This window comes from Oncorhynchus keta, chromosome 37, assembly GCF_023373465.1.
Source record: "Oncorhynchus keta strain PuntledgeMale-10-30-2019 chromosome 37, Oket_V2, whole genome shotgun sequence".
Lineage (NCBI taxonomy): Eukaryota > Metazoa > Chordata > Actinopteri > Salmoniformes > Salmonidae > Oncorhynchus > Oncorhynchus keta.
This window is the reverse complement of record NC_068457.1, coordinates 17,728,383-17,799,962: the sequence shown is the minus strand read 5'-3', so window position 1 is coordinate 17,799,962 and position 71,580 is coordinate 17,728,383. Positions and strand designations below refer to the sequence as shown.

The following is a 71,580-nucleotide window of genomic DNA, read 5'->3' as shown; positions in this document are numbered from 1 at the left end:
CTGAGCCAATTAGAAGATGGAGGTTTGGGACACTGAGGAAGGATGGGACACTGGTTAACACTCCTACTCTTTCCAGAGGTTCCATGGTCTATTTAGTCACCAGAGAGACAGAGAAGTGTGAAACACAGACACTGACCCCAGAGTCTCTTTTGTCCTGAGGAAGTCAAAGCAGGGCTCCTCCATGTGCATCTGGAACCACAACAATATCAACAACACAGAGGTCAGAGGAAGAAGGGATGAGGGGTTAGGGGATTAAAGGATGAATGATTGTTGGTGTACTCACCACCAGCAACTCCATCAGTGTGTGTTCTCTGAGGGTTTTCAGACCAGACTGGAGAGAGAGGGGGAGAAGGGGAGAGGAAGAGAAGAGAGTGAATGAATGTCAGGCGAGTCAATCAGTCATGAACAGATGAACCAGTGTGTGTGTGTGTACCTGGTAGTAGACTGTGACCTCTGAGTTGGCATCTCCCTTGTTCAGTGCTTTGACCTTACAGACGTGCTGTTTCAGAGGCAGCTCCACCACTCTGAACAACACAGAGACCTCTGCTGGCAACTTGGAGAACTGCAGCTTACTGACAGAGACAGCAAAGAAAGTTGTGTGTGTGTGTGTGTGTGTGTGTGTGTGTGTGTGTGTGTGTGTGTGTGTGTGTGTGTGTGTGTGTGTGTGTGTGTGTGTGTGTGTGTGTGTGTAAACTTACTCAGTGACGTACTGCAGGAACTGGATTGACTCCTGCAGGGAAAACAGAAACCACTTTAATAAATGGCAGAAATCATACAAGAGGGTTTGGTGGAAAGGGTGTGTGTGTGTGTTTTCATGGTCCAGTCACCTGGCTAGTGAAGTTCCCCTGCACCAGTCCCTCTGCATAGAGCTGAGTCTTGAAGGTTCTGCTGAACTCCATCAGTTGTTCTACAGTCAGACCACCGTCTGCCAGCGCCTGGTACTTCTCTACCATGGACCAGCGACCATGCTCCAGGACCAACAACCGCACGTCCCTGAGAGTGTGTGTTTGGTGGGGGAGAGAGAAGACAATGGTGAGATGGGACACACACCAACAAACAGACCCACACACACACACACGCACGTGACGTACTTGCCCAGTTTCTCAGGTCGTATGAGGATGTTGAAGTAGGCCTTTTTGAGCTGCTCAGAGAACATATTGAAGACATCTTGACAGGCAGAGAAGTCAGCCAGATGGTCCAGGATCAGATGGAACAGGAGCTACAGAGGAGGGAACACCATCATCATCATCATCATCATCCTCGTGTGTGAGTGTGGTGTGTGTGGCGCGGTGCAGTGTGTCTGGGTCTAACTCACAGGCAGTTTGTGGTTGAAGCCCTTGACCTTGATAACCAGTCCGTGTTCTCCTACTGACAGCTTGTAGTCCAGCTGGGCCACGTCAGCCTCGTAGGCTGGCTCTGCTAGGTTATGACCCAGTATGTTCACGAGCAGGTCAAATAACACCAGGCTAGGGAGGGGGAGAGAGAGCAGAGAATTAGAGGAAGGGGCTGGTGGAGAGGGGTGGGAGGGAGTGAGTGAGAGAGGGGTGTTGGGGATGAGAGATTGGAGAGAGGGATATAAGCAGAGAGAAACAGGATTAAAATACTGTGTAAAACAGTTCCGAGCTATGGCTGCATTCTCGAGAGGCTAGAGGCTAGCAGTTTTAATGGCTCACTAAACCCTGGACTTACTTCTTGGCTGACTGCTGGATGACCGGAGAGATGAGATGGAAGCGGATAATGGCTCACTAAACCCAAAGGAGAGAGGAAACTTACAGATCAAAGGAGAGAGAGAAACATCTCAACGACTGCTGGATGACAGACCAAAGGAGGAGAGATGAGATGGAAAATGATGATCAAAGCTGAAGGAGAGAAAGAAAAGAAAGAAATGACAGATCGATCAGCAAAGGAGAGAGAGGAAACATCAGATCAACGGAGAGATAGTAGAAATGACAGATCAAAGGAGAGAGAGGAAACATCAGATCAACGGAGAGAGAGTAGAAATGACAGATCAAAGGAGAGAGAGGAAACATCAGATCAACGGAGAGAGAGTAGAAATGACAGATCAAAGGAGAGAGAGGAAACATCAGATCAACGGAGAGAGAGTAGAAATGACAGATCAAAGGAGAGAGAGGAAACATCAGATCAAAGGAGAGAGAGTAGAAATGACAGATCAAAGGAGAGAGAGGAAACATCAGATCAACGGAGAGAGAGTAGATAGATCAAAGGAGAGAGAGGAAACATCAGAATGAAGATCAAAGGATGAGAGGAAACATCAGATCAAAGGAGAGAGAAATGACAGATCAAAGGAGAGAGAGGAAACATCAGATCAACGGAGAGAGAGTAGAAATGACAGATCAAAGGAAATGAAACATCAGATCAAAGGAGAGAGAAATGAAACAGATCAAAGGAGAGAGGAAACATCAGATCAACGGAGAGAGAGTAGAAATGACAGATCAAAGGAGAGAGAGGAAACATCAGATCAACGGAGAGAGAGTAGAAATGACAGATCAAAGGAGAGAGAGGAAACAGATCAACGGAGAGAGAGTAGAAATGACAGATCAAAGGAGAGAGAGGAAACATCAGATCAAAGGAGAGAGAGTAGAAATGACAGATCAATGAAAGATTATAGCTATTGACCATTTGAATTGTTCACTGTTGTCGTAACTCAAATCAAATGTTTTATAAAGCCCTTTATACATTAAATAAAGGTTAAAAAAAAGAAATGATCAGCAGAACAGTTGCCAGTAAAAACTCCCTCGAAGGAAGGAACCTATGAAGAAACCTAGAGAGGAACCAGGCTCAGAGGGGTGAACCGTTTTCTACTGGCTGTACCAGATAGAGATTAAGGCAATACTCCACCCAAAAACAATATTTTGGTATTCGTTTCACTAGTCCTTTGTTGATATAGTCCCAAAATGGGTTGCATGTCAGCAATCATGTTTTCAAGATATATCACTTTCAAAATACAGAAACAGACCCAGTATGATGCAAATGATAAACTGGGACTATATCAACTATGGACTAATGAAACAAATACCAAAATAGTTTTTGGGTGGAATTTTCCTTTAAGAGAATATGTGGACATTGAGGCCAGATTGTGTGTTTTATAAAGAAGTTACTTTGAAACTCACACACACACACACACACACACACACACACACACACACACACACACACACACACACACACACACACACACACACACACACACACACACACACACACACACACACACACACACACACACACACACTAGGGCTGGCACAATTACTGCGTGGATGAAAACCATTATGAAGGAAAAATAACTGTCATAATTATTGTTTTTTGGGGTACGAACAGGACGGCCTGGAATTTGTGCAATTGAGTCTGTTTCTGCTGTAACATGTACCCTAAACAACATGATGAAACAAGCAAGGTGCTGGAGTAAACCAGTCTTCAGGTTGCCTAGGAAACAGCAGCACACATGAAAAGAACGGGCTTGGAACCATAGAATTATCAACTAGAATAATAATTTAAGAGGATCTATATGCTTGGAACCTCTTACCCTGGCAATTTGACTGGTAAACTCATGGTTACACTAGGGATGGCTGCATGGTATTGTGATGCAATAACATCCATGGTAATGTAGAATGTTCATTCAAAGTATGTTAACTGATGTGGCTCTTGTAATGAAATGTATTTTTTTGTAACGTCAGTTGAGTTGAATCAAAGATTTTCAATTATATTGACAAGATAGTGGAGTGACCGCTCTAACAATGGAAATACATGTCCTTAAAGATGGAAGGCATTCAGGTGGGACCATTCTTGCCAATGAGAGGGCAGAATGGTCCCACCTGAACAACAGGTACAACTCTGATATAAAGTCATTTTTTTAAAAGTTGGTCAAATGCATCCACTTATATCAGTGCATTTGTAACAACCTAACCATTCCTGAAAATCTATCAGATCAAATAAGCCTCACGTAGCAATTTAGCAATTACATTGTTTGTTCACCAAATTCAACACTCTCACATTGACCTCCTTTCCAAAAATTCCTCACTTCGTGGTCTTATTTTCGCAGACAGATTTTGGGCGGAGTAAACCCTCCTGTGGGTACACTCGCAGTGGCTGCCAGTCCATCCATTATGCCATCTTTGAATTGAATGGGGACGCCCATTCTATTTCTGGTATTACTATTCAAACGGTTATTACAGAGATTGCGTTGGCTGGACAATTTACCGTCATCCAAAATTCCAGACCGTCATAGCCCTAACACACACACACACACACCTTTGGGTATGTTGAACTTGTTGTCCTTCTTGTACCAGAGACATCCTCGGTCGTTGGCAGTTACTCTGACTGGCAGCTCAGTATCAGGACAGTCAGACTGCTTCAGGCTGAAATCAGTCGCTGGAAGGAAGAAATATGAACACATTAGGAAGGTTCACAACACGCAAACACACAGACACACACAGAAACACACACACACACACACACACACACACACACACACACACACACACACACACACACACACACACACACACACACACACACACACACGCACACACACACACAGAAACACACAAACACACACACAGAAACACACAGACACACACTAACCGATGAACTTGTTCTCGACAGGGAGGTGCAGGTCAGAGTTGTGCTCAAAGTCTCCGTTCCAGCGCTCTCTCCACTCTTGTTGGATATCTGGACAGAGAAGAGAAAACTATCAGGATACCCTCTCTCTTTCTCTACATACTGGGACCATGTTGACATGATCTGGTCCTCTAATAATGCAAACACACACAGAGCCTTCAGAAAGTATTCACACCTCTTGACTTTCTACAAGATTTGTTGTGTTACAGCCTGAACTTAAAATGTATTCAATTGAGATTTTGTGTCACTGGTCTACACACAATACCCCATAACGTAAAAGTGGAATTATGTTTTTAGACATTTTTACAAATGAATTAATAATGAAAAGCTGAAATGTATTGAGTAAATACATTTATGTGCTTAACAAGTCACATAATAAGTTGCATGGACTCACTCTGTGTGGAATAACAGTGTTTAACATGATTTTTGAATGACTACCTCGTCACTGTACCCCACACATACAATGGTCTGTAAGGTCCCTCAGTCGAGCAGTACATTTCAAGCACAGATTCAACCACAAAGACCAGGGAGGTTTTCCAATGCCCAGCAAAGAAGGGCTGGTTAAATGGTTTTAATTTTTTTTTTTTTTAAACAGATTGAATATCTAAATATATTTAAGCATGGTGAAGTTATTAATTACACTTTGAATGGTGCATCAATACACCCAGTCACTACAAAGATACAGGCGTCCTTCCTAACTCAGTTGCCAGAGAAGAAGGAAACCAGTTACAGAGTTTAATGGCTGTGATAGGAGAAAACTGAGGATGTATAAACAACATTGTAGTTAGTTCACAACACTAGCCTGTACAGAATAAAAAATATTCCAAAACATGCATGTTTCCATTAAGGCATTAAAGTAAAACTGAAAAACATGTGGCAAAGAAATAAACTTTATGTCCTAAACACAAAGCGTTATGTTTGGGACAAATCCAACACAACACATCACTGAGTACCACTCTTCATATTTTCAAGCATGGTGATGGCTGCATCATGTTATTGGTATGCTTGTCATTGGCATGACTAGGATAAAAAGAAACGGAATATATCTAAGCACAGGCAAAGAGGAACACCTGGTTCAGTCTGCTTTCCAACAGATACCGGGAGACAAATTCACCTTTCAGCAGGACAATAACCTAATACACAAGGCCAAATATACACTACAGTTGTTTACCAAGACGGTATTGAATGTTCCTGAGTGGCCTAGTTAAAGTTATGACTCGGCTTTAAAATCTATGGCAAGACCTGAAAACGTCTGTCTAGCAATGATCATCAACCAACTTGACAGAGCTTGAAGAATTTAAAAAATAATAATGTGCAAATATTGTACAATCCAGGTGTACAAAGCTCTGAATAGCCTTAATTTCTCAGAGCAAGAATAGGCTGACAAGTTTCAGAAGAAAGGTCTTTGTTTCTGGCCATTTTGAGCCTGTTATCGAACCCACAAATGCTGATGCTCAAGAAACTCAACTAATCTAAAGAAGGCCAGTTTTACTGCTTCATTAATCATCACAACAGTTTTCAGCTGTGCTAGCATAATTGCAAAAGGGTTTTCTAATGATCAATTAGCCTTTTAAAAGGATAAACTTGGATTAGCTAACACAACATGACATTGGAACACAGGAGTGATGGTTGCTGATAATGGGCCTCTGTACGCCAATGTAAATATCCCATAAACAACCTGCCGTTTCCAGCTACAATAGTCATTTACAACATTAACAATGTCTACACTGTATTTCTGATCAATTTGATGTTATTTTAATGGACAGAAAATTAGCTTTTCTTTCAAAAACAAGGACATTTCCTAGTGACCCCAAACTTTTGAACGGTAGTGTATATTTAATCCCTTTTGAACTCAGGCTGGAACAAGTCAAGGGCTATGAAGACTTTCTGAAGCCACTGTAGTTTGTGTGTATGTGTGTGTGTGTGTGTGTGTGTCTATGTGTGTCTGTGTGTGTGTGTCTCTCACCCTCTACGCTGTAGTGTGTCCCAAACCATTTCTCCCTGAGGGGACAGTGGCCTTCGTGTTCTGGAGAGAGCAGCAACAGGTTGGATCTGTCTGGAGTCAGCAAGGACAGGGCCGCACTGATCACCTACACACACAATAAATACTTTATTTGAATCAACAAATTACATTCAAGAAGGTTTCAAACATTTCAAAGGTCTTTGTATGCATAGACACTTAAGGATACAGAAAGCACCTTCTCCAAACAGCACATACACATACACACGCAACGATCACCTAAACACACACACACACACACAGTCCGTACCTCAGGTGAATACTGGAACATGAGCTGGTCTCCGGTGAGGAAGTGTTCTTTAGGAAACAGCTGCATGTTCTCACAGATATCCTCCACATACTCTATAGGGTCCGTCTGAAACACACAGGGTTGCATCGTTTGGTTGGGTATATTCATTCCTGTACTTGTAGATAGGAGGAAAATGTTAGTAGTATTTACCTGTTCCTGGTAGTGAAACTCATTGGCTTCAATCTTTTGAATCTCCTCATAGATCCTACAAACATAGAGAGAGAAAGAGAGAGAGAGAGAGAGCGCGAGAGAGGCAGAAGGAGAGATAGAGAGTGAGACAGAGAGCGAGCAGAGAGAGATAGTCATATACTGTATAAATAAAGCACATATTCTGCATTTCACATGCCTATAATGAAGCCCTAATCACACAGACACTACCTTTGTTGGGGGCCCAGGCTCTGTAGCATCTTGAGATACTGGAAGACCAGGTGAGCCACCTGTAGAGAAACACATATAATGTGTGTACTGTGTACCAAACGTTTTACTATACTGTTGAGTACCAAAAGTGCTCACAAGAATAGTAAGCCAACTACAATTCAGAGAAGTGAGGAAATGTTGCCAGTCCTCACTTGTAAAAATACTATTTTAGGCTTCAGGGTTAGGTTTATAACTAGGGTTAGGGTTATAATTAGGGTAAGGTTTATAACTAGGGTTAGGGTTATAATTAGGGTTATAATTAGGGTTAGGGTTATAATTAGGGTTAGGGTTATAATTAGGGTTAGGTTTATAACTAGGGTTAGGGTTATAATTAGGGTTATAATTAGGGTTAGGGTTATAATTAGGGTTAGGGTTATAATTAGGGTTAGGGTTATAATTAGGGTTAGGTTTATAATTAGGGTTAGGGTTATAATTAGGGTTAGGTTTATAATTAGGGTTAGGTTTATAACTAGGGTAATGGTTTATAACTAGGGTTAGGGGTTATAATTAGGGTTAGGTTTATAACTAGGGTTAGGGTTATAATTAGGTTAGGACTTTATAACTAGGGTTAGGGTTTGGTAATTAGGGTTAGGGTTATAATTAGGGTTAGGACTGTTATAATGGTAGGGAATTAGGTCAGTTATAATGGTAGGGTTCTGGAAAAGTGAGGACCAACCTTGAATTCTGGAATCCTTGGTCAGTGAGTGTGTACCAACCTGGTAGCAGTTCTGGAATCCTTGGTCAGTGACTGTGTACCAACCTGGTAGCAGTTCTGGAATCCTTGGTCAGTGACTATGTACCAACCTGGTAGAAGTTCTGGAATCCTTGGTCAGTGACTGTGTACCAACCTGGTAGCAGTTCTGGAATCCTTGGTCAGTGACTGTGTACCAACCTGGTAGAAGTTCTGGAATCCTTGGTCAGTGACTGTGTACCAACCTGGTAGAAGTTCTGGAATCCTTGGTCAGTGACTGTGTACCAACCTGGTAGAAGTTCTGGAATCCTTGGTCAGTGACTGTGTACCAACCTGGTAGAAGTTCTGGAATCCTTGGTCAGTGACTGTGTACCAACCTGGTAGAAGTTCTGGAATCCTTGGTCAGTGACTGTGTACCAACCTGGTAGAAGTTCTGGAATCCTTGGTCAGTGACTGTGTACCAACCTGGTAGCAGTTCTGGAATCCTTGGTCAGTGACTATGTACCAACCTGGTAGCAGTTCTGGAATCCTTGGTCAGTGACTGTGTACCAACCTGGTAGAAGTTCTGGAATCCTTGGTCAGTGACTGTGTACCAACCTGGTAGAAGTTCTGGAATCCTTGGTCAGTGACTGTGTACCAACCTGGTAGAAGTTCTGGAATCCTTGGTCAGTGACTGTGTACCAACCTGGTAGAAGTTCTGGAATCCTTGGTCAGTGACTGTGTACCAACCTGGTAGGTAAGTTCTGGAATCCTTGGTCAGTGACTGTGTACCAACCTGGTAGCAGTTCTGGAATCCTTGGTCAGTGACTGAGAATGTAGGATGTGCCTGTTCCAACCTGGTAGATGTTCTGGAATCCTTGGTCAGTGACTGTGTACCAACCTGGTAGCAGTTCTGGAATCCTTGGTCAGTGACTGTGTACCAACCTGGTAGAAGTTCTGGAATCCTTGGTCAGTGACTGTGTACCAACCTGGTAGCAGTTCTGGAATCCTTGGTCAGTGACTGTGTACCAACCTGGTAGAAGTTCTGGAATCCTTGGTCAGTGAGTGTGATGGAGATAGAGAAGATGGAGTAGGTAGAGTTCTGGTCAAAGCCTGTTTCACTGTTCCCTCCAAACAGAGCCATGGCCCAGCACCTACACACACACACACACACACACACACACCTCAACACCTAAGTACAGTTGCCACATAAACATTGCTATAAAACGGTGCATTGTGGGTTATGTAGTCCCGTGTGCTGTAGTTCTGACTCACTTCCTCCTGAGAATTGATAGGATGCTGCCTGTGCCTGGAGAAGCTGTATTATCTGTACTATCTGTGACCAATCAGCCAAGAGATGTATTATCTGTGGAGATTAGGCTTCTGTAGTAGCCCTGAGAATCTGTAGTAGATTAGAGAGAGAGAGGTGGAGCTGAGAACTGGATGGGGGGATCTGTAGAGGCTGAAAGATGAGGCAGAGAGAGAGTGCATCATCAACTGTAGTATCTCTCCTGTAGTTCCTCTGTTATAAAGCTGTATTAGCTGTAGTAGCTGTATTATCTGTATGTAATAGCTCTTATCTGTAGTGTATTATCTGCTGTATAGCTATTATCTGTAGTAGCTGTATTTTGTATGTAGTAGCTGTATTATCTGTAATAGCTGTAGTAATAGCTGTATTATCTGTAGTAGCTGTATTATCTGTAGTATTATCTGTAATAGCTGTATTATCTGTATTATCTGTAGCTGTATTATCTGTAGTAGCTGTATTATCTGTAGTAGCTGTATTATCTGTAATAGCTGTATTGTATTATCTGTAAGCTGTATTATCTGTAATAGCTGTATTATCTGTAGTAGCTGTATTATCTATCTGTTGTAGTAGCTGTATTATCTATTATCTGTAGCTGTATTATTATCTATAGTAGCTGTATTATCTGTAGTAGCTGTATTATCTATAGTAGCTGTATTATTATCTATGTATTATCTGTAGTAGCTTTATTATCTGTAGTAGCTGTATTATCTGTAGTAGCTGTATTATCTATAGTAGCTGTATTATCTGTAGTAGCTGTATTATCTGTAGTAGCTGTATTATCTGTAGTAGCTGTATTATCTGTAGTAGCTGTATTATCTGTAGTAGCTGTATTATCTGTAGTAGCTGTATTATCTGTAGTAGCTGTATTATCTGTAGTAGCTGTATTATCTGTAGTAGCTGTATTATCTGTAGTAGCTGTATTATCTATAGTAGCTGTATTATCTGTAGTAGCTGTATTATCTGTAGTAGCTGTATTATCTGTAGTAGCTGTATTATCTATAGTAGCTGTATTATCTGTAGTAGCTGTATTATCTGGAGTAGCTGTATTATCTGTACTATCTGTAATATCTGTAGTAGCTGTATTATCTGTAGTAGCTGTATTATCTGTAGTAGCTGTATTATCTGTAGTAGCTGTATTATCTGTAGTAGCTGTATTATCTGTAGTAGCTGTATTATCTGTAGTAGCTGTATTATCTGTAATAGCTGTACTATCTGTAATAGCTGTACTATCTGGAGTAGCTGTACTATCTGTAGTAGCTGTATTATCTGTAATAGCTGTACTATCTGTAATAGCTGTACTATCTGTAATAGCTGTACTATCTGTAGTAGCTGTATTATCTGGAGTAGCTGTATTATCTGTAATAGCTGTACTATCTGTAATAGCTGTACTATCTGTAATAGCTGTATTCTGTATAGCTGTATTATCTGAGTAGCTGTATTATCTGGATAGCTGTATTCTGTATCTATTATCTGTTGTGTTTCTTACCTGTAGTGTTTCTCCTGAGGAGGCAGGGACCAGGTGATGGTCAGAGCATGGACCTTCCTCACAGGAACAACTGAAACACACAGCTATGTCTTACTACACTTGTGAGCGTATCTTTTTGGGAATCAACAATTGATTCCCATTCAAAATCCTCTTTTCAGTGAGCTGAACTGAAGCAGTATGGCTCTAATGGAGATCAGGAGAGAAGGCTGTGCAGGTCAGCTCAATAGAGCAGGTGTTCCTACCTCTGTACAGCTTGTTGAAGGCTGGAGTATCAAAGGGATCCAGAAGCTCAGAGAAGTCCGGCTTGGGCTGAGCACTGAGGAACAGGGTTCAGTAAGTGTTCGCTAAATGGCCATATGATATTTGAATGGTGAGGGATTTTTGGACAGCTGAGACTCACTTGTTGGGCACTCCACTGAAGATCTCCTTCACCCACTCCTCTAGAGTGTCCAGCTTCTCTACACACACACACAGACACACACACACACGCACCGACAGAGGAGGACAACAGAGTTACATGTGTGACTGCGCGGCAAGGTCGTGTGTGTGTATGTGTGTGTGCGAGTGCGCGTCACCTTTAGACTGCACAGCCAGGGTCATGTAGTGGGCAGAGTAATGTCTCTTCCAGAAGGAGCGGAGCCTCTTGTAAACGTTGATCTTCTTTTTCCTGGGCTCTGTCTTCAGAGTCTGGGCATTACCTGGGGAAACCATGACAACCACGGGGTGAAACCATGACAACAGCTCAGTCACATACCACAATAACACAACATCTGTCTCTCCTTTACACATGACAACACAGTACACAGAGTAGTTTTTGTGTGTGTGTGTGTGTGTGCCCTCACCCCAGCAGAACTTGCCCATGGGGTGACCTGGCTTCGCTAGACTCCCAAACAACATCTCTTTCCTGTGAGAGTCAGACGGCTTGGCCAGTTGGTACTCTGATAAAAGAGAGAAGGGGGAGCAGGTCACTACATAACCAGTGCATAAGGTCTGAATAAAGTCAACATTTTTTCCCCCAGAATGTCTCTCACCGGAGTCGACAGCTTCCACCTCCCTGTCGATGGCGTCTCGGATCATCAGAGGACAGATGAAAAACTGGGCCCACCTGGAGACAGCCAATCACAGACAGGTACAGAGTCAGATGGACTAATCCGAATCAAGAGACAAGGCACAGAGACTATAATGGTGGTGTGTTGCTGACCTGTCCAGAGCCTCTCTGAATTTCTTTCTCTGGACGTCAAACTGGAAGACGGTTCTCTCACAGTCCGTGGAGGCGTTGTCACTGCCCCCATGTTTCTTCAGGAAGGCATCGAAACCATTCTCTGATGGGTACTTCTCACTGCCCATGAACACCACTACAGGAGGAGAGGAGGAGAGGAGAGGGAGAGGAGAGGGGTAGGAGAGGGAGGAGAGGGAGGAGAGGGGGAGGAGAGAGGGAGAGGAGAGAGGGAGGAGAGGAGAGTCTGTTGTATATCCCCTTGTGTCACAAACACAGCATTGCACCAGATTTATCACAACAAAACAATCTCATCCTTAAGGGCCATCATACTCACTGTGTTCCAGGAAATGGGCGAGGCCTGGGAGGTCATTGGGGTCACTGAAGCTGCCAATACCCACACACAGCGCTGCTGCAGACTGACACACACACACGGAAACACACACACATAAACAAACACACAATCATCAACACCCTTATTACTATTGCTGCTAATGTGCTGTTATTTCCTCTTCAGGTCACCCTCTCACCTGTTTCTCTGAGTGTCCCTTCTTCCTCTTCCCTCCATCCTCGTCATCCTCAAAGTCACTGTCCTTGTCATCCTCCTCTTCTTCAGACTCTTCCTCTGTTTCCTCTCCTGAGTCTTCTTCCTCCTCTTCCTCCTCCTCCCCCAGTTCCTCCTCCTCCTCTGATTCGTCATCTCCAGAAGAGGCAGGACCAGTGAAGTCTGAAATTAGTAGAACTCGAAGCCCATTGGTCAGCTCGATGTACCTGTGGGAGGGGTTAAACAGAGGTAAACACTATTCTCTTATTCTAAGATGTTGACACAACCACACACACAGTTTGGCCCTCTGAAACTGCGTGCTTCAGTTGGTTTAAAATGACAGCAGGATGTCTTGTTTACACCGCTCCTTGGCCAACATGTGACCTGTTACGCTCCCAGACACCCTGCAGAGTCTCACAGACAGACGGACAGACAGACGGACGGACGAACGGAAAGAAAAAGTCTCTCTCTCTCACACTCACACACACACAGTCTCTCTCTCTCGCTCTCTCACACACATTCTCTTTCTCTCTCTCACACACACACGTTGGTGTGTAAGGTAAACATTGATGTTACCTGTACTGTTTGGGGTCACTAGGGGACTTGATGATCTCCGGGTCTCCAGTGTTCTCTCCTCCTCCATCCCCTGCTTCCTGGACTTGGACCTTTGGCTCTGGCTCAGCTTCCTCTCTTTCTTCTTCTCGTTCCTCCCCTCGGTCCGGTCCGGTACTAGAGCCACTGGCCGAGGTACTTCTGGACTTGTTGGTATGTGGCATTCTGAATTGCGACGACACTTTGGCACTGTGAGGCGACAACAGTGGGCCACGGTGAATAGGACACAGGGAAACCAATAGACAGGTTATTCAACTCCAGGTCTGGAGGGACTCTTCTCTACTTGGAAGTTCATTCATGTCACTGATCGGGCAGAGAGTCCATTCACCTTGGGTGCCAGGTCTGAGTCAGTCCCTGATTAGCAGGGAAGGATGACAACCACAGGGGTTTAGGTCCTGCAGGTCTGGAACCGAATGGCCCTGCTCTACTGGCCAACACCGTGACACAGCGTGTCACTCTAAGGACAGCAATGGTGATGAGCTGGATTTAATTTAATTTAAAATGATTGTTTAAGCTAGGCTACTGAGTAAATATTTCATTTTAATGACAGATCTGTCAAGAAGTGACAGTGATTGAAAGTAAGACTCTGCGAAGCAAACATTTATGTATTAGTTTGATCAGCTGTCAAAAAAGTATTATCATGCCAGACACAGTCAACAGATGCAATGGGGGGGTGAGGCGACAATACATCTATTCACCCAACGCCTGTCTGGTTTGTTCGCCCGTATTCAGCTGCGTCAGCTACAAAACAACAACCCTAGTCCCCAAGTGCCCTACACTCGCCTCACTGCGGGCTTTATGTAGGCTCAGTCAGCACTGCAAGTCAGCCAACTTATATCGCTAGCAGCAAACTGTAGCAAGCGAGTCACCTGTTACAAAATGGCAATAATATGAAAGATACAGTAACACAGATATAGGCTACTTCACCATGATCGACCGACAAGTCTATCAAAAAGCCTCAGACTTTTCTAGGCTAGCGACTCACACAATACATGTCAAACCCCACCCAACGTTTCTACTACGGGAACGTATACTTCAAATTGGTTCTATGTCCTAAAATGAATCTTATATTTGGTCAAGTTTGACAGCTAACGAAGTAGCGTTGGTCCCGGCGATGTTTCCATACCTTGCTTCTTGATATCACAGGGATGGAACCTAGCGTTTCCCCTGCATATGGTAGGATGATTATTTTGCTATAAGGAGCGCCTTGATTCGTCGAACGCAAAGAGCATTTCAACATTTCAACATTTGATTGCTCCGGAACAAGGCAGACACACCCAGAGGCGTGATTACGGAAACTTTAAACGATCGTGATTGGGCAAAAATACGCCACACGTGGGAACTTCTCTACTATTCACATTGTGGTTACATTGTAGCAGCAACACGAGACTGTTTGTTACATTGTAACTAACAAGTACTGTAGCACTAGCAGCAACAACAAAATGGACAGTGTCGACAAGTTGTCTGGCAGGACCTATACTTACCACAGTCCCGCGTTACAGCAGTCCATAATGAGTTTATATTTCCCAGCACTCATTCATTGCACCGTAATAAAATCAGCATCGAGGTAGTTTACAGTCGCTTGTTGGTTTGTCCATGGATAGGCTTGAGGTAGGCAACTGTACATTGTGATGCAGATACAGTAGAATACAAGTGATACGTTCTATTGAATTGCTTCCTAAATTCCAAACCTTCCAGTTACAGTGTTGAGCCGCGAGGGGGTAGGCGACAACAGGGCAGATATTGATAGAGTTTGTCTGTTGATCGTCTGTAGGCCTACAGTTGAACGAGCGACTGCTTAAGACATGACCTTGCTTTTGGGCCGTTTGCAGAGACACAGATTCACCTGAACAGACTTAAGACCAATGATAATGTGCTGGATATCCTGATAATGACTAATGAAACCACAGACTTCAGTCTGTTTAATGCAGGACCAGGTCAGGGAAGATTCAACAATACTTACAAAAATACAGTCTACTCTATGTTATTCTATGCAATGTATTTATTTAGTCTCTCTGTCTTTGTGTTTGTGTGTGTGCGTGTGTGTGTGTGTGTGTGTGTGTGTGTGTGTGTGTGTGTGTGTGTGTGTGTGTGTGTGTGTGTGTGTGTGTGTGTGTGTGTGTGTGTGTGTGTGTGTGTGTGTGTGTGTGTGTGTGTGTGTGCGTGCGTGTGTGTGTGTGTGTGTGTGTGTGTGTGTGTGTGTGTGGTGTGTGTATGTGTTTGTGTGTGTGTGTTTGTTTGTTTGTTTGTTTATTTTCCAGATCCAAATGAAAGAGACTAGAGGTGAGTAGAAGCCAGAGCAGTGTGCTTCGTCTCTGGCTGGGTGGAGTCCACGGAAGAGGAGAGTAGGGAAAGAAAGAAAGAAAGAAAGAAAGAAAGAAAGAAAGAAAGAAAGAAAGAAAGAAAGAAAGAAAGAAAGAAAGAAAGAAAGAAAGAAAGAAAGAAAGAAAGAAAGAAAGAAAGAAAGAAAGAAAGAAAGAAAGAGAGAAAGAAAGAAAGAAAGAAAGAAAGAAAGAAAGAAAGAAAGAAAGAAAGAAAGAAAGAAAGAAAGAAAGAGAGAAAGAAAGAAAGAAAGAAAGAAAGAAAGAAAGAAAGAAAGAAAGAAAGAAAGAAGAGGTATTTGTCAGGTTTAACGGTGCAGAGGAATGAACAAAAAAGAGGAAGAGAAGAGAGGTAATGCAGTCAATTTCAGCGCTGGACAGCTCTTAACATAGACAGTACCTGAGTATAAATAGACTACCTATTTTAGAGGCTCCTCCAACAGTCTAAAAAGTACACTCACACACACAGTGCACAACTCTACCCCCAGAGAATAGACAGAGGTATCTGATTAGCATCTCTGTTGGCTCCCTTTATGATTTATTATTTTTATTAGGATCCCCATTAGGTGATGCCAACGGTGACAGCTAGTCTTCCTTGGGTCTGACACATAACAAAAAAAGACATTACAGACAAAAATACTTTACATATATTTAAAAAATGTACATACACATTACAGACTTATTTATAAACAAATATTTTTTTTAACTACAACTAAAGTGTGTGTGTGTGTGTGTGTGTCTCTGTGTGTGTGTGTGTCTATCAGTTATGTCAGTACATACACATACAAATTAGGTCACATGGGGGAGAGGTGTTGTGCCGTGAGGAGTTGCTTTATTTGTTTTTTAAAATCAGGTTTGCTGTTCAGTTGACCTATATGACAAAAAACAATTGATACAGTAAATCGCTTCTCTGCTTTGAGCCAAAAAAGACCGCCATGGATATTGTTGACATTGACCTCTGGGTATATTGAAGGGCATGACGTGCTGCTCTGTTCTGGGCCAGCTGCAGCTTTTCTAGGTCCTTCTTTGCAGCATTTGGCCACCTCACCGGGCAATAGTCAAAATTAGATCAAACGAGAGCCTGCAGAACTTGTGGTTGACTGTGGTGTTAAAAATGCTGATAATCTCTTTATCACAGACACATCTCAACATCTATACAACAATTGAACCAATATGCCTTGACCATGACAAATTACAGTCTAACTCTTTGTTTAGGGTTGCAGTGATTTCACTAGCTGTGGTTCCTGACAATATAATGTTGAATCATCAGCATACATAGACCCACAGGTTTTGTTAAATGCCCGTGGTAGATTATTAGTAAAAATAGAAAACAGTAAAGGAACAAGACAGCTGCCTTGCGGAATACCACACTTGACATGTTTTACATTAGAGAAGCTTCCATTAAAGAAGCCCCTCTGTGTTCTATTGGATAGATAGCTCTCAACCCATGAAATGGTAGATGTAAAGCCATGACAATTTCTTTCAGCCAATCATCAGTCATTTGTGTCAGTGCAGTACATGTTGAGTGCCCTTCTCATGTTGAGTGCTCTGTGACGTAGTAGAGCAGTGGCCGGAGGGCACAGACTTAATGTATTGTGAAATCTGCCCGTCATTACGCACACCTATCAACATCATTACGTGCATCAGCGCTCATTGGCCTCACCTGGACTCCTTCACTTTGTTGATTGCCCCCTCTATATCTGTCTGTTCCTTAGTTTGTTCCCTGTGTCAGCATTATTATCGTATTGTTATTTTATTTTTCCCCTGTCCAGACACTGTTCTGGTTTGTTTCATGTCCGTGAATTATTAATTGTTCACTTCCTGTACCTGCTTTTCGTCTCACAGCATCTGTTCCTTACAAATGTATACTACTGCCTTAATTTTTGAAGAGTGTCTGCTGCCTTCGTATCAGCTAATGGGGATCCATAATAAATACTAATACAAATAAGCATGTTGAAAGTCTTGTTAAATTGTTCACGGAGAAATACAGTGGCTTGTGAAAGTACTCACCCACTTTGGCATTTTTCATATTTTTTGCCTTACAACCTGGAATTAAAATGGCTTTTTGGGGGGTTTGTATAATTTTATTTACACAACATGCCTACCACTATGAAGATGCAAAATATTTTTGATTGTGAAACAAACAAGAAATAAGACAAAAAAACAGAAATCTTGGGCGTGCATAACTATTCACCCCTTCAAAGTTAATACTTTGTAGAGCCACCTTTTGCAGCAATTACAGCTGCAAGTCTCTTGGGGTATGTCTCTATAAGCTTGGCACATCTAGCCACTGGCATTGCTGCCCATTCTTCAAGGCAAAACTGCTCCAGCTCCTTCAAGTTGAATGGGTTCCGCTGGTAAATCTTTAAGTCATACCACAGATTCTCAATTGGATTGAGGTCTGGGCTTTGACTAGGCCATTACAAGACATTTAAATGTTTCCCCTTAAACCACTCAAGTGTTGCTTTAGCAGTATGCTTAGGGTCATTGTCCTGCTGGAAGGTGAACCTTTGTCCCAGTCTCAAATCTCTGGAAGACTGAAACAGTTTTCCCCTCAATAATTCCCCTGTATTTAGCTCCATCCATCATTCCTTCCATTCTGACCAGTTTCCCAGTCCCTGCTGATGAAAAACATCCCCACAGCATGATGCTGCCACCACCATGCTTCCCTGTGGGGATGATGTTCTCGGAGTGATGAGAGGTGTTGGGTGTGCGCAAGACAGTGTTTTCTTTGATGGACAATTTTTTTGGGTCACCTCCCTGACCAAGGCCCTTTTCCCCCGATTGCTCAGTTTGGCCGGGCGGCCAGCTCTAGGAAGAGTCTTTGTGGTTCCAAACATCTTCCATTTAAGAATGATGGAGGCCACTGTGTTGTTGGGGACACCTTCAATGCTGTAGAAATGTTTTGGTACCCTTCCCCAGATCTGTGCATCAAAACAATCCTGTCTTGGAGCTCTACAGACAATTCTTTTGACCTCATGGATTGGTTTTCGCTCTGACATGCACTGTCAACTGTGGGACCTTATATAGACAGGTGTGTGATTTTCCAAATAATGTCCAATCAATTGAATTTGCCTATGGTGGACTCCAATCAAGTAGAAACATCTCAAGGATGATCAATGGAAACAGGATGCATCTGAGCTCAATTTCGAGTCTCATAGCAAAGGGTCTGAATACTTGTGTAAATAAGATTTGTCTAAAAACCTTTTTTCGCTTTGTTATTATGGGGTATTGTATGAAGATTGATGAGGGAAAAACGTATTCAATCAATTATAGAATAAAGCTGTTAACGTAACAAAATGTGGAAAAAATCAAGAGGTCTGGATACTTTCCGAAGGCACTGTATCTGGTCTTATACCATGTGTATGCGTACAAGTGCGTGTGCGCGTACGTGTTTGTGTGTGTGTTTCCATTGTTTGTGCATTATAGCTTTGTGGGAAAACTATTATCATACACTAATGCACCTGAGAGCTCTGAAATCTATAACCATCATCTAACACACACACACACACAAACACACACACACACACAAACACACACACACACACACACACACACACACACACACACACACACACACACACACACACACACACACACACACACACACACACACACACACACACACACACACACAAACACACACACACACACAAACACACACACACACATTGACATTACTGGAAGTGCCTCAGTCTCTCCCTCTCTGATAAACATCTACGAGGAAAGATTCTCATTTTTTAAATCTCTGTCAGGAGAGAGAGAGAGATTGAGAGAGACATAGTGAGAGAGAGAGAGCGAGAGAGACAGACAAGAGAGAGACAGACAGAGAGAGTGAGAGACAGATACATATATATATATATATATTACCTACGGGTAATGGAGTTGTACTTACATCTATCTATCTTTCTCTCTCTCTATATATATATATATACATATATATAGAGAGAGAAGTAGATGTAAGTACTACTCCATTACCCGTAGGTAATATATATATATATATGTATCTCTCTCTCTCTCTCTATATATATATATACATATATATAGAGAGAGAAGTAGATGTAAGTACTACTCCATTACCCGTAGGTAATATATATATATATATGTATCTCTCTCTCTCTCTCTATATATATATATACATATATATAGAGAGAGAAGTAGATGTAAGTACTACTCCATTACCCGTAGGTAATTCACATTAATGTAAGCTGAGATCAATGTGAAATTGAACTGGAAATGGTTATAATGGTATGTAGGCCAGGCCTGCGTGTACATGTTGTGATGTGCTCTAAGGCCCATACTGTAAAATAAAATGGTAATTTATACAGTCATTTTTGGCATTATCAACAGTAAAATACCTTGAAACATTTCACTGCAGCATGCTCTAAATTATGGTTCATTGTGGGAAAATGTTGTGACCAGGGATAGAATTCCTGTATTTCCATATTTTTGGAGCGCAATTTTTGGGGGGAACACTAGTGGGTGCATGGTATTTTGTTCTGGCTCAGTAACATATTTTGAGGCGTGCCTTGTCAGAGACTATGTTTGTTGCACCTGTTAGTGGGAGTGCTGTACCAATTTAACTGGTATGCGGTAGTAGTGCCCCATCAATTTAAAATGTATAGGGGACAGATTGGAGTGGCAGTCTTAAACCATTAATGGTTGAGCATTCTACCATGTCATGTTGGTCTGTTTGGCCTTTTAGTTGCTGCCAGTTTGGAAGCTGGCCTCTAGAAGTGTAAGTAATAAAAAACACCATGTATTCATTGACATGCTGTAACCTGCTTGCACCAATTACAATAAAATACTGTGAATATAGAAACCCCATCTCCCCTCAATGAATTTAATTAATTCACTCAGTCATTACGATTACAGTAGCATTTACTTTGTTACTGTATGATACAATCAATTATACGGTATTGTACTGTGTCATTACACAGTTCTTGCTTTGATTCTGTATTTAGATTACAGTAGATGTACTGCAATGAGCTGCTTTGAAGTTACTGTGTCCGATGTTGGCTATTATGGCCAGTCTTTCTCCATACATTCCATCACATTATTGTTCTAGCCCAATTCACAATTTTTATTATTAACAAGTGTGTGTGTGTGTGTGTGTGTGTGTGTGTGTGTGTGTGTGTGTGTGTGTGTGTGTGTGTGTGTGTGTGTGTGTGTGTGTGTGTGTGTGTGTGTGTGTGTGTGTGTGTGTGTGTGTACAACCAGTCTATACAGTAGATTCTGTGTATACAGTACAGTAGAAGAGCAGAAGATAAGTCAGTCTACCGAGGTGTGCAAGGATGCTGCAAGGATGCCGGCTGGCGCGGGTCGCCATGGTAACTAAAACACCGGTTCTCTAGAAATCCGTTGTTGGTGCTTAAGGGCATGAGCAGAGATGAATAAAGTAATGAGATGATGAATTATTGTCGGTAAAGCTAAAGGCCTGGGTAGGATGATTTACATCTGTACATGTGAAGATACAGTAGATAGCCCGCTAGGCCAACAGTGTAGGTAACCTAATGTCTGCGTGGTGTCATCTGTCAACAACCCTCGATTGAGGAATAATTCAAAACGAAGAATATTTGGCCACTTTTACAGACCTACCCGTTTTTAACGTTTAAACCCTTATTTACAAATACCCAATGGACACTGATTACATTTACATTGGCTGCAGGACCCACCACTCTAGTACTAAACTGTTTCTTGGCGAAGTAACCTACCCTGTAGCCCTATAGGCCTGCTGTGGTTTTCTTTAGGCCTGTATAATAATTCAAATAGAATTAAGCATGGCACTAAATCCAAACCAGCTTCTTCTTCGAATAATTCCCCAGTTTCCCACTTCACTCCACCCATTCCTCCTTTCTTTTATTGTCCTTTAGGCTACTTCGTTTTCTTTACTTTAATTAGGCTACCCGGTTATCAAAGACGGAGAGACAAGTCATCCTCCTAAAATATTCCACGCAGCATTATGCGCGTGTTCGGTGGCAGTCCCGCGCCGCAGCTGAGTTCCCGCGGGCAGCACTGTTGAGCGCTGGAGAGGGGAAGTGGTGCGCTTTTTCTACGGTTGTCTCTCTCTCTCTCTCTCTCTCTCTCTCTCTCTCTCTCTCTCTCTCTCTCTCTCTCTCTCTCTCTCTCTCTCTCTCTCCCTCTCTCTCTCTCTCTCTCTCTCTCTCTCTATCTCTATCTCTCTCATCCACATTGCAGTCCTGTCACGTTCCCTCTGCTCCCCCCATCCGCCTCAACCGCTCCAGGAGAGGCAAGGAGAGAGGGAAGGAAGAGTGCAGCTGAAAAGCAAACAGACATGTCGACAGCCAACGCATAAAGTCTCCCATCGGCTGTTCGTGGATTTCTTCGCGGGACCTGAGTGAGTAAAGACCCCGTCTCCCCACTGCCGCTGTATGGTTCTTAGCGCTAGTGGGAGGGGAAGGGGGAGGCAGACAAAGGCGAATAGAAATGGTTTGCGTTAGTGCCAAGGATTTAGTGCCTTGATAGGTCATATTAATGACTATTTGGACATGCAGTAATTCTATAATTACAATTGTGCCCAGTAATGTTACTAATTGACATTATTGTATGGATGTAGCTATTAACATAGTCTTGATTTTGGATGGTAGGCTGTGTTTCTAGGGAAGAGGGGCCGGATTGCGCCAGGCAGGGAGAGCTATGTATCGGCCCTGGTTGGACAGTGGGTTCGCGAGGAAAGGTAGACGCTGGGATTATGTGACATGAATATGTGTTGTAGTAAGCAGCTGCCGCGGTCATTGCTGGTTGGTTTGCGCCACGGTGCAGGGCCGTGGGATGGAGAACAGGGGGAGGAAGGTAAGAAGGAAGGAAACAAGGAAGGAAGAGTCACGAAAGAAAATCAAAGTAGGTCTAACCACACCTGTTCTGGATGCATAGATAAATGGATAGATGAGTGGATGGATGGATGAATAGATTTCTGCGCGCGAGAGAGAGAGGAAAAATGAGAGAGGGTGACAGGAGAGAGAGGGGCCTGAGTTATTAGCCAATCAAGTGGCTAGAGGAAGTAAACAGCGTTGTCTTGTAGGTCAGACAGTTATTATCCAATGAGGACCAAATTGCAATACTTCAGTAGTGTCTATTTAAATATTGATCCAGCACAATATGTTTAACCTCATAATTATAGTGTGAAAAGGATACTAGAGTCCACTTAATATAAACCTGCATGTATTTATCCACTTAATACAAACCTGCATGTATTTATCCACTTAATACAAACCTGCATGTATTTATCCACTGAATACAAACCTGCATGTATTTATCCACTGAATATAAACCTGCATGTATTTATCCACTTAATATAAACCTGCATGTATTTATCCACTGAATATAAACCTGCATGTATTTATCCACTGAATACAAACCTTCATGTATTTATCCACTGAATATAAACCTGCATGTATTTATCCACTGAATACAAACCTGCATGTATTTATCCACTGAATATAAACCTGCATGTATTTATCCACTGAATACAAACCTGCATGTATTTATCCACTGAATAAAAACCTGCATGTATTTATCCACTGAATACAAACCTGCATGTATTTATCCACTGAATATAAACCTGCATGTATTTATCCACTGAATACAAACCTGCATGTATTTATCCACTTAATACAAACCTGCATGTATTTATCCACTTAATACAAACCTGCATGTATTTATCCACTGAATACAAACCTGCATGTATTTATCCACTGAATACAAACCTGCATGTATTTATCCACTGAATATAAACCTGCATGTATTTATCCACTGAATACAAACCTGCATGTATTTATCCACTTAATACAAACCTGCATGTATTTATCCACTTAATACAAACCTGCATGTATTTATCCACTGAATACAAACCTGCATGTATTTATCCACTGAATACAAACCTGCATGTATTTATCCACTTAATACAAACCTGCATGTATTTATCCACTGAATACAAACCTGCATGTATTTATCCACTTAATACAAACCTGCATGTATTTATCCACTCACTCTACAAACCTCTCTACTCTCTCTCTCTCTCTTTCACACACACACACACACACACACTCTCTCTCTCTCTCTCTCTCTCTCTTTCTCTCCTTCTATTTCTCTCCAGCCAGGGAATACTGTGTGCAGGGTAAAGGAAGGCTTTTGATACAATCAATATCAATAGATTTGAGCCGTTTCACTTGGAGCTCTCCTGTGTGTGTGTGTGTGTGTGTGAGAGAGAGAGAGAAAGAGAGCAAGAGAGAAAGCGACACGATAGCCTTGACTGACTGACTCACGGTTTCTCATCGTTACGCAATCAATCCTCTCTCTTCAGCACAACATTCTGCTCCTCCTCTCCTCTTCCCAGTCCTCTCTTTTCGTTTCTCTCTCTTCTGCTCCCTCTCTTCCTCTGCTCATTTCCCCCTCACTCCAATCTTCTATTTTCTTCTCTTCCCCCGTCTCTCATCTTCTTTTCCCTGCTCTCCAGTCTTCTTTTCATATCTATCGTCCTCTCCTCTCCCCCTTTCTTTTCCACTCCCCTTCTCCTCTTCTCTCCTCTTGTCCTCTTCCTCTCATTCCATAATCACCTCTCTCTGACATCTCATCTCAGGTTGTCTGGTTATTGTACTGCAGTATTTTCCCAGCCACTGATTCACATCATTACCTTTTATTACATTATCCTTACTGTTATATTATCATTACATTTGGTTGCATGGTCCTTGTTGTTACATTACCACTGCACTTGATTGCATTATCCTTATTGTAACATTATCGTTGCATTTTATTACATTGTCCTTATTGTTGCATTATCGCTGTTGTAGTTGCTGTTGCTGTTATTATTGCATTATTCATTATTCATTTTTTACCTTCATTATCATGGCCTTCTTCAGTGTGTGCTAGCTGCTTCTAAACTAATCTCGTACAGCAGCCAACCGGCTCTCTGTCTGTCTATATGCAGGAGCAATTGAGCCTGAGGACAGCTCTCTGTCTGTCTATATGCAGGAGCAATTGAACTGGCTAGTAGCTTCTGATTGTTATTGTTTTTTGATTAGTAGCCCATTACCTTCTGCATGGTGGCCTCCAAGTTACATGAATCAGGCAAAGAGAGACTCCTTCTCCTGATGTCATTTTCCTGGTTAAAGACAGCATAGAATTATACTGCATCTCATGTTTTCGAGTGCAGTCTTCTCCTCTCATCCATCCGGCCCTGTGTTTATAATCTATTATTTTATTGTCATCATCAGCATCGCTCTGACTGTCATTATGATTTTAAAGCAGCCTCTTATGTCCCGAAGAGGTCTTCAGATCCTCTCTCATGCTATCTGCTGTATTATCATGGTAATCAACCTAATGTATTATAATGGACTTGGATTGCTGTTGTTAGTTCCTTGTTGATGAATGTAATGGGTGTTTTCCACGTCACTGTCTGGTATGTATCCTGAACTGTGTTATAACCTCTATATAAATATATATACTATAAATGTCAATTATATTATAATTAAGCACTAAGGTCAGAGGTGGTGTGGTATATGGCCAATATACCAGCTAAGGGCTGTTCTTACGCATGACACAACGCGGGGTGTCAAGACACAGCCTTTAGCCGTGGTATATTGGCCATATATCACAAATCCCTGAGGTGCTTTATTGTTATTATAAACTGGTCACCAAGGTAATTAGAGCAGTAAAAATAAATGTTTTGTCATACCTGTGGTATATGGTCTGATATACCAACGCTGTCAGCCAATCAGCATTTAGGGCTCGAACCACCCAGTGTATAATAATATTTACTCTGCGTTGCGTTGTGCCTAAGAACAACCCTTAGCCGTGTTATATTGGCCATATACCACACCCCCCTAAATATAGCACTATAACTCATATATCTATATACAATATAAAATGATATTTTCACTCATGTGAAAACCAAGTTTATTCTGGTACCAGTCCAAGTGTTGGTTCCAGGATGTAAAACCAGAGTACAACCAGGAACAGTAACGTTAATGCGACGGTGCCAGTAGTTCACAAACAAAGGGACATGCAGAAGCATCACTCTGCTGGGTCTGATAGGATCCCATTTAACAGTAGTCATGTGTGTGTTTCTGTATGTAGTGTGGTGAGGGGTGGGTGTGTGCCGCTGCCCTGGGTTGGGTCTGATAGGATCCCATTTAACATTAGTCATGTGTGTGTTTCTGTATGTAGTGTGGTGAGGGGTGGGTGTGTGCCGCTGCCCTGGGCTGGGTCTGATAGGATCCCATTTAACATTAGTCATGTGTGTGTTTCTGTATGTAGTGTGGTGAGGGGTGGGTGTGTGCCGCTGCCCTGGGCTGGGTCTGATAGGATCCCATTTAACATTAGTCATGTGTGTGTTTCTGTATGCAGTGTGGTGAGGGGTGGGTGTGTGCCGCTGCCCTGGGTTGGGTCTGATAGGATCCCATTTAACAGTAGTCATGTGTGTGTTTCTGTATGTAGTGTGGTGAGGGGTGGGTGTGTGCCGCTGCCCTGGGCTGGGTCTGATAGGATCCCATTTAACATTAGTCATGTGTGTGTTTCTGTATGCAGTGTGGTGAGGGGTGGGTGTGTGCCGCTGCCCTGGGTTGGGTCTGATAGGATCCCATTTAACAGTAGTCATGTGTGTGTTTCTGTATGTAGTGTGGTGAGAGGTGGGTGTGTGCCGCTGCCCTGGGTTGGGTCTGATAGGATCCCATTTAACAGTAGTCATGTGTGTGTTTCTGTATGTAGTGTGGTGAGGGGTGGGTGTGTGCCGCTGCCCTGGGTTGGGCCTGATAGGATCCCATTTAACATTAGTCATGTGTGTGTTTCTGTATGCAGTGTGGTGAGGGGTGGGTGTGTGCCGCTGCCCTGGGCTGGGCTGAAGGCAGAGGAGGTAGGATGCTGTGGCTCTCCCTGCTGTCTGTGGTGGTCCTGGGTTGTGTGACCCCGACCCAGACACACATTCACACACACACCCCGACGCCCACCTCCACACACACCCCTATGGTGGACAGCTCGGAGGAGGAGGTGGACGAACCGTGCTTCGAGCCGTGCACGTGCGAGGTCAAAGAGGGCGTGTTGCACGTGCACTGTGATGGGCGGGGCTTCACTAACGCCAGCCAGGTGACTGCACTGCATTAGCTTAATCTAATGTACCTAATTTTATAATATACATACTGCAGTATATTAATAAACAACCCTGTTCTGCACTGTACTGCATTACTGCACTAAATGTACTGTTTCTGTTTTGGCATATGTGTATTTGTATACGATTAAATAAAGTCAACCAACCAATCAATCAATCAATCAACCAATCAGGTGTCCCAGTCTTGGCTCCGCCCCTTCAAGCTCAACCTGCAGAGGAACTCCTTGAGGCGTCTCTATAGCAACGGCTTCCTGCACCATAGCAATGCCGTGGCGATAAACCTAGGCAACAACGCGCTGCAGGACATCCGTGCCGGGGCGTTTCATGGTCTGGGGACACTGAGACGCCTCTATCTCCACGAGAACAAGCTGGAGGTGTTCCGCAACGACACCTTCTCTGGCCTGGAGGCACTGGAGTACCTGCAGGTAGGTCCTGACATCATTACTACCCATCAGATCCATCAATGGTCAATCCTCATCAATAATCACTGTGATTAGTCTACATCCATACTTACTGTGACAACGCTAATCAATAAGTTATGTGTGATCTCCTGAGCCTGATGAGTTCCTGTTTGTGTCAAAATGTCACATTTGAACACTTTGACTTTACCTTTATCCCTTCTACCTACAGGCCGACTACAATGTCATCAAACGCATCGACAGCGGGGCGCTACGCTACCTGCATAAATTACGAGTGCTCATCCTCAATGACAACCTGATCCCTGCTCTGCCTCCTCATCTCTTCAGGTATCTGCTGATTAAACTTATTAAACATGCTTTACCATGTCCACATCATGGGTCTGTTTCTCACTCTGACCAAGGTAACTGTCTGAAAAAGTTGTTTTCAGTCACATCTATAACATGTATCAGTCATGTTGCTTATTCTTCAATAACATGATCACCAATTCCAATTCCAATTTTTCGCAGTGTGGAAATTTCATTCCTGAATTGAAATGGAATTGACCCCAGCCGTAATGATCCCTTCCACCCCCAGATCTGTGTCTCTGACCCACCTGGACCTGCGGGGGAACCGTCTGAAGAGCCTGGCCTACGCCGGGACCCTGGAGTACGTGGGCCGTAGCCTGATGGAGCTCCAGCTGGAGGAGAACCCCTGGATCTGTGGCTGTGAGGCAGTCCAGCTGCAGACCTGGCTGGGACACATCCCCTACACCGCAGTGGTGGGGGACATCACCTGCGAATACCCCTTCCACCTGCACGGGAAAGACCTGAGGGAGATACCACGCAAAGAACTGTGTGCCGGAGAGGTGGAGGGAGAGGGGGAGAAGGAGGGAGAGAGGGAGAAGCACGGAGGGGTACAGCCTCCTCAGCATCCGCCCTCTCACCCGAAAGTGAACCCCAAGCCTGGGAGGCCCAGACCAACCAAGCCGTCCTCCATGGTTCACCATCAGAACACACATACCTCATCTTCTTCAACTTCATCATCGGCGGAGCGGAGGGGGAGAGAGAGGTCCCCTCGGCCCACCAAGCGTCCCCGGCCCTCCAGGATGCCCCCCACCCAGCGTAGCCTCCTCCCCAACCAGCCCCCTCCCATCGCAGGGTACCAGACTCGCCCCCCCATCCCCATCATATGTCCTCTGGGGTGTACCTGTAACCTCCACATCTCAGGTACAGTTTGGATGGGACTTCTTTGGCTCAGCAGTATGACATCACACACAGCTGGGTGACTTCCTGATAACAGATATAAACAACAGAAAGATTTGAATTTGCCAAGACTGCTACTATTGTGCTATTCACAATGTGGGCAAGCCACAAGGGGCACAAACTAACAGGGACAATCATGGCACTATGCACAGGGGACAAATGTGATTTATGTGGTTGTCTGTAAACAGGAAGTCGCCCCACTGTGTCTGATAATGTCATACTGCTGAGACTAGCTTTGCATACTGTATGTGCTCAATGCAAAACACGTTGGGCTGAAATGTATGAAAGAGCTGAACAAATAAAGTTGATACAGTATAATTGTTCCAGACCTAGGATTGACAGTCAACTGTAAGGAGAGCGGCTTCAACAACGTGTCCCAGCTCATGCCACGCCCCCTCAACGGACGGAAGCTGTACCTCAGCGGCAACCTCATCCAGCGGATCTATAAGTCAGATTTCTGGAATTTTTCCAGTCTGGATCTACTTCACCTGGGAAACAACCGGATCTCCTTTATTCAGGTTGTCATTAGCCAGAGGATCTCCTTTATTCAGGTTGTCATTAGCCAGAGGATCACCTTTATTCAGGTTGTCATTAGCCAGGGGATCTCCTTTATTCAGGTTGTCATTAGCCAGAGGATCTCCTTTATTCAGGTTGTCATTAGCCAGGGGATCTCCTTTATTCAGGTTGTCATTAGCCAGAGGATCTCCTTTATTCAGGTTGTCATTAGCCAGGGGATCTCCTTTATTCAGGTTGGCATTAGCCAGGGGATCTCCTTTATTCAGGTTGTCATTAGCCAGAGGATCTCCTTTATTCAGGTTGTCATTAGCCAGAGGATCTCCTTTATTCAGGTTGTCATTAGCCAGGGGATCTCCTTTATTCAGGTTGTCATTAGCCAGGGGATCTCCTTTATTCAGGTTGTCATTAGCCAGGGGATCTCCTTTATTCAGGTTGTCATTAGCCAGGGGATCTCCTTTATTCAGGTTGTCATTAGCCAGGGGATCTCCTTTATTCAGGTTGTCATTAGCCAGGGGATCTCCTTTATTCAGGTTGTCATTAGCCAGAGGATCTCATTTATTCAGGTTGTCATTAGCCAGAGGATCTCCTTTATTCAGGTTGTCATTAGCCAGGATATCTCCTTTATACAGGTTGTCATTAGCCAGGGGATCTCCTTTATTCATGTTGTCATTAGCCAGAGGATCTCCTTTATTCAGGTTGGCATTAGCCAGGATATCTCCTTTATACAGGTTGTCATTAGCCAGGGGATCTCCTTTATTCATGTTGTCATTAGCCAGAGGATCTCCTTTATTCAGGTTGGCATTAGCCAGGGGATCTCCTTTATTCAGGTTGTCATTAGCCAGGAGATCTCCTTTATTCAGGTTGTCATTAGCCAGAGGATCTCCTTTATTCAGGTTGTCATTAGCCAGAGGATCTCCTTTATTCAGGTTGTCATTAGGCAGAAAATCTCCTAGGGTTCAGATTGTCTTCGGCCTGAGGCGTCATACACCGGAAGCACCGATGGCCACGTTTGATATCTATGATTTAATTATGCGTAAAAAACAAAACATTAGGCCTATAACCTGTATTTCAGCATATACCTGGATAACATTGAGGGGCCCTGTGGCACAATGGACAGGAAGTCCCTGTATTTACCTTCTCTTTCTCTGTCTCTCTTTAACTCTCTCTCTTTCTCGGTCTCTCTTTAACTCTCTCTCTTTCTCGGTCTCTCTTTAACTCTCTCTCTTTCTGTCTATCTGTCTCTGTATCTCTCTCTCTCTTTCCGTATCTCTCTCTCTCTCTCTCTCTCTCTCTCTCTCTCTCTCTCTCTCTCTCTCTCTCTCTCTCTCTCTGTCTGTCTGTCTGTCTGTCTGTCTGTCTGTCTGTCTGTCTGTCTGTCTGTCTGTCTGTCTGTCTCTCTGGTTCTCCAGGAGGGAGCGTTCTCCAGCCTGCCGACCCTGAGGAGTCTCTACCTGAACGGCAACAACCTGCAGAGGCTTAGCCCACACATGTTCCTGGGTCTACTTAACCTCAGGTAGGACTGACTGTCACACACACACTCACTCACACACACACGTTCCTGGGTCCTGTATGATCATATCTCCTTGTAGGTACCTGTACTTTGAATACAATGAGATCGGTGTGGTGGAGGCGGGAGTGTTCAGCCCCATGCCGTCTCTCCAGCTGCTCTTCCTCAACGCCAACCTGCTGAGATCACTTCCTGTCGGAGTGTTCCAGGGCATCTCCCTCTCTCGCCTCAACCTCCGCAACAACCACTTCCTCAGCCTGCCTGTAGAGGGGGTGTTAGAGCACCTCACTGGACTGGTGCAGGTAGGAGGAAGGGATGGGGAGGGGTGTTTGTAGGGGGTTAGGTGTGTGTGCAGACAGGGTGTGTAGCAGGGTGGTGTGTATGAGTATAGGTGTGTATGTGTAACGTGTATGGGCACAGGTGTGTCTGTCAGTCTGTCTGTAAAGGGGATTCTAGAGCATCTAATTTGACTAGTCCAGATGTTCCTCATTTTGTATGGCACCAATCACATTTCTATGGAAACAGACTGAAAATAAAGCTTTTCCCATCATCTCCTCCCAGGTGGACCTGCAGCAGAACCCATGGGAGTGCCGGTGTGATGCGGCCCCTCTGAAGCGCTGGCTGGAGGGCCTGAGTGCAGTGGTGGTGGTGGGGGAGGTGGTCTGTCACTCACCAGAAGAGACCACAGGTACCGGGGTCTAAGGCTCATGGCAGCACAGTTAACATTCTAATAAAAAGCATGAGCTGGCACACACCCAGATAACATTATTTTGTGTAGATGTGCTTAATAACGGTGAATAAACTGCAAGCTATTAAAAAAAAGAGAGACGCACACTCTATGTATATAAACGCCCAGTCATTTATTGGGTAAAACAGCAACATCTGAAGGCTTCCAAACGTCTGCGGAAACATTGGTGTTTTACCCAATAAATGAAAAGGAGTTTATATACTGTATATATAGAGTGTGCGGCTCTATTTCTTTTTCTAGCACAGTTAACATTACCACACCGTTCACCATTCCTCTCCCCGTGACACTTCCCAGGTGTAAAGGAGTGTCTATGTGAATTCATTAATCGGGCACCACTTGTTTGTTCTGAGTCAGCACTTAGCCACAAGGGATAAATACAATGATCACATAATTCTATGTGAAGGTAATTGAGTACTGTTAAATGGCAAGGCAATGCATTCATGGAGAACAGTAGATACTTTATTAACAAGGGATTTATTAGGAAATAAACAGGATCATTGTGCTGAATGTTTTTAATTTTTTTTTATTTTTACAGGCAAGTCAGACACATTCTTATTTTCAATGACGGCCTGGGAACAGGCCCGAGCTGACAAGGTACAAATCTGTCGTTCTGCCCCTATTCAGGGGCAGAACGACAGATTTGTACCTTGTCAGCTCGGGGGTTTGAACTCACAACCTTCCGGTTACTAGTCCAACGCTCTAACCACTAGGCTACCCTGCCGCCCCATGTAAAGGATGAATGAATAATACAGGTGTTTGTATAATGCTAAATGAAATGAAAGGAAGGGAAAAGGTGTGGGGTATTTCCATAGTATTTGATTAAATGGTAAAACGACCAGGAGTTTGAAAGTCCTGAATATGAATAGAGACAGGAATGTTCAGGGGAAAGATAGCCATTAATAACAGATATAAAAGTAACAAAACATAGAATACACACTTTTCCTCACATTCAAATCTGGGAGGATGAGATGGAGCTGGACAACTGTTTTACATATCTGTCTGGAACCAACGGTCTTCAGAAAACTCTCCTTGCACGCAAAGTCCAAAACAAAGGATTTCAGAAGCAATGTTCCCTATAAACTGACCGCAGAGGAAATAGAAACCTGTGCGAGAAGCACGAGATTGAGCTACACTAGAGTTTCCATGGAGGGCGTAGTGTCTGTTTCCTAATCAGTGACCTTAATTCATCAATCAAGTACAAGGGTGGAGCGAAAACTCGCAGACACTCGGCCCTCCATGGACTGAGTTTGACACCTGTGGTTTACGCTATTAGCGTTTCCTTCTGCTTAGGGAATTGTGATAGAATCAACAGATTTAGTATGTGATTTTATTTTAAGCAGAGCGCACCGGAGGAGGATTCTATTGCATTGACAGACACGAGCGTTCGCAAGAAGTTGTGTTTGTTTTGAGATCAATGCGTGTAACGTAAACTCCTACATCGCCTTGGTCTGTACAATTGCCCTTATTTTAGCCCCCCAAAACATAATACTTACAGATCATCTGTAATGTCAATACCATTGTAAAGCACAATTTCTCCCCTTTCTAACAAAATCAATTACATGACCTAAACACTGTCCGTTTCTTTTTAAAAATGGCGGGTGGGGAAGCGAAACTAATGCATGATAGTGAGAAGGACAGATGTCGTGTGGGAAAATTGCTTTTTTCACTCGATCTGTCCAACTTATCACCTTATCGACCTCTAAAATGTAAATAAAACACTATAAAGAGTTTATATAATGTGTCATTACATACCTATTTGAAGGTTTGTGTCGAATTTGAATCGGGTTTTTAGGGCGGTGCTAAAGTGATCTTAGAAGTAAATAGCGGCTTTGAGAATGATGATCGCATGCAATGATGACGAAAAAAATGACTAGGTATCCCCCCTTACCTCGTCACTGTCCATTTCTTGTTTTTAAACGATGGGAGAAGTGCTACACCTGGTGGAGAAAGATTGTAAGACAGAAATAGTTGCTTTATGCGTGCTGTACGTTATGACATGACACGTCAAGATGTCCGTTTTTTTCAACTTTTCTCCAATACTATAGAGCCATTACCATGGCGATCAACGCTTGAATAGAAACTGTCAGTCAAGTTCTTCCACACCGATCTTAACAAACCATTTATGTATGGACCTCGCTTTGTGCACAGGGGGCATTGTCATGCTGAAACAGGAAAGGGTCTTCCCCGAACTGTTGCCACATAGAATCGTCTAGAATGTAATTGTATGCTGTAGTGTTAAGATTTCCTTCACTACAAATAAGGGGCCTAGCCCGAACCATGAAAAACTGCCCCAGACTATTATTCCTCCTCCACCAAACTTAACAGTTGGCACTATACATTCAGGCAGGAAACGTTCTCCAGGCATCCACCAATACCAGATTTGTCTGATGCCAGATGATGAAGCATGATTCATCACTCCAGAGAATGCATTTCCACTGCTCCAGAGTCCAATGGCAGCGACTCTTGGCATTGCGCATTATGATCTTAGGCTTGTGTGCGGCTACTCGGCCATGGAAACCCATTTCATAAAGCTCCCGACAAATAGTTATTGTGCTGACTTTGCTTCCAGAGGCAGTTTGGAACTCGGTAGTGAGTGTTGCAACCGAGGACAGATGATTTTTGCATGCACTCCCATTCTGTGAGCTTGTGTGGCCTACCTCTTCGCGGCTGAGCCATTGTTTCTCCTACACGTTTACACTTCACAATAACAGCATTTACAGTTGACTGGGGCTGACTTGTTGGAAAGGTGGCATGTTATGACTGTGCCACTTTGAAAGTCACTGAGCTCTTCAGTAAGGCCATTCTACTGCTAATGTTTGTCTATAGAGATTGCATGACCGGGTGCTCGATTTTTATACACCTGTCAGCAACGGGTGTGGCTGAAATAGCCAAATCCACTAATTTGAAGGGTTGTCCACATACTTTTGCATATATAGCGTACTTGTTTGAAGGACACGTGGCTAAAAAGGTGAATGCTTTCAAAAGTCTCATGGAATGTATGCCTCTGTTGAACACTACACATTGGCTGCTACTGTAGGCTGTATCATGGTAATGGTGCCGAAGGGGATGGCTGACGTTTTTTGGGCTCCCAACCAATTGTGATTTTTTTGTGTGGTTTTTTTTCGCATTGTTTGCAACATATTTTGTACATAATGTTTCTGCTACTGTCTCTTATGACCGAAAAGAGCTTCTGGATATCAGAACAGCGATTACTCACCTCGAACTGGACAAAGATTTGTTCTTTAATGAGTCTAACGCAAAGGATATTCTCTTGCTCCTGGACCAGGCCCAAATCCCCATCATTCACATGAAGAAAAGACATAGATACAGGTGGCGCAGATCCGGGTGCCTTGTGAGAATTATTTCGGCGAGAGGGTAACCCACCTCTACCATCCATTCTATTGGCCAACGTGCAATAAACTGGATGAGCTCCGTTCAAGACCATCCTACCAACGGGACATTGTGTGTCTATTTGTGAAAAACTGCTGGTGCACAATGTCTAATATTAAGGAAGTCTCGAGGTATTGCTCACCTGAGGTAGAGGACCTCATGATAAGCTGTAGACCACAAACTCTCTTGGTAGATACTATCTATATTTTTCGTAGCCGTCTATTTAACACCACAAACCGATGCTGGCCCTGAGACCACACTCTACGAGCTGTATAAGGCAGTCTTGAAGAGAGCGCGACAACACCTTTTCCCCCTCAGGAGACTGAAAAGATTTGGCATGGGTCCCTAGATCCTCAAAAAGTTCTACGTCTGCACCATCGAGAGCATCCTGACCGGTTGCATCACCGCCTGGTATGGCAACTGCTTCGCATCTGACCATAAGGTGCTACAGAGGGTAGTACGTACGGCCCAGTACATCACTTGGGGCCAAGCTTCCTGACATCCAGGACCTATATACTAGGCTGTGTCAGAGGAAGGCCGAAAAAATTGTCAAAGACTCCAGTCATCCAAGTCATAGGCTGTTCTCTCTGCTTCCGCACGGCCAGCGGTACCGGAGCCCCAAGTCTAGGTCCAAAAGGCTCCATAACAGCTTCTACCCCCAAGCCATAAGACTGCTGTACAATGAATCAAATAGCCACCCGGGCTATTGACAACTCCCCCCCTTGTTTTAACACTGCTGCTATTCGCTGTTTATTATCTATGCATAGTCACTTTACCCCTACCAACATGCACAAATTACCTCGACTAACCTGTACCCCTGCACATTGACTCGGTACCCCATGTATATAGCCTCGTTATTTTATTGTGTTTGAATAGTGGGAAAGGGACCTTTTCAGCTATACAAATGCACAAAATGAACCTTTAATCAATTCAAATGTATTCTCCTTCATTAGATATTCTAAAATACATTGAAATATGTTGTTTTAGTTGTTCATAACAGCTCTAAACCGGTGCTATAGAGCAAATAAACAGCATAGGATGACGGTGGAAGGAATCGGAGGGTTGTGACCTGTAAGAATGGGAGGATGGGGAAAAAGGCTACATTTATGAAAGGGGACAGAATGTGAAACCATATGGCACCAGTTAGCTTGAAGAAAGAAGAGAAAGCACTTTTGGTGCTCTCCACTGTTCTCCATGGAGAAGTAGTCTTCCTCAGTCTTCATCAGGACCCTGCTGGGTCTCTGTCTCCTACAGGCGTCTGAGTACCATTTGGAGGTGCATGCCGCCCTTTTTGCAGCAAGAAGGCTGATTGTCCAATGCTGGAACAGGTTTTTTTGTGCTAAATTATTTAAAAAAGGTATATCACATTCACATAAGTATTCAGAGCCTTTACTCAGTATTGTATGAACGGGGGTATGGCTCCTGCTGGGAACTTGCTGTGAACGTGGACCCCCTCTTCTTGTGTTCTCTGGCCAGTGAAGGGAGGTCCTTGCGTATCTTCAATGTGGTTGATGTCTGGCATGGATGTGTGAAGCTGACGCTCCTCTACACAGGTGTGTAGTGTAGGTGAATGCATGGATGTGTGAAGCTGACGCTCCTCTACACAGGTGTGCAGTGTAGGTGAATGCATGGATGTGTGAAGCTGACGCTCCTCTACACAGGTGTGTAGTGTAGGTGAATGCATGGATGTGTGAAGCTGACGCTCCTCTACACAGGTGTGCAGTGTAGGTGAATGCATGGATGTGTGAAGCTGACGCTCCTCTACACAGGTGTGCAGTGTAGGTGAATGCATGGATGTGTGAAGCTGACGCTCCTCTACACAGGTGTGCAGTGTAGGTGAATGCATGGATGTGTGAAGCTGACGCTCCTCTACACAGGTGTGTAGTGTAGGTGAATGCATGGATGTGTGAAGCTGACGCTCCTCTACACAGGTGTGCAGTGTAGGTGAATGCATGGATGTGTGAAGCTGACGCTCCTCTACACAGGTGTGTAGTGTAGGTGAATGCATGGATGTGTGAAGCTGACGCTCCTCTACACAGGTGTGCAGTGTAGGTGAATGCATGGATGTGTGAAGCTGACGCTCCTCTACACAGGTGTGCAGTGTAGGTGAATGCATGGATGTGTGAAACTGACGCTCCTCTACACAGGTGTGCAGTGTAGGTGAATGCATGGATGTGTGAAGCTGACGCTCCTCTACACAGGTGTGCAGTGTAGGTGAATGCATGGATGTGTGAAGCTGACGCTCCTCTACACAGGTGTGCAGTGTAGGTGAATGCATGGATGTGTGAAGCTGACGCTCCTCTACACAGGTGTGCAGTGTAGGTGAATGCATGGATGTGTGAAGTTGACGCTCCTCTACACAGGTGTGCAGTGTAGGTGAATGCATGGATGTGTGAAGCTGACGCTCCTCTACACAGGTGTGCAGTGTAGGTGAATGCATGGATGTGTGAAGTTGACGCTCCTCTACACAGGTGTGCAGTGTAGGTGAATGCATGGATGTGTGAAGCTGACGCTCCTCTACACAGGTGTGCAGTGTAGGTGAATGCATGGATGTGTGAAGCTGACGCTCCTCTACACAGGTGTGCAGTGTAGGTGAATGCATGGATGTGTGAAGTTGACGCTCCTCTACACAGGTGTGCAGTGTAGGTGAATGCATGGATGTGTGAAGCTGACGCTCCTCTACACAGGTGTGCAGTGTAGGTGAATGCATGGATGTGTGAAGCTGACGCTCCTCTACACAGGTGTGCAGTGTAGGTGAATGCATGGATGTGTGAAGCTGACGCTCCTCTACACAGGTGTGCAGTGTAGGTGAATGCATGGATGTGTGAAGCTGACGCTCCTCTACACAGGTGTGCAGTGTAGGTGAATGCATGGATGTGTGAAGCTGACGCTCCTCTACACAGGTGTGCAGTGTAGGTGAATGCATGGATGTGTGAAGCTGACGCTCCTCTACACAGGTGTGCAGTGTAGGTGAATGCATGGATGTGTGAAGCTGACGCTCCTCTACACAGGTGTGCAGTGTAGGTGAATGCATGGATGTGTGAAGCTGACGCTCCTCTACACAGGTGTGCAGTGTAGGTGAATGCATGGATGTGTGAAGCTGACGCTCCTCTACACAGGTGTGCAGTGTAGGTGAATGCATGGATGTGTGAAGCTGACGCTCCTCTACACAGGTGTGCAGTGTAGGTGAATGCATGGATGTGTGAAGCTGACGCTCCTCTACACAGGTGTGCAGTGTAGGTGAATGCATGGATGTGTGAAGCTGACGCTCCTCTACACAGGTGTGCAGTGTAGGTGAATGCATGGATGTGTGAAGCTGACGCTCCTCTACACAGGTGTGCAGTGTAGGTGAATGCATGGATGTGTGAAGCTGACGCTCCTCTACACAGGTGTGCAGTGTAGGTGAATGCATGGATGTGTGAAGCTGACGCTCCTCTACACAGGTGTGCAGTGTAGGTGAATGCATGGATGTGTGAAGCTGACGCTCCTCTACACAGGTGTGCAGTGTAGGTGAATGCATGGATGTGTGAAGCTGACGCTCCTCTACACAGGTGTGCAGTGTAGGTGAATGCATGGATGTGTGAAGCTGACGCTCCTCTACACAGGTGTGCAGTGTAGGTGAATGCATGGATGTGTGAAGCTGACGCTCCTCTACACAGGTGTGCAGTGTAGGTGAATGCATGGATGTGTGAAGCTGACGCTCCTCTACACAGGTGTGCAGTGTAGGTGAATGCATGGATGTGTGAAGCTGACGCTCCTCTACACAGGTGTGCAGTGTAGGTGAATGCATGGATGTGTGAAGCTGACGCTCCTCTACACAGGTGTGCAGTGTAGGTGAATGCATGGATGTGTGAAGCTGACGCTCCTCTACACAGGTGTGCAGTGTAGGTGAATGCATGGATGTGTGAAGCTGACGCTCCTCTACACAGGTGTGCAGTGTAGGTGAATGCATGGATGTGTGAAGCTGACGCTCCTCTACACAGGTGTGCAGTGTAGGTGAATGCATGGATGTGTGAAGTTGACGCTCCTCTACACAGGTGTGCAGTGTAGGTGAATGCATGGATGTGTGAAGCTGACGCTCCTCTACACAGGTGTGCAGTGTAGGTGAATGCATGGATGTGTGAAGCTGACGCTCCTCTACACAGGTGTGCAGTGTAGGTGAATGCATGGATGTGTGAAGCTGACGCTCCTCTACACAGGTGTGCAGTGTAGGTGAATGCATGGATGTGTGAAGCTGACGCTCCTCTACACAGGTGTGCAGTGTAGGTGAATGCATGGATGTGTGAAGCTGACGCTCCTCTACACAGGTGTGCAGTGTAGGTGAATGCATGGATGTGTGAAGCTGACGCTCCTCTACACAGGTGTGCAGTGTAGGTGAATGCATGGATGTGTGAAGCTGACGCTCCTCTACACAGGTGTGCAGTGTAGGTGAATGCATGGATGTGTGAAGCTGACGCTCCTCTACACAGGTGTGCAGTGTAGGTGAATGCATGGATGTGTGAAGCTGACGCTCCTCTACACAGGTGTGCAGTGTAGGTGAATGCATGGATGTGTGAAGCTGACGCTCCTCTACACAGGTGTGCAGTGTAGGTGAATGCATGGATGTGTGAAGCTGACGCTCCTCTACACAGGTGTGCAGTGTAGGTGAATGCATGGATGTGTGAAGCTGACGCTCCTCTACACAGGTGTGCAGTGTAGGTGAATGCATGGATGTGTGAAGCTGACGCTCCTCTACACAGGTGTGCAGTGTAGGTGAATGCATGGATGTGTGAAGCTGACGCTCCTCTACACAGGTGTGCAGTGTAGGTGAATGCATGGATGTGTGAAGCTGACGCTCCTCTACACAGGTGTGCAGTGTAGGTGAATGCATGGATGTGTGAAGTGACGCTCCTCTACACAGGTGTGCAGTGTAGGTGAATGCATGGATGTGTGAAGCTGACGCTCCTCTACACAGGTGTGCAGTGTAGGTGAATGCATGGATGTGTGAAGCTGACCTCCTCTACACAGGTGTGCAGTGTAGGTGAATGCATGGATGTGTGAAGCTGACGCTCCTCTACACAGGTGTGCAGTGTAGGTGAATGCATGGATGTGTGAAGCTGACGCTCCTCTACACAGGTGTGCAGTGTAGGTGAATGCATGGATGTGTGAAGTTGACGCTCCTCTACACAGGTGTGCAGTGTAGGTGAATGCATGGATGTGTGAAGCTGACGCTCCTCTACACAGGTGTGCAGTGTAGGTGAATGCATGGATGTGTGAAGCTGACGCTCCTCTACACAGGTGTGCAGTGTAGGTGAATGCCTGGATGTGTGAAGCTGACGCTCCTCTACACAGGTGTGCAGTGTAGGTGAATGCATGGATGTGTGAAGCTGACGCTCCTCTACACAGGTGTGCAGTGTAGGTGAATGCATGGATGTGTGAAGCTGACGCTCCTCTACACAGGTGTGCAGTGTAGGTGAATGCATGGATGTGTGAAGCTGACGCTCCTCTACACAGGTGTGCAGTGTAGGTGAATGCATGGATGTGTGAAGCTGACGCTCCTCTACACAGGTGTGCAGTGTAGGTGAATGCATGGATGTGTGAAGCTGACGCTCCTCTACACAGGTGTGCAGTGTAGGTGAATGCATGGATGTGTGAAGCTGACGCTCCTCTACACAGGTGTGCAGTGTAGGTGAATGCATGGATGTGTGAAGCTGACGCTCCTCTACACAGGTGTGCAGTGTAGGTGAATGCATGGATGTGTGAAGCTGACGCTCCTCTACACAGGTGTGCAGTGTAGGTGAATGCATGGATGTGTGAAGCTGACGCTCCTCTACACAGGTGTGCAGTGTAGGTGAATGCATGGATGTGTGAAGCTGACGCTCCTCTACACAGGTGTGCAGTGTAGGTGAATGCATGGATGTGTGAAGCTGACGCTCCTCTACACAGGTGTGCAGTGTAGGTGAATGCATGGATGTGTGAAGCTGACGCTCCTCTACACAGGTGTGCAGTGTAGGTGAATGCATGGATGTGTGAAGCTGACGCTCCTCTACACAGGTGTGCAGTGTAGGTGAATGCATGGATGTGTGAAGCTGACGCTCCTCTACACAGGTGTGCAGTGTAGGTGAATGCATGGATGTGTGAAGCTGACGCTCCTCTACACAGGTGTGCAGTGTAGGTGAATGCATGGATGTGTGAAGCTGACGCTCCTCTACACAGGTGTGCAGTGTAGGTGAATGCATGGATGTGTGAAGCTGACGCTCCTCTACACAGGTGTGCAGTGTAGGTGAATGCATGGATGTGTGAAGCTGACGCTCCTCTACACAGGTGTGTAGTGTAGGTGAATGCATGGATGTGTGAAGCTGACGCTCCTCTACACAGGTGTGCAGTGTAGGTGAATGCATGGATGTGTGAAGCTGACGCTCCTCTACACAGGTGTGTAGTGTAGGTGAATGCATGGATGTGTGAAGCTGACGCTCCTCTACACAGGTGTGCAGTGTAGGTGAATGCATGGATGTGTGAAGCTGACGCTCCTCTACACAGGTGTGCAGTGTAGGTGAATGCATGGATGTGTGAAGCTGACGCTCCTCTACATAGGTGTGCAGTGTAGGTGAATGCATGGGGCTCTTCCACTGTTGTTCCTTTATTTGTTTGGTTTATTGTACTTCAGTGACTTACAGAAAGTGCCTTTCTTTTCATTGTGTATCTTTGTTGTAGGTACAGACCTTCGCTCTCTTTCCCTGGACCTCCTCTGTCCAGACCTGGACACCCACCAGGCCACGGTGGAGAACCATGGGGAGTGGAACAGCTCCACAGCCCCAGACGGTGGTTTCCCTCTGGGCTACCCCGTGCCAGGCAATGGCCCCCTGGGTCCCATCACCAAGGCTTCCATCCCTCTGTCGGTGTTGGTTCTCAGCCTGCTGGTGCTGTTCGTGTCGGCGTTCTTTGCGGCAGCGGCGCTGATCGCCTATGCCCTGAGGAGGCGGGACAAGCTGCCGTTCCGGCGGCAGGGTGAGGTGGATCTGGCCGGGATCCAGATGGAATGTGGGATATTCACCGAGCAGCAGCACCACAGGTTACCGGTACCAAAGACCCCTCCTCCGTCTGCCTTGCAGCATAGCCTCGTCTACGATAGCATCCTCCCCGTCGTTCCTGGCCCTGACCCTAACCTCAGTCCCTCAACACACATGAGCCCAGTCTATAAGAATGAGGATGATTCAGTGGTGAGGCAGCAACAGCAGCAGTTCTCTGCCTCTAAAGAGAAAGGGAACGTGGGAAGACACAGCTCAGTGGCGGGGAGAGAGAGCGAAGGACACTATCGTTTGGTGGCAGAGAGAGAGAGAGAATGGAATATGGAGGTGTCCCCCCCCTCCATCAGTACCGTTGCTGGGGCAGTGGGACCCCCTCTTTCAGATCTCCACGGAAATGGGACCCTCTGCCCAACGGTCATAGACAGCCAGGGCCCCACCCCCAAGGTGGGATTGGTTGACTGCCTGTTTGGGATCTCTGGAATGTCCGCCGCCGTTCCAGAGTTCCGAGACCTGCCGGACAGGTATACACGTCCCCCACCACCCCGCTATCCCCACCCTCCACAACCCCCTCAGCCCCCCGAACCCAAAGAGGAAACTAGAGCCAGCCAATCACTCGTGGTTACTACAATGACAGCGTGCGTGGGGCCAAGCAGTAGTAATCAGAGCCAGAACTCAGAGTTTCCGCGAGAGTTGAGAATGAGACTCAGTACCAAGCCGGATTACATGGAAGTCCTGGACAGATCTTATCAGTTCTAATAGATGTTCTAATGTTACTATGGAACCGCTGGTGTTGACAATAAATGACTCCTGTAATATGTCATGTCTTGAACATGTTGATATGCAGAGGTAAACCTGTGTGTGGGGAGAGCTGTTAGGACTAGGAGGAAGTTACTCTTAGATGAGGCTTTGGAAAGGATAAGCTGATCCTAGATCAGTGCCTGAGACTAGCAATTATTTTTTGTAACATTGATGACTAAGTATCAGATCAGGCTTTTTTTATTCCCAGCATCACAAAACAAGACAATGTGGTGGGTGTGTGTTCATTGTGTATCTTTGTGGTCGGTACAGACCTTCGCTCTCTTTCCCTGGTGGGTGTGTGTTCATGTTAGACAATACAGTGGGTGTGTGTGTGTTCATGTTTGCTCTCTAAAGACCTGCTGATGAGACACTCAGTTGCTCTGCCTCACCAGTAACATCATGAAGCACAGTGAGAGAGAGAGACTGAGACACAGGGAGGAGTCAGGAATGAAGTGGTAAACAGAGGGGGGTGTAAACGCAGAGTCCCAGTCTGACGGGTGTCTAATGTAGCATGTAACACTTTCCATATGAAAAGAACGTGGAAGAGGTGTTGAAGTGTGTTTACCCTGGACACTACATACCCGGTATTAGTGTCACTGTGTCTGAGTGTTACTGTGGACCACATGCGGCTGGTGGTACTTTCATTGAGGAGGACGGGCTCATTGTAATGGCTGGAACAGAATCATGGAATGGTATCAAACGTGTTGGGTACCAATCCATTCACTCCATCCCAGCCATTATTATGAGCCGTCCTCCTCTCACTAGCCTCCTGTGGTGTGGAAAGAGGGAGATATGACACAGTCAAGTGCCTTAGCAACTAGCAGCCAGACCTGGGTCTAATACACATGTCCGATACTTTCAAAAAAGTGCTTGAGATGAGTTTGGATTTAGCTTACACACTTATGGGGCTATTCCGTTGGTGCCACAGTTGTACTGGGCAAACTAACTCAAAGGCAGCTCAAGTACAGTATTTGACACACGTATTTGACCAGGGCAGCAGCCAGCAAGTGGTCAAGGCTTATTTTTCTAGGAAGATCTATTTATCTAAACAGAGGTTTGAATACTAATGGCCGGGACTCAGAGCTGCTCTGGGAAATTGAGGGCCCTATTCAATCAAAAGCTGAAACTGTATTTCCCGGATTCTAGTCGAAAGTAGCCTTCCTCATGTGAAGAGACAGAGGAGTATACTTGCATTTGTAAGAGTTTATTTGCCTTTGTATGTTTGCATTTCCTGAATAGGGAATTTCCTGAATAGGGAATTTCCTGAATAGGGAATTTCCTGAATAGGGAATTTCCTGAATAGGGAATTTCCTGAATAGGGAATTTCCTGAATAGGGCTCTGAGTGTGTTTGTTCTCAGGTGGAATATAAGGACCTGCGGGATGCGAGAGAACCATGAGACACCGCTATAAACTCCTAAAGTGGATGTTGACTTGACTACTTTCATCGGACAAACGGCAGTCAAGTCACTTTAATGGATTTAAAGGGGAAAAAGAACAGAAAACCAGGACAAAGCGTTTCGACACGAGAAAGACACTTGAAATATCGATTATTATCTTTTAAAGGAGGTACCTTTTTATGCTTTTATCTCCTACAAATATTAGAGGAAATTGTGAATATATTTATTCTTAGTTTCTTGTGTGTTGGAGCTTTGCTACTGTATGGGATCATATTATATCAGTGTATAGCAGAGATGGCCAATCCTCCTCCTGGAGAGATACAGGGTGGTTTCCACTGGTTACCACAGCCACAAAGTCAAGATTGGCTGCATATAAAAAAATATGGGATTTTTTTGTTGTCTTTTTGGTCTAAAGTTAGCAGTGTGGTTCATGTTAGGATTAAGATTATTGTTAGGTTTAAAATCACATTTTAAGAAGAGAAATGGGCTGTGGAAGCTAGTAACGACCCTACTGTAGGTGTAGGCTTTTGCTCCAGCCCAACATAAACACTCAGCTTGTTCAGATGGTAATCTCTGCAGGAGGAAGTTTGGCCAGCCCTGGTGTAAAGGACAGTTCTGCATCTGGTTTAGCCTTCTCTACAGTGACCACATCATATATACAATAAAGGGTGCTACTCTAAAACCATGGCCTGAATTACACTGTGCCTCACACACACACACACACACACACACACACACACACACACACACACACACACACACACACACACACACACACACACACACACACACACACACACACACACACACACACACACACACACACCCAGAGTAGTACATTTAGAGCAGGCTCGTTCTTGCTGTTTGATGTAGTATGTCACACACATACACACACATACTCCGCTGTCCTCCAATGATGCATGAAGGCAGTATTTTTAGGTATGAAGTCTATAAGCAGTGTTAAACCCTTACAAACAAAAAGAGAGAGAGAATAACAAGCGGAACAGAGAGTAGAAAGAGAGAGGCCTTAGGACATGAAACCTTGAAGGATATAGATAGTCTCTAATAGCGTGAAATCTGCCGTATTAATGGTAGGAAATCTATACAATCTATTTGTGAGGAGAACATCGTAGGCTGTGGAGCCTAGGGGCGGTGAGTGTAGTGAGGTGCCATGTGGTGAATTCATTCTGTCTTTGAGGTCTCTGCCACCTGCTGTTCCTCTGACTGCCTCAGGAGGGAGACCAACAATCTGCTATTAGAGCCACAGTTAAAGGTATCGCAACACAAGTGCATATACACACGTCTAAGGTGGTTGGTGGGAGGAGATATCGAAGGATGACATTTTGCTAATCCAATCCGTTTTCCACGTTGATTCAATGTCATCACATAGATTCTTTGATTGAAATGGTGTGAAAACAACGTTGATTTGGTCAGATTTTTCCCAGTGGGGACACCATACATCATGGCATTATGTAAAATAAATATATTCAAGCACTGAAGGTAAGTCAGATTGACTCAACTTAGTATGTACTTTTCTAATAGCCAAACACCCATGCTTAATAAATTGCAAAGCATGACAGAAACATCAAGGGTATTTGACTCTTATCTCAACATCTCTGCACATTCAAGATTTATACCCCTCTGTTTGCCTGCTCGAGATCTTATCAGATCTGCTGTCAATCCACTGCACCTCCAGGACCAGGCCATCTAGAATCTTGTCACAAGCCTAACTTGTCATTTAAAACATTGTTTTTGTGTTTAATAATCCCTTATGCACAGAAGGACACTTACCATAAACCAGTGCTTCATATCATACAAAACCTGACACATTAAAACAATGTCAATTATCATTTTAACAATACCTCTGTTGTGTATGGGTGGCACACTGGATTTTGTTTTTTTAAGAGGGACACCTGGGTAAACATATGATCTGAGACAAAAGCAGAATGATAGAGTGATGTAGAGAGATGGACTACATAAACTGAACAAGTTCCACAGACATGTGACTAACAGAAGTGGGATAATGTGTCCCTGAACAAAATCAAAAGTAACAGTCAGTATCTGGTGTGGCCACCAGCTGCATTAAGTACTGCAGTGTATCTCCTCCTCATGGACTGCACCAGATTTGCCAGTTCTTGCTGTGAGGTGTTATCCCACTCTTCCACCAAGTTACCTGCAATTTCCCAGACATTTCTGGGGGGGAATGGCCCCTGCCCTCACCCTCTGATCCAACAGGTCCCAGACCTGTTCGATGGGATTGAGATCTGGGCTATTCGCTGGCCCTGGCAGAACACTGACATTCCTGTCTTGCAGGAAATGACGCACAGAACGAGCAGTATGGCTGGTGGCATTGTCATGCTGGAGGGTCATGTCAGGATGAGCCTGCAGGAAGGGTACCACATGAGGGAGCAGGATGTCTTCCCTGTTACCCTCCACCTTCAAACTGATCCCGCTCCAGAGTACAGGCCTCGGTGTAATGCTCATTCCATCGACGAAAAACGCGAATCCGACTTGTCAGTGAAGAGCACTTTTTGCCAGTCCTGTCTGGTCCAGCGGTGTGTTTGTGCCCATAGGCGACGTTGTTGCCAGTGATGTCTGGTGAGGACCTGCCTTACAACAGGCCTACAAGCACTCAGTCCAGCCTCTCTCAGCCTATTGGGAACAGTCTGAGCACTAATGGAGGCATTGTGCGTTCCTGGTGTAACTCGGGCAGTTGTTGTTGCCATCCTGTACTTGTCCCACAGGTGTGATGCTCAGATGTACCGATCCTGTGCAGGTGTTGTTACACGTGGTCTGCCACTGCGAGGACAATCAGCTGTCCGTTATTTTTCCCTGTAGAACTGTCTTAGGCGTCTCAGTAGGGACATTGCAATTTATTGCCCTGGCCACATCTGCAGTCCTCATGCCTCCTTGCAGCATGCCTAAGGCATGTTCACACAGATGAGCAGTAGAAAGGACTTTTTAGTGTCCAAAGTTTTCATAACTGTGACCTTAATTGCCTACCATCTGTAAGCTGTCAGTGTCTTAACGACCGTTCCACAGGTGCATGATCATTACTTGTTTATGCTTCGTTGAACAAGCATGGGAAACAGTGTTTAAACCCTTTACAATGAAGATCTGTGAAGTTATTTGGATTTTTACAAATTATCTTTGAAAGACCGGGTCCTGAAATTCGCTCCTTTTCCTGTCACTCCTGCTCCTGCTCTTCCTCCCTCTGGCTCTTCCTCCCTCTGGCCTCGAGAGCGAAAGATCGGCTTCTCGTGTCCGGCGTCACTCCTTACATTTCCTGTACTTACACTTACATATTCAGATCCTTCTTGAAATTGATTGATGTTGGTCCCAGAAATATATACGTACGATTGTTGCTTAAAAAACATGAATAACTATGCTACTTGCCGCTTCCAAGAGATTGTTAAATACATTGTATAACTATTTGTTTTTTATTGTAGTCCCAAACTCTACAAACCGGTTCAATCAGCAAGGACACGCTGTGACACAGGCTTTTCCTCTTGGCAACATGCACCAGCTTGCGATGTGACGTTGAGGGGAAACAGGCATATGAGATGTCATGCCCGGGCCCTTGGTTCCCCACACCATTATGGAAATGTTTTTCTCCAATTGCAGTACAGTTTCCGACATCGGCATTGTGCACCCACAGGTGAGAGAGATAGAGAGAGGCAGGCTACTGTCGCATCCTGTAGTAGGCTTTAGTATCCACACCATTTCCTGTAGTAGGCTTTAGTATCCACACCATTTCCTGTAGTAGGCTTTAGTATCCACACCATTTCCTGTAGTAGGCTTTAATATCCACACCATTTCCTGTAGTAGGCTTTAGTATCCACACCATTTCCTGTAGTAGGCTTTAGTATCCACACCATTTCCTGTAGTAGGCTTTAATATCCACACCATTTCCTGTAGTAGGCTTTAGTATCCACACCATTTCCTGTAGTAGGCTTTAGTATCCACACCATTTCCTGTAGTAGGCTTTAGTATCCACACCATTTCCTGTAGTAGGCTTTAATATCCACACCATTTCCTGTAGTAGGCTTTAGTATCCACACCATTTCCTGTAGTAGGCTTTAGTATCCACACCATTTCCTGTAGTAGGCTTTAATATCCACACCATTTCCTGTAGTAGGCTTTAGTATCCACACCATTTCCTGTAGTAGGCTTTAATAACCACACCATTTCCTGTAGTAGGCTTTAATATCCACACCATTTCCATGGTTTGGCTGCGTTTGGTGGATTCAACTAAACAATTTGAACTTTGAAAAAATGTCAGTGCTTGGATGTGAATCTATCTACACATCTACACCTTTTGTGTAAATTATTCTTTCCTTTTCCTGTATTTACACGCAGGTATATTCAGATCCTTCTCGAGATTGATTGATGTTGGTGCCAGAAATGTATACGATTTTCTAAAACCCATTATGACCCTGACATCAGCTCACCTCAGTGTTCTCAATAAGGGGTTATGACCCTGACATCAGCTCACCTCAGTGTTCTCAATAAGGGGTTATGACCCTGACATCAGCTCACCTCAGTGTTCTCAATAAGGGGTTATGACCCTGACATCAGCTCACCTCAGTGTTCTCAATAAGGGGTTATGACCCTGACATCAGCTCACCTCAGTGTTCTCAATCAACCCTGACATCAGCTCACCTCAGTGTTCTCAATAAGGGGTTATGACCCTGACATCAGCTCACCTCAGTGTTCTCAATAAGGGGTTATGACCCTGACATCAGCTCAAAAGGGGTTATGACCTCAGTGTTCTCAAAAGGGGTTATGACCCTGACATCAGCTCACCTCAGTGTTCTCTAAAAGGGGTAAGGGGTTATGACCCTGACATCAGCTCACCTCAGTGTTCTCAATAAGGGGTTATGACCCTGACATCAGCTCACCTCAGTGTTCTCAATAAGGGGTTATGACCCTGACATCAGCTCACCTCAGTGTTCTCAATAAGGGGTTATGACCCTGACATCAGCTCACCTCAGTGTTCTCAATAAGGGGTTATGACCCTGACATCAGCTCACCTCAGTGTTCTCAATAAGGGGTTATGACCCTGACATCAGCTCACCTCAGTGTTCTCAATAATGGGTTATCATTTGTACCCATGACATACATGAATGACTTTGATGTGCAGATAGATCAATTCAAGTTTTTCTGTAATCTGAGATTGTGTGAGTTCTTTGATAAGTGAAATTTATGACTCCACTTGAAATGTCATCCTCAGTGAAATGTAAACATACAGTTGAAGTTGGAAGTTTACATACACTTAGGTTGGAGCCATTAAAACTCATTTTTTAACCACTCCCCAAATTTCGTGTTAACAAACTATAGTTTTGGCAAGTCGTTTAGGCCATCTACTTTGTTCATGACCCAAATAATTTTTTTCAACATTTGTTTACAGACAGATTATTTCACTTATAATCCACTGTATCCCAATTGCAGTGGGTCAGAAGTTTACATACAATCAGCCAAGACCTCAGAAAATAAATTGCAGACCTCCACAAGTCTGGTTTATCCTTCGGAGCAATTTCCAAATGCCTGAAGGTACCACGTTCATCTGTACAAGCAATAGTATGCAAGTATAAACACCATGGGACCACGCAGCCGTCATACCGCTCAGGAAGGAGACGTGTTCTGTCTCCTAGAGATGAATGTACTTTGGTGCGAAAAGTGCAAATCAATCCCAGAACAACAGCAAAGGACCTTGTGAAGATGCTGGAGGAAACAGGTTCAAAAGTATCTGTATCCACAGTAGAACGAGTCCTATATCGACATAACCTGAAAGGCCGCTCAGCAAGGAAGAAGCCACTGCTCCAAAACCGCCATAAAAAAAGCCAGACTACGATTTGCATATGGGGACAGAGATCGTACTTTTTGGAGAAATATTCTCTGGTCTGATGAAACAAAAATAGAACTGTTTGGCCATAATGCCCATTGTTATGTTTGGAGGGAAAAGGAGGAGGCTTGCAAGCCGAAGAACACATTCCAACAGTGAAGCACGGGGGTGGCAGCATCATCAGCATCATGTTGTGGGGGTGCTTTGTTGCAGGAGGGACTGATGCACTTCACAAAACAGATGGCATCATGAGGATGGAAAATGATGTGGCTATATTGAAGCAACATCTCAAGATATCAGTCAGGAAGTTAAAGCTTGGTCGCAAATGGGTCTTCCAAATGGACAATGACCCCAAGCATACTTCCAAAGTTGTGGCAAAATGGCTTATGGACAACAAAGTCAAGGTATGGGAGTGGCCATCACAAAGCCCTGACCTGAAGGCTATAGAAAATTTGTGGGCAGAACTGAAAAAGCATGTGCATGCAACTTCCGAAGGGAACCGTTTCCCCCCCAACAGTTTTACCATTTCATGATTTAACAATTTCATGATTTAACAATTAACAATTCACTTGACCTATATTAAAAACTCCCGAGAGTCGATGTCTGCACCCCCTCGGAAATTGTATTTAATCAAATTTGTCTATTTAAGATATATGTTTTTTCACATGTCTCAATCCACCAAATCCGCCGATATCGGCCTTCCGCACCTGCGGTGGAAGGTGGCAGAGCTACGGCGCTGTTTGTCAGACTGTTTGGGCTACACACTAATATGACCCCTCTGTGGAAAGATAAGACTCTCTACGACCCCCAGAAGTGTCACGGGACTCGTATGTTGACCGGTACCGAAACAAAAAATCTACGGAAATGAATGGGGCATTGCCACGCCAAAGGCATACAGAATAATTCCACAATAAATGTTTCTCAGAGATGGGACAGACACTTTAAAACATACTTCCCATCAGTTTTTCCTTGTAAGAATCCGTTATTCAATGTGTTTCTATGGGCTAATAGCAGTAAGTCCAAATTCAATTAGCTCAGTAGAAACCCAGCTCCGGGCACTTTTAAAGAATAACCAGGCATCCTCTACTGACGGAATGAGGTCAATATCATTCCAGCTTAGATTGTAGGATGGCCGGGGTGTTAAGCATGTCCCAGGGGGCAATCAATTCGCATATGGTGTCCAGGGCACAGCTGGGGGCAGAACGGTAAGAGACTTGTTTCTAGAGAGGTGGATTTTTCAAAGTAGAAGCTCAAATTGTTTGGGCACAGACCTGGATAGTAAGACAGAACTCTGCAGGCTATCCCTGCAGTAGATTGAAACTCCGCCCCCTTTGGCAGTTCTATCTTGTCGGAAAATGTTATAGTTAGCGATGGAGATTTCAGGGTTTTTGGTGGTCTTCCTAAGCCAGGATTCAGACATGGCTAGGACATCCGGGCTGGCAGAGTGTGCTAGGGCAGTGAATAGAACAAACTTAGAGAGGAGGCTTCTAATGTTAACATGCATGAAACCAAGGCTTTTACGGTTACAGAAGTCAACAAATGAGAGCGCCTGGGGAATGAGAATGGAGCTAGGCACTGCAGGGCCTGGATTAAACTTCACATCACCAGAGGAACAGAGGAGGAGTAGGATAAGGGTACGGCTAAAGGCTAAAAGATCTGGCCGTCTAGTACTTTCAGAACAGAGAGTAAAAGGAGCAGATTTATGGCCACAGTAGAATAGATTCAAGGCATAATGTACAGACAAAGGTATGGTAGGATGTGAATACAGTGGGGGTAAACCTGTGCATAGAGTGACAATGAAAGAGATATTGTCTCTAGAAATATCATTTAAACCAGTTGATGTCACCGCATGTGTGGGAGGTGGAACTAAAGTGTTAACTTAGGCTTATTGAGCAGGGCTAGAGGGTTTACAGTGAAGTAAGGCAATAATTACTAACCAAAACAGCAATGGACAAGGCATATTGACGTTAGGGAGAGGCATGCATAGACAAGTGATCATAGGAGTCCAGTGAGTGTCTTCAGGCAGCTAGCGGGCCGGGGCTAGCAAGCTAGCAGAAGAAGGGCCTTTGAGGGACGTCACGACGGAAGAAAGTCTGTTGTGGCCCCCTCGTGCTGTGACGTCGGCAGAAGTATCATCAGGGCTCCGTGTGGTAAATCAGGCCAATTGGCAAAATAGGTATAGTGGTCAAAGAATTTGGCCGATGGGCCTCTTAAGCTAACAGTCCGATGTGCTCTATACAGCTAGCAGCCATGGCTAGCAGATGGGCCAAGCTGAGCTAGCTCCAGGCTAATTGGCTCTTGCTTCGGGACAGAGACGTTAGCCAGGAGTGGCCACTCGGATAGCAGCTAGCTAGCTGCGATGATCCAGGTGAGGAGAAAAAAAAGGTTCAGATCTTGCGGTAGGAATCTGGAGATATGGGGGAAATAAGTCAGATTTGCTCTGGTTTGAGTTGCGCTGTGCAGACTGGCGAGAGTTGTCCGGGATAAAGATAGCTGATGACTGCTAGCAGTGGCTAGCTGACTACTAGCTAGTAGCTAGTTAGCTGGCTAGCTTCTGATGGGTGGTTCCTGTTCAGAGGACGGATCAGCAGGGCTCCGTGTGGTAAACCAGGCCAATTGGCAAAATAGGTATAGTGGCCAAAGAATTTGTCCGATGGGCCTCTTAAGCTAACAGTCTGATGTGCTCTAGACAGCTAGTGGGCCGCAGCTAGCAGGATAGCGGGTGGGCATTCAGGGGAGTCAGTTGAAAAACCCCTCGGGCAGAAATACGTCGGTAGTCCAGTAGGTCGACGGGGGTCCAGGTATTGTAGCCCAAGGAGTGGCTGATGGGCCTCTTCGGCAAACTGGGAGATGGGCCTAGCAGATGGGCCTAGCAATGGCTAACGGACTACTAGCTAGTAGCCAGTTAGCTGGCTAGCTTTTGATGGGGGTTCTGGTTCTTAAGTTTAAAAAATATCAGGTCTGTACCACATTGGGTGAGGCGGGTTGCAGGAGAGTATAATGCAACTCCTCTAGACGAGTCTCCTCTCTACTTCGCTCAGGAATTCTTTCATAGAGAGGGAAATATTATTAGATACACATGTAAGTGATCAGATACATCATGCAACATGTCTACAATTGAACATTTCCGATTTTAATAGTTATTACTGCTATCACACACACTGATGAATCAGTCTTGCCTTACGATGACATTGCAAGTGCAGCTATTGTCCTCCCCCTTAGAGCCAAGGTAACGTATGACTTGTGGTCACCATCCAACCCTGCCTACGTAATATACCTGCTCTTACTGTATACCTGTAGCTATGTTTAATGATATATTATGCATAGCTGCAACAGCTCTCAGCATATTATGTAGGACGGTACACACTATTCAACCATGGTCCTGTAGAGCCGTTGGGTAAGCAGGGTTGAGGTCAAGCCTATCCCTTACAAGCCCTCCAGTGTTAGTCCTCATAGTGTTAGACCTCATAGTTTTAGCTGGAACAAAAGCCTGCACACCCTGTGGCTCTCCAGGAACAGAGTTGGTGACCAATGTCCTACATGCCAAGACAGGTCAGGAAAGCCTGATCCCTACTAACCAAAGTATAGGCAGGCCTACTATACTTTATAGCAGATTTAGTCTCTTGTTATTGTGGTGTTGGCCTTAAAACCACTCAAACGCCCATAAATGCAGTGTTGATGTGGACCTGTGCTCAGAGCCCAGGGTCTTGGTCCTTGTGTGCATCTGGCAGTATTGGATAGGTGTAAGCAATATGTAGCGCCATCTTGACCTCTGACAGGCCAGGTGGGATTCAGGAAATGTTCTGGGTGTGATGTGCTGTTTTTGTATTTTTACATTGGTATTGGTACACTGGATTTATTTTAGTTTAGCTGGCTGCTCGCAGCAATATTTTTTAAAGGTATTTGCATATTTGACTGAACAGATGGCAGCAGGGAAAAGTTGTGTCAAAGGACTGTAGTTTACCCAGATTCTAGTGACATCATGTCACTAGCTTTGTTTCCATGAACTTGTTCAGTGCTTTTTTGTTGACATTTAGAAAGTTTGCATGGAAAATAGATGTGACAATTGCCTGCTAAGGTGCGTTTCCATTTAACTACAGTATCTTGTGTCCATAAAAACAGCTGGACGTAATGTCACACCACTTTTTTGGCAAAGACCTACAGTATCAAATAAAGTGTTTCCATTATCCATTTAGACAAATTGAGCATTAATACATTTGGCGACAGCCTGTATGTCCTCCAACCTACTGTATCTGTTTCATGTCTCAGGTGTAGCCAATGAAAGCCAGCATGTAGAGAATGCAATAATTAACTCATATTTGCCATAAAACATCCCCACAGCATGATGCTGCCACCACCATGTCTCACCGTAAGGATGGTGCCAGGTTTGCTCCAGACGTGATGCTTGGCATTCAGGCCAAGAGTTCAATCTTGGTTTCATCTGAGCAGAAAATCTTGTTTCTCAAAATCTTGTCTGAGAGTCTTTAGGTGCCTTTTGGCAGACTCCAAGTGGTCTGGCATGTGCTTTTTGCTGAGTGGCTTCCGTCTGGCCACTCTACCATAAAGGCCTGATTGGTGGAGTGCTGCAGAGATGGTTGTTCTTCTGAAAGGTTCTCCCATCTCCACAGAGGAACTCTATAGCTCTGTCAGAGTGACCATTGGGTTCTTGGTCACCTCCCTGACCAAGGCTCTTCTCCCCCGATTACTCAGTTTGGCCGGGCGGCCAGCTCTAGGAAGAGTTGGTGGTTCCAAACTTCTTCCATTTAAGAATGATTGAGGCCACTGTGTTCTTGGAGATCTTCAATGCTGCAGACATTTTTTGGTGCCCTTCCCCAGATCTGTGCCCCAACACAATCCTGTCTTGGAGCTCTAAGGACAATTCCTTAAACCTCATGGCTTGGTCTTGCTCTGACAACTGTCAACTGTAGGACCTAATATAGACAGGTGTGTGCCTTTCCAAATCATGTCCAATCAATTGAATTTAACAGAGGTGGACTCCAATCAAGTTGTAGAAACATCTCAAGGATGTTTGATGGAAACAGGATGCATCTGGGCTCAATTTCGAGTCTCATAGCAAAGGGTCTGAACACTTATGTAAATAAGGTATTTCTGGTTTTTATTTTTTATTAATTTGCAAACATTTCTAAAAAAGTGTTTCTGCTTTGTCATTATGGGGTACTCTGCGTAGACTGATGAGTGAAAAAAATGTATTTAGAATAAGGCTGTAACGTAAAAAAGTGTGTGAAAAGTCCAGGAGTCTGAATACTTTACGGAGACACTGTATCTGCCGTTTCCATTACACAAAAAGAACATCCTAAACACTCAAATTAGTATGATATGTTACTTTTGGTATGGTTACATTGGGTGGATGGGTGGGTGTATAACAGGAATGTGTAGTAACCGAAAAGTTGTGAGTTGAAATCTCATAATGGACAACTTTAGCATTTTAGCTAATTTGCAACCTTTAATTTGCAACTACTTACTACTTTTTAGCTACTTTGTAACTACTCAGTACGTTAGCTAAACCTCCTCCTAACCCTAACCTTAACCCTTTTATCTAAGCTTTTCCCTCACCTTAACTCATTAACCTAACTCCTAAATGGGATTTTAGCCCCCTCTCTCATCAGAAGGGTCTGGTATCCACCCTTCTCTAAACGTACAGGTGTCAGGAGTAGAGCAGGGTGTTTGATGTGTGTCTCTTGTTTCTGGTGGTGGTTTTTCCTGTTTCTGTCTCTCTCTCTGTCTCTCTCTCTGTCTCTCTCTCTCCTACTTTCTCCACGCTCTCATTGGAATTGTCTTTCTTTCTAGTTCTTCAGTCCAACTCTCCTAGTGATCATTCTCAATTTAACTCAGTGATGAAGGAAATTATAGATGAAATTATTAATAATGTATACATTTCAATTAAAACTATTTATTCTGATACTATTATGTTATGATATGAAATGTATGGGCTCTTGATTAAGCTGTTACTGAAAATGTAAGTAAAAACAAATAAATTGTCTGTACCTTGCGAGTTTAAGGGGGAGAGATGAGATAGCTTTTCAGACAGATAAGAATGTTTGGGTGGTGTTCCATTAGTGGAGAAAAGTATATCTTTTAGACAGGTTGGAATGTAGTTTTATGAGGGGAGTAGAAGATCTCCAGACCTGAATACTACGCTATTGTGAGGATGGGAGAGAGTGTGAAACTGATGACGTCATTTTATGTTCTCTCTTTAAAATGTAATGTTCTTTGTATTTTGGGTCAGTACTCATCAAGAATAAATGCTGAACTTGTTTTTAAGACTGGTCTCTTGCTAATTCATGCAAATGATAAACTTACAACTTATCATGAATTAGAAATGAGTGCGAATTTAATTGGTTTTGGCAATAAAACATAAGGGAATTTAAAATTCCTCTATCAGGATACAATTTGGTCCTTTTCCTGGACTTACACGCAGGTATATTCAGTTCCTTCTTGAAATTGATTGATGTTGGTGCCAGAAATATTTACGATTTTCTAAAACCCATTAACAACTGGCTTCTAGCTGTTTTCAAGAGATTGTTAAATACATTGTATAACTATTTGATTTGAATAACATTACCTCTAGAATTGCATAGTCAGAACTACCCAGACAGTTCTGATGATTCCACATTTAGCTCTATCATCAGAGTTATACAGCTAGTAACTGCATGCTTTTCATGATCAGTAAACATCAGTTGATCATGTATTTTCAGATATACGTGATAGTAACCTATTCATTTGACATGAGCTACCTAGCTAGCTAAGCAAACAACGTGTCATTTAGCATAGATTAGGTTGAAGGGAAGAGATTGACATTGGCAAATCCGTGTCCTGGTAAAGATGTTAATCAGAACTACTGTCATCACCACTACATTCAGAACACGGCTGCCAGGATCCTGATGAGAAAAGGAATGGTGTTATAATGTATTTGTTCGTCCAACATCCTTTCTTGAATTGAAAAGTAATCCAAGATGTAATCATTTAGATTTTCAAACGTATCTGTAATCTGATTACAATATGTTTTGCTGATAACATACCTGTTTAGAGTTACATTTTGTAACTGATTACAGTTACAGTCCAGGCGAGATTCGTGTTGGGAGGGTCTTTCCAGTTCGGCATTCTTGATGGGTGGCCAATATCTGGTGGGTTGAAGAGTTCCTCCTGGAGTGGCAGATGTGGGGTGGGTTGAAGAGTTCCTCCTGGAGTGGCAGATGTGGGGTGGGTTGAAGAGTTCCTCCTGGAGTGGCAGATGTGGGGTGGGTTGAAGAGTTCCTCCTGGAGTGGCAGATGTGGGGTGGGTTGAAGAGTTCCTCCTGGAGTGGCAGATGTGGGGTGGGTTGAAGAGTTCCTCCTGGAGTGGCAGATGTGGGGTGGGTTGAAGAGTTCCTCCTGGAGTGGCAGATGTGGGGTGGGTTGAAGAGTTCCTCCTGGAGTGGCAGATGTGGGGTGGGTTGAAGAGTTCCTCCTGGAGTGGCAGATGTGGGGTGGGTTGAAGAGTTCCTCCTGGAGTGGCAGATGTGGGGTGGGTTGAAGAGTTCCTCCTGGAGTGGCAGATGTGGGGTGGTGGAGTCTTTTAAAATCATTTTGTGGGTTTTTGAGAGTCTCCGGATACAATGCGTTCAGAAAGTATTCAGACCCTTTGACTTTTTCCACATTTTGTTACGTTACAGCCTTGTTATAAAAGGGATTCAATAAAACAGTTCTCAATCTACCCACAATACCCCCTAATGACAAAGCAAAACCAGGTTTTTAGAAATGTTTGAAAATGTATTAAAAGTAAAAAAAACAAGGTATTTTGATGAAAAATTGATTCAAAAAACGTATTTTTGAAGAAATTTTGAAAAAAGGTATAATTTTAGTGAATGATATAATAAATAGGACTGGAGTTATGACACACATGCAGTTAACACAGACATATGGAAATGTCTGCTCTACCCAAATTTACAAACAATTAATTGCAGCATTACCACAAAAATGGAAGAGGCAAATAGAAGAGAAAAAAGTAAGGAACTTGTATGTCGGCCCTGTATTAAAGAACATAAATGGTCCTTAAATGGTTCATTTAAGGACCAAAAAACTGACCAAAATAAACTGTGCCATATAAATAGCTAAATAGAGAGATTTTTGATGTACCCATTCCATGACACATGTTTTATGAATTAATACGCAAAACGTCGGATTCAAAACTTCAAATGTATCAATTGAAGTTACTATACAAAATTATTGCAACCAATAGAATGTTATATATATGGGGGATACAATCTTACCAGCTTTGCAGATTCTGCTGTGAGGAGGCAGAGTCATTAGATCATTTATTTTGGTATTGTCCATATGTAGCTCGTTTTTGGTCACAGGTCCAGGAATGGCTGAAGAATTGCAACATTTGCCTAGAACTAACGCTGCAGATAGCAATACTGGGTGATTTGAAAAGCCATAGTCAATCAATCAATAATATAATCATTATTTTAGCAATATTTTAATTTTTTTATTTACAATCTGTAGAAGCTATGAGAATAGAAAGGTTCAGTACTTTTGTGAAGCATCACGGCAGAGTTTAAAAATATATGGCAAATAGAAATCCAAAATGGATGATGTTGAGAGACAGATGTGAGGGGTTGAATGGAGCTGAAGGGTGGGACTAATAACAAGACAACCAATGTAAAACAAAGGGCTTCTGTTAAATGTATATAGGTTCAGAACGTTTGTGAAATAGCACAGTTACAAATAGAAAACAAACTGGATGGACATCAGAAATATAGGAAGGACTAAAAACAAACTAAATATAACTATAAGATAGTAAGTATAAGTCTTATAAGTATAAGATGTATAAATTGAAGGTAAAAACTGAAGTGTTTATTAGTTTACTCCAATTGGGGGATCGGCGGTAGGATTTGCGGGGAATAATAATAAAGGTATATTCTTACAAAAGTATGTATGTCTATATAGGTATGTGCATGTATATATGTGTATACAGTATGTATGTCTATATAGGTATGTGCATGTATATATGTGTATACAGTATGTATGTCTATATAGGTATGTGCATGTATATATGTGTATACAGTATGTATGTCTATATAGGTATGTGCATGTATATATGTGGATACAGTATGTATGCATGCGTGTATGTATATGGATATATTTACCAAACAAATATATTTAAAAAATATATAAAAAATATATATATAATAAATAAATAAATAAACATTTAAAAACTGAAAGTATTCAGACGCTTTACTCAGTACTTTGTTGAAGCACCTTTGGTAGCGAATACAGCATTAAGTCTTCTTGGGTATGACGCTACAAGCTGAGCACACCTGTATTTGGGGAGTTTCTCCCATTCTTCTCTGCAGATCCTCTCAAGCTCTGTCAGGTTGGATAGGGAGTGTCGCTGCACAGCTATTTTCAGGTCTCTCCAGAGATGTTCGATCAGGTTCAAGTCCGGGCTCTGGCTGGGCCACTCAAGGACATTCAGAGACGAGTCCCGAAGCCACAACAGAGTTGTCTTGGCTGTGTGCTTCGTCCCAGTCTGAGGTCCTGAGCACTCTGGAGTAGGTTTTCCTCAAGGATCTCTCTGTACTTTGCTCCGTTCATCTTTCCCTCGATCCTGACTAGTCTCCCAGTCACTGTCTCTGAAAAACATCCACACAGTATGATACTGCCACCACCATGCTTCACCGTAGGGATGGGGCCAGGTTTCTTCCAGACGTGACACTTGGCATTCAGGCCAAGAGTTCAATCTTGGTTTCATCAGACCAGAGAATCTTGTTTCTCATGGTCTGAGAGTCCTTTAGGTGCCTTTTGGCAAACTCCAAGCGGGCTGTCATGTGCATTTTACTGAGGAGTGGATTCTGTCAGGCCACTCTACCATAAAGGCCTGATTGGTGGAGTGCTGCAGAGATGGTTGTCCTTCTGGAAGGTACTCTGATCTCCACAGAGGAACTCTGGAGCTCTGTCAGAGTGACCATCGGGTTCTTGGTCACCTCCCTGACCAAGGCCCTTCTCCACCGATTTCTCAGTTTGGCTGGGCGGCCAGCTCTAGGAAGAGTCTTGGTTGTTGCAAACTTCTTCCATTTAAGAAAAATGATGGAGGCCACTGTGTTCTTGGGGACAATCAATGCTGCAGAAATGTTTTTCCCACACTGTCAACTGTGGGACCTTATATAGACAGGTGTGTTCCTTTCCAAATCATGTCCAATCAATTGAATTTACCACAGGTGGACTCCAATCAAGTTGTAGAAACATCTCAGGGATGATCAATGGAAACAGGATGCACCTGAGGTCATAGCAAAGGGTCTGAAAATGTATGTAAATAAGGTATTTCATTTTTTAAAATTGTATGTACATTTAAATAATTTCTAAAAACCTGTTTTCAATTTGATTTGTCATTATGTCATTTAATTAATACATTTTTATTTTACCAGGTAAGTTGACTGAGAACACATTCTCATTTACAGCAACAACCTGGGGAATAGTTACAGGGGAGAGGAAGGGGGATGAATGAGCCAATTGTAAGCTGGGGATGATTAGGTGGCCATGATGGTATGAGGGACTGCTTGGGAATTTAGCCAGGACACCGGGGTTAACACCCTACCCTTACGATAAGTGCCAAATGATCTTTAATGACCGCAGACACCCGTTTAACGTCAGGACACCCGTTTTAACATCCTATCCAAAAGACGGCACCCTGTGTGTGTGTGTGTGTGTGTGTGTGTGTGTGTGTGTGTGTGTGTGTGTGTGTGTGTGTGTGTGTGTGTGTGTGTGTGTGTGTGTGTACCTTGACTTTGCACCGTAACTCCCCTTGTGATTTTCCACATGTGAAATCATGTGTTTTTCTGTAAAGATCTGCTGCTGATAATGAGGGTGCTAATTCTGCAGGTAGTAGTGCTCCCTGTAGAGCCAGCTAGTTTGGAGATGAGGTGGTTCTAGGTTTGACTATGGTGGCAGTGCTCTCTGTAGAGCTAGCTAGTTTGGAGATGAGGTGGTTCTAGGTTTGACTATGGTGGCAGTGCTCCCTGTAGAGCCAGCTAGTTTGGAGATGAGGTGGTTCTAGGTTTGACTATGGTGGCAGTGCTCCCTGTAGAGCCAGCTAGTTTGGAGATGAGGTGGTTCTAGGTTTGACTATGGTGGCAGTGCTCTCTGTAGAGCCAGCTAGTTAGGAGATGAGGTGGTTCTAGGTTTGACTATGGTGGCAGTGCTCTCTGTAGAGCTAGCTAGTTTGGAGATGAGGTGGTTCTAGGTTTGACTATGGTGGCAGTGCTCCCTGTAGAGCCAGCTAGTTTGGAGATGAGGTGGTTCTAGGTTTGACTATGGTGGCAGTGCTCCCTGTAGAGCCAGCTAGTTAGGAGATGATGTGGTTCTAGGTTTGACTATGGTGGCAGTGCTCTCTGTAGAGCCAGCTAGTTAGGAGATGATGTGGTTCTAGGTTTGACTATGGTGGCAGTGCTCTCTGTAGAGCCAGCTAGTTAGGAGATGAGGTGGTTCTAGGTTTGACTATGGTGGCAGTGCTCTCTGTAGAGCCAGCTAGTTAGGAGATGAGGTGGTTCTAGGTTTGACTATGGTGGCAGTGCTCTCTGTAGAGCCAGCTAGTTAGGAGATGAGGTGGTTCTAGGTTTGACTATGGTGGCAGTGCTCTCTGTAGAGCCAGCTAGTTAGGAGATGAGGTGGTTCTAGGTTTGACTATGGTGGCAGTGCTCTCTGTAGAGCCAGCTAGTTAGGAGATGAGGTGGTTCTAGGTTTGACTATGGTGGCAGTGCTCTCTGTAGAGCTAGCTAGTTAGGAGATGAGGTGGTTCTAGGTTTGACTATGGTGGCAGTGCTCCTGTAGAGCCAGCTAGTTTGGAGATGATGTGGTTCTAGGTTTGACTATGGTGGCAGTGCTCTCTGTAGAGCCAGCTAGTTAGGAGATGATGTGGTTCTAGGTTTGACTATGGTGGCAGTGCTCTCTGTAGAGCCAGCTAGTTAGGAGATGAGGTGGTTCTAGGTTTGACTATGGTGGCAGTGCTCTCTGTAGAGCCAGCTAGTTAGGAGATGAGGTGGTTCTAGGTTTGACTATGGTGGCAGTGCTCTCTGTAGAGCTAGCTAGTTAGGAGATGAGGTGGTTCTAGGTTTGACTATGGTGGCAGTGCTCTCTGTAGAGCTAGCTAGTTAGGAGATGAGGTGGTTCTAGGTTTGACTATGGTGGCAGTGCTCTCTGTAGAGCCAGCTAGTTAGGAGATGAGGTGGTTCTAGGTTTGACTATGGTGGCAGTGCTCTCTGTAGAGCTAGCTAGTTAGGAGATGAGGTGGTTCTAGGTTTGACTATGGTGGCAGTGCTCCCTGTAGAGCCAGCTAGTTTGGAGATGAGGTGGTTCTAGGTTTGACTATGGTGGCAGTGCTCCCTGTAGAGCCAGCTAGTTAGGAGATGAGGTGGTTCTAGGTTTGACTATGGTGGCAGTGCTCCCTGTAGAGCCAGCTAGTTTGGAGATGATGTGGTTCTAGGTTTGACTATGGTGGCAGTGCTCCCTGTAGAGCTAGCTAGTTAGGAGATGAGGTGGTTCTAGGTTTGACTATGGTGGCAGTGCTCCCTGTAGAGCCAGCTAGTTAGGAGATGAGGTGGTTCTAGGTTTGACTATTACATTTACATTTACATTTAAGTCATTTAGCAGTGAGCGACTTACAAATTGGTGCATACACCTTATGACAACCAGTGGAACAGCCACTTGCATCTAAATCTTGTTGGGGGAGAAGGGGGTGAGAAGGATTACTTACCCTTACTTACCCTATCCTAGGTATTCCTTGAAGAGGTGGGGTTTCAGGTGTCTCCGGAAGGTGGTGATTGACTCCGCTGTCCTGGCGTCGTGAGGGAGTTTGTTCCACCATTGGGGGCCAGAGCAGCGAACAGTTTTGACTGGGCTGAGCGGGAACTGTACTTCCTCAGTGGTAGGGAGGCGAGCAGGCCAGAGGTGGATGAAGTGCCCTTGTTTGGGTGTAGGGCCTGATCAGAGCCTGGAGGTACTGAGGTGCCGTTCTAGCTCCGTGGCTATGGTGGCACCATGGTCTTGTAGATGCCAGCTTCAGTTGGAGATGAGGTGGAGGTTTGACTAGGTGGCAGTGCTCCCTGTAGAGCCAGCTAGTTAGGAGATGAGGTGGTTCTAGGTTTGACTATGGTGGCAGTGCTCCCTGTAGAGCCAGCTAGTTAGGAGATGAGGTGGTTCTAGGTTTGACTATGGTGGCAGTGCTCCCTGTAGAGCCAGCTAGTTAGGAGATGAGGTGGTTCTAGGTTTGACTATGGTGGCAGTGCTCCCTGTAGAGCCAGCTAGTTTGAGGTGGTTCTAGGTTTGACTATGGTGGCAGTTCTAGCTAGTTAGGAGATGAGGTTGAGGTTTGACTATGGTGGCAGTGCTCCCTGTAGAGCTAGCTAGTTAGGAGATGAGGTGGTTATAGGTTTGACTATGGTGGCAGTGCTCTCTGTAGAGCCAGCTAGTTAGGAGATGAGGTGGTTCTAGGTTTGACTATAGTGGCAGTGCTCTCTGTAGAGCTAGCTAGTTAGGAGATGAGGTGGTTATAGGTTTGACTATGGTGGCAGTGCTATGAATTGGATAGAATATGAACAGGATAGGATATAATATGAATTGGATAGGATAGAATATGAATAGGATAGGATAGAATATGAATAGGATAGGATAGAATATGAATAGGATAGGATAGGATAGAATATGAATAGGATAGGATAGGAATATGATAGGATAGGATAGAATATGAATAGGATAGGATAGAATATGAATAGGATAGAATATGAATAGGATTGGATAGAATATGAATAGGATAGGATAGAATATGAATAGGATAGGATAGAATATGAATAGGATAGGATAGGATAGAATATGAATAGGATAGGATAGAATATGAATAGGATAGGATAGGATATGAATAGGATAGGATAGAATATGAATAGGATAGGATAGAATATGAATAGGATAGGATAGGATAGAATATGAATAGGATAGGATAGGATAGGATAGAATATGGATAGGATAGATAGAATATGAATAGGATAGAATATGAATAGGATAGAATATGAATAGGATAGGATAGAATATGAATAGGATAGGATAGAATATGAATTGGATAGGATAGAATATGAATTGGATAGGATAGAATATGAATAGGATAGGATAGAATATGAATAGGATAGAATATGAATTGGATTGGATAGGATAGAATATGAATAGGATAGGATAGAATATGAATAGGATATGATAGAATATGAATAGGATAGAATATGAATAGGATAGAATATGAATAGGATAGGATAGAATATGAATAGGATAGGATATAATATGAATTGGATAGGATAGAATATGAATAGGATAGGATAGAATATGAATAGGATAGGATAGAATATGAATAGGATAGGATAGGATAGGATAGGATAGGATAGAATATGAATAGGATAGGATAGAATATGAATAGGATAGGATAGAATATGAATAGGATAGGATAGGATAGAATATGAATAGGATAGGATAGAATATGAATAGGATAGGATAGGATAGAATATGAATAGGATAGGATAGAATATGAATAGGATAGAATATGAATAGGATAGGATAGAATATGAATAGGATAGGATAGAATATGAATAGGATTGGATAGAATATGAATAGGATAGGATAGAATATGAATAGGATAGGATAGAATATGAATAGGATAGGATAGGATAGAATATGAATAGGATAGGATAGAATATGAATAGGATAGGATAGAATATGAATAGGATAGGATAGGATAGGAGAATATGAATAGGATAGGATAGAATAGGATGAATAGGATAGAATATGAATAGGATATAGAATATGAATAGGATGAATATGAATAGGATAGGATAGAATATGAATAGGATAGGATAGAATATGAATAGGATAGGATAGGATAGAATATGAATAGGATAGGAGGATAGGATAGAATATGAATAGGATAGGATAGAATATGAATAGGATAGGATAGAATATGAATAGGATAGGATAGAATATGAATAGGATAGGATAGAATATGAATAGGATAGGATAGAATATGAATAGGATAGCATAGGATAGAATATGGATAGGATAGGATAGGATAGAATATGAATAGGATAGAATATGAATAGGATAGAATATGAATAGGATAGGATAGAATATGAATAGGATAGGATAGAATATGAATAGGATAGGATAGAATATGAATTGGATAGGATAGAATATGAATTGGATAGGATAGAATATGAATAGGATAGGATAGAATATGAATAGGATAGAATATGAATTGGATTGGATAGGATAGAATATGAATAGGATAGGATAGAATATGAATAGGATATGATAGAATATGAATAGGATAGAATATGAATAGGATATAATATGAATAGGATAGGATAGAATATGAATAGGATAGGATAGAATATGAATAGGATAGGATAGAATATGAATAGGATAGGATAGGATAGAATATGAATAGGATAGGATAGAATATGAATTGGATAGGATAGAATATGAATAGGATAGGATAGAATATGAATATGATAGGGTAGAATATGAATAGGATAGAATATGAATTGGATTGGATAGGATAGAATATGAATAGGATAGGATAGAATATGAATAGGATAGAATATGAATTGGATTGGATAGGATAGAATATGAATAGGATAGGATAGAATATGAATAGGATAGAATATGAATTGGATTGGATAGGATAGAATATGAATAGGATAGGATAGAATATGAATAGGATAGGATAGAATATGAATAGGTTAGGATAGAATATGAATTGGATTGGATAGGATAGAATATGAATTGGATAGGATAGAATATGAATAGGATAGGATAGAATATGAATAAAATAGAATATGAATTGGATGAAGTAACCGGCAGGTAGCTAGTGCACGCAGGATGAGTGGCAGAGGGGCGGGAATCTTTTTTCAAGATTCCTTCGTTTCTGATCAATGATGTACTTTGACGGACAATTCATTGCATTTAAATTACAAGAGAGAAAAGAGGCAGACAATTATATACAAAATAATTAGTTTAAAAAAAACTGCTACCAATAAAAAGCACACTTTTTTCATAGGAGGGAAAAAGTGCAGGTGCCCCAGCACCTCTATGGCTCTATCTGTGCACCCGCGTGTGTGTAGTAAGCACAGAGACGGAAGAGGAAGAGAGACATCCCACACCCTCATCAGTCAACTAAGCAGACCAGACCTAGCTGCTTATGCATTGGTGCCTATGCGAGAGCCACCCTATTAATTAAGCAGACCGGAATGGACAATGTGTTTTATATGATAAACAGCCTAAGTGGGACATCTTCATTTATCGACCATCTTTGGTAAGAGTACCCGGTCGTTGATCTCATCAGGTATCTTGCTGAGGATGTGTTTTAGAGCTCTGGCTTTCTCATTTAGGTCCTGAAACTCCTGCTCTGGCTTGTCCACTAAGAACTCTATAAACACACCACAACAATAACTGCAATCAACCGCGGCACACACCTGTCACTTCCCCTCAAGGCAGTGGTTGATTTATTGGATTTGACAGGTTAAGAAATACATACACACAGCAAAAAAAACTAGAAAGAGATAATACAAAGCCAATGTCTTACTTCCGGCACCGACAGAGATGGCTGCCTCGCTTCGCGTTCCTAGGAAACTATGCAGTATTTTGTTTTTTTATGTGTTATTTCTTACAATGTGACTTTCACCGGAATACGACTTTCCCGCGTATCCTCTGTTTGGCCCAGCATCCAGGACAATGGATCGGATCCCAGCCGGCACAGTAGAGACCCAAAACAACAGCGCCGTAGAGACCCAAAACAACAGCGCAGTAGAGACCCAAAACAACAGCGCAGTAGAGACCCAAAACAACAGCGCAGTAGAGACGCAAAACAACAGCGCAATAGAGACCCAAAACAACAGCGCAGTAGAGACCCAAAACAACAGCGCAGTAGAGACTCAAAACAACAGCGCCGTAGAGACCCAAAACAACAGCGCAGTAGAGACCCAAAACAACAGCGCAGTAGAGACCCAAAACAACAGCGCAGTAGAGACCCAAAACAACAGCGCAGTAGAGACCCAAAACAACAGCGCAGTAGAGACCCAAAACAACAGCGCAGTAGAGACCCAAAACAACAGCGCAATAGAGACCCAAAACAACAGCGCAGTAGAGACCCAAAACAACAGCGCAGTAGAGACCCAAAACAACAGCGCCGTAGAGACCCAAAACAACAGCGCAGTAGAGACCCAAAACAACAGCGCAGTAGAGACCCAAAACAACAGCGCCGTAGAGACCCAAAACAACAGCGCCGTAGAGACCCAAAACAACAGCGCCGTAGAAGGGGCAGACGGAGCGGTCTTCTGGTCAGGCTCCGTAGACGGCCACATCGCACACTGCTCCCGAGCATACTACTTGCCAATGTCCAGTCTCTTGACAACTAGGTAGACAAAATACGAGCAAGAGTTGCCTTCCAGAGAGACATCAGAGACTGTAAAGTTCTTTGTTTCACGGAAACATGGCTCACTCGAGACACGATACCAGAGTTGGTACAGCCACCTGGTTTCTTCACGCATCGCGCCGACAGAAACAACCATCTCTCTGGTAAGAAGAAGGGCGGGGGTGTATGCCTTATGATTAACGAGACGTGGTGTGATCAACTGAAGTCCTTTTGTTCACCTGATTTAGAATTCCTCACAATCAAATGCCGATCACATTATCTACCAAGAGAATTCTCTTCGATCATAATCACAGTCGTGTATACCCCCCCAAGCAGACACATCGACGGCCCTGAAAGAACTTCATTCGACTCTATGTAAACTGAAAACCACATATTCTGAGGTTGCATTTATTGTAGATGGGGATTTTAACAAGGCTAATCTGAAATCAAGGCTCCCTAAATTCTATCAGCATATCGATTGCACAATCCGGGCTGGCAAAATCCTGGATCATTGTTATTCTAACTTCCGCGATGCATATAAGACCCTCCCCCACCCTCCTTTTGGAAAAGCTGATCACGACTCCATTTTGTTGCTCCCAGCCTATAGTCAGAGACTAAAACATGAAGCACCCGCGCTCAGGGTCGTTCAACGCTGGTCCGACCAATCGGATTCCACGAGAGGTTTCACGAGAGGTATGTGGCAGGGTCTATAGTCAATCACGGAATACAAAAGAAAAACCAGCCCCGTCACGGACCACGATGTCTTGCTCCTAGACAGACTAAACAACTTCTTTGCTCGCTTTGAGGACAATACAGTGCCACTGACACGGCCCGCTACCAAAACCTGCGGGCTCTCCTTCACTGCAGCCAATGTGAGTAAACCATTTAAACGTGTTAACCCTCGCAACGCTGCAGGCCCAGACGGCATCCCCGGCCACATCCTGAGAGCATGCGCAGACCAGCTGGCTGGGGTGTTTACGGACATATTCAATCAATCCTTATCCCAGTCTGCTGTTCCCACATGCTTCAAGAGGGCCACCATTGTTCCTGTTCCCAAGAAAGCTAAGGTAACTGAGCTAAATGACTACCGCCCTGTAGCACTTACTTCCGTCATCATGAAGAGCTTTGAGAGACTAGTCAAGGACCATATCACCTCCACCCTACCTGACACCCTAGACCCACTCCAATTTGCTTACCGCCCCAATAGGTCCACAGATGACGCAATCGCAATCACACTGCCTTAACCCATCTGGACAAGAGGAATATCTATGTAAGTATGCTGTTCATCGATTACAGCTCAGCATTTAACACCATAGTACCCTCCAAACTCGTCATTAAGCTCGAGACCCTGGGTCTCGACCCCGCCTTGTGCAACTGGGTCCTGGACTTTCTGACGGGCCGCCCCAAGGTGGTGAGGGTAGGTAACAACATCTCCACCCCGCTGATCCTCAACACTGGGGCCCCACAAGGGTGCGTTCTCAGCCTCCTGTACTCCCTGTTCACCCATGACTGCGTGGCCATGCACGCCTCCAACTCAATCATCAAGTTTGCAGACGACACATCAGTAGTAGGCTTGATTATCAACAACGACAAGACGTCCTACAGGGAGGAGGTGAGGATCCTCGGAGTGTGGTGTCAGGAAAATAACCTCACACTCAATGTCAACAAAACAAAGGAGATGATCGTGGACTTCAGGAAACAGCAGAGGGAACAGCCCCCTATCCACATTGACAGGACAGTAGTGGAGAGGGTGGAAAGTTTTAAGTTCCTTGGCATACACATCACAGACAAACTGAAATGGTCCACCCACACAGACAGCGTGGCGAAGAATGAGCAGCAGCGCCTCTTCAACCTCAGGAGGCTGAAGAAATTTGTCTCGTCACCAAAAACACTCACAAACTTTTACAGATGCACAATCGAGAGCATCTTGTCGTGCTGTATCACCTCCTGGTATGGCAACTGCTCCGCCCACAACCGTAAGGCTCTCCAGAGGGTAGTGAGGTCTGCACAACACATCACTGGGGGCAAACTAGCTGCCCTCCAGGACACCTACACCACCCGATGTCACAGGAAGGCCAAAAAGATGCCTGTTCACCGCGCTATCTTCCAGAAGGCGAGGTCAGTACAGGTGCATCAAAGCGGGGACCGAGAGACTGAAAAACTCAAAGCCATCAGACTGTTAAACAGCCATCACTAACATTGAGTGACTGCTGCCAACATACTGACTCAACTCTAGCCACTTAAATAATGGAAAAATGGATGTAATAAATGTGTCACTAGCCACTTTAAACAATGCCACATAATATAATGTTTACATACCCTACATTACTCATCTCATATTTATATAATGTACTCTATACTATCTATTACATCTTTCCTATGCCGTTCGGCCACCACTTATATATTCTTATTCATTCCTTTACACTTGTGTGTATAAGGTAGTTGTTGTGAAATTGTTAGGTTAGATTACTTGTTAGATATTACTGCATGGTCGGAACTAGAAGCACAAGCATTTCGCTACACTCGCATTAACATCTGCTAACCATGTGTATGTGACAAATACAATTTGATTTGATTTATTTCCATTGTGTCCCTTACTGTCGTTTCCATTCTGGTCCATGTGGATTTGATGTTTTTCATGTCATACGTGCTCCCCTGCTGCAAAGCCACTATTGCCCTCTCTGGGACAAATAATGCTGCAAGTTGAAAGTTGAACTTGAGGCCTATTGACTGTCATTAGATACATTATTTTGCATGTCATGCATGTCTTCATCTCACTCCAAGGATCAGAGGCTGCATTTAAACAGGCAGCCCAATTCTGATATTTTGCCCAATTACGGGCAAAAGAGCTGATCTGATTGGTCGAAAGACCAATTTGTGGCAAAAAACTATCAGAATTGGGCTGCATGTGTAAACGTAGCCAGGGAGCAAGTGCGACTACATTATTAACTTTCCCTTCTCTTCAAAGGTCACCTCATTCTTCACCTTCTATAAACTACCTTCCTAGATCTGGCTCATGATGGTGAAGAGGGGTGCGTTACGTTTACTGATAGCTTCTGCTCTGGCAGTCATGGTCTACGCCATCTTCACATTACCCAGGTACCGTGTAGCCTCTGCCGTACAATCAAGAAACGTAATAAAAGTGCCAAATGGAAAATATCTGTCCATGATTCCGCAGGTCACAGCCAGGCAACCACCAGGACCACCATCACGCCTGTCAACGACACCAAACACTTCATGGTGGGGGCCTACAAGGAACATCGTTTGGAGGGAAGCTCCGTACGCATCATCAGTATCTTCAGACGAGACTCTGTCCAGCCTCTGTACTGTGTGTTCTACTGTGGGACTCACTGGGCTAATGGAACGAAGGCTGAAGTCCAGATGCACTCTGATCACTTTGGTACCTGCTATTTGGTTTTAGCCCTGCACTGACACACCCGAATCAAAGAAATAAGGGGCTTGGTGATTCTCTGATTAGTTTGTGGATTTACATTTATGTGACTCTGTTCTGTATTGGGATGAAGGTTTCCGCTTCGTGACGACCGACGTCCTTTGTCCGAATGTCCCTGGCTGTAACCCGTCGCACGTGACCCTCGCCACACAAGCTGACACCGAGCTCGCTCAGAACCAAACCTTCCTCCGCATCCAGAACCTTGTGAAAAGGGAGGAAGAGGAGTTTCAGTTCAACTTCACTGTCTGTTGGTCCAATTTATTTGGCGATTATAACAACGTGCTTCAGGTCACCCAGACTCTGGAGATGTACATGTGGGTATTGAGTGATGGATTGATTGATTAAATGGTTGATTGATTGATTAAATGGTTGATTGATTGATTGATTAAATGGTTGGTTGATTGATTAAATGGTTGGATGATTGATTAAATGGTTGGTTGATTGATTAAATGGTTGGTTGATTGATTAAATGGTTGATTTGATTAAATGGTTGATTGATTGATTAAATGGTTGGTTGATTGATTAAATGGTTGATTGATTGATTAAATGGTTGATTGATTGATTAAATGGTTGGTTGATTGATTAAATGGTTGATTGATTGATTAAATGGTTGATTGATTGATTAAATGGTTGATTGATTGATTAAATGGTTGATTGATTGATTAAATGGTTGATTGATTGATTAAATGGTTGATTGATTGATTGATTAAATGGTTGGTTGATTGATTGCTATGTTGCAGGCTGTTGGGAGTGCAGCATGTTGTGGTGTATAACACCAGCTGTGGATCAGACCTGGATAGACTGCTACAGAGTTACACACAGGACGGCTTTGTGGAGGTAAGTATTAACTGATTGGATGGATGGATACATGGATAGATACATAGATAGATAGTGAAGGGCAGTGAAGGCTGCTGAGGGGAGGACGGGTCATAATAATGGCCGGAACGGAGCAAATGGAATGGCATCAAACACCTGGAAACCATGGAAACCATGTGTTTGATGTATTTGATACAACTCCACCTATTCCGCTCCAGTCATTACCACGAGCCCGTTCTCCCAAATTAACTGACTGATTGATTGAATGCAGGTGGTGCCCTGGCCTATCAACCAATACATGAACCCGTCCAGTGGGTCGCAGCCCAGTGAACATGGAGGGGACATCCACCACTCTG

At 44.1% G+C, this 71,580-nt stretch overlaps 2 protein-coding genes, 1 long non-coding RNA gene and 1 pseudogene across 4 annotated transcripts in view; 3 read left to right on the top strand and 1 right to left on the bottom strand.

Moving 5' to 3' along the window:
• The window catches only part of LOC118370007 (nardilysin-like), a 15,920-nt gene extending 1,194 nt beyond the window's left edge, over positions 1–14,726 (bottom strand). The window contains exons 1-27 of the mRNA XM_052498900.1: positions 14,686–14,726; positions 13,166–13,390; positions 12,576–12,816; positions 12,383–12,464; positions 12,031–12,184; positions 11,861–11,934; positions 11,672–11,767; positions 11,405–11,527; positions 11,230–11,287; positions 11,072–11,145; positions 10,830–10,899; positions 9,024–9,188; positions 8,477–8,540; positions 7,326–7,384; positions 7,098–7,152; positions 6,909–7,013; positions 6,605–6,728; positions 4,603–4,689; positions 4,270–4,389; positions 1,690–1,741; positions 1,316–1,466; positions 1,092–1,219; positions 828–993; positions 699–730; positions 434–572; positions 284–331; positions 137–189 (exon numbers count right to left, since the gene is read on the bottom strand). Of these exons, the coding sequence (XP_052354860.1) occupies positions 137–189; positions 284–331; positions 434–572; positions 699–730; positions 828–993; positions 1,092–1,219; positions 1,316–1,466; positions 1,690–1,741; positions 4,270–4,389; positions 4,603–4,689; positions 6,605–6,728; positions 6,909–7,013; positions 7,098–7,152; positions 7,326–7,384; positions 8,477–8,540; positions 9,024–9,188; positions 10,830–10,899; positions 11,072–11,145; positions 11,230–11,287; positions 11,405–11,527; positions 11,672–11,767; positions 11,861–11,934; positions 12,031–12,184; positions 12,383–12,464; positions 12,576–12,816; positions 13,166–13,390; positions 14,686–14,711 (2,771 nt within the window). The 5' untranslated portion in view covers positions 14,712–14,726. The remainder of the gene's footprint in view (positions 1–136; positions 190–283; positions 332–433; positions 573–698; positions 731–827; positions 994–1,091; positions 1,220–1,315; positions 1,467–1,689; positions 1,742–4,269; positions 4,390–4,602; positions 4,690–6,604; positions 6,729–6,908; positions 7,014–7,097; positions 7,153–7,325; positions 7,385–8,476; positions 8,541–9,023; positions 9,189–10,829; positions 10,900–11,071; positions 11,146–11,229; positions 11,288–11,404; positions 11,528–11,671; positions 11,768–11,860; positions 11,935–12,030; positions 12,185–12,382; positions 12,465–12,575; positions 12,817–13,165; positions 13,391–14,685) is intronic.
• A 6,842-nt stretch (positions 14,727–21,568) lies between these two features.
• Positions 21,569–44,344, top strand: LOC118370269 (SLIT and NTRK-like protein 3). Of its 2 annotated transcripts, none has more exons than XM_035755215.2 (10): positions 21,569–21,880; positions 26,338–26,622; positions 26,818–27,069; positions 27,275–27,390; positions 27,638–28,269; positions 28,633–28,823; positions 30,231–30,334; positions 30,411–30,630; positions 30,890–31,016; positions 41,160–44,344. In XM_035755215.2, the coding sequence occupies exons 2-10, from the start codon at positions 26,398–26,400 to the stop codon at positions 42,227–42,229; spliced, it is 2,937 nt and encodes a 978-aa protein (XP_035611108.2). In that variant the 5' UTR covers positions 21,569–21,880; positions 26,338–26,397; the 3' UTR covers positions 42,230–44,344. The 2 variants fall into 2 exon arrangements, with proteins under 2 accessions (XP_035611108.2, XP_052355335.1); XM_052499375.1 differs by lacking the exon at positions 21,569–21,880 and adding an exon at positions 22,296–22,383.
• LOC127916703 (uncharacterized) lies at positions 35,883–41,124 on the top strand. Its single transcript, XR_008095600.1, has 3 exons — positions 35,883–36,181; positions 36,344–36,505; positions 40,770–41,124. It is a non-coding gene; the product is annotated as an uncharacterized LOC127916703 (long non-coding RNA).
• A 25,464-nt stretch (positions 44,345–69,808) lies between the features above and the next one.
• The window catches only part of LOC118370272 (uncharacterized), a 4,855-nt pseudogene continuing 3,083 nt past the window's right edge, over positions 69,809–71,580 (top strand).

Excerpts from the sequence above, each read along its gene's own strand:
- LOC118370269 (XM_052499375.1), top strand. The coding sequence starts at position 22,315 with ATGGAGAACAGGGGGAGGAAGGTAAGAAGGAAGGAAACAAGGAAGGAA. Across the intron at positions 27,070-27,274 it reads AGGCACTGGAGTACCTGCAG|GCCGACTACAATGTCATCAA; the intron begins GTAGGTCCTGAC and ends TTCTACCTACAG. Across the intron at positions 28,270-28,632 it reads CTGTAACCTCCACATCTCAG|ACCTAGGATTGACAGTCAAC; the intron begins GTACAGTTTGGA and ends TAATTGTTCCAG.